Source organism: Carya illinoinensis, chromosome 15 (genome assembly GCF_018687715.1).
Source record: "Carya illinoinensis cultivar Pawnee chromosome 15, C.illinoinensisPawnee_v1, whole genome shotgun sequence".
Lineage (NCBI taxonomy): Eukaryota > Viridiplantae > Streptophyta > Magnoliopsida > Fagales > Juglandaceae > Carya > Carya illinoinensis.
Window position 1 is genome coordinate 22792094 of NC_056766.1, and position 72089 is coordinate 22864182.

The 72089-nt window shown below is 43.2% G+C and overlaps 1 long non-coding RNA gene across 2 annotated transcripts; it reads left to right on the top strand.

Moving 5' to 3' along the window:
- Positions 1–1211: 1211 nt before the first annotated feature.
- LOC122295662 lies at positions 1212–55557 on the top strand. Of its 2 annotated transcripts, XR_006238209.1 has the most exons (4): positions 1212–2337; positions 2777–2848; positions 2978–3069; positions 55157–55557. It is a non-coding gene; the product is annotated as an uncharacterized LOC122295662 (long non-coding RNA). The 2 variants fall into 2 exon arrangements; XR_006238208.1 differs by lacking the exon at positions 55157–55557 and having other exon boundaries at positions 2978–4046.
- Positions 55558–72089: the final 16532 nt, after the last annotated feature.

A 72089-nucleotide genomic window follows, 5' to 3' on the forward strand; every position in this document is an offset into this window, starting at 1 on the left:
ACAAGATACCTTGTAAATGCATTCCATCACAAAATTGTGCATTACAAGATATTGCACTAAGTCCATTAGTACAAAAATGCATTATAGGAAATTGCACTAAGCCTATTACAGGAAGTAGCTTTACACGATTCAATATTACATTACAATAACTTAATGGACCCAAACACCACCACATACTTCAATAATTTCTACCAAAATTGCACTCCAATAATTTCCACCAAAACATACTCCAATAATTGTGTCTGAACACAATCATTTCCACCAAAACATACTTGCTAATCACCACCATTTATACTTGTCCTGATAATCATCCTGATCCGAGAGATGCAATTGAGATGGTTGGACGTAAAGAAACAAAACTTAGTAAGAACAACAATAAAAAAAATTAGAAAACAACATGAGTGTCTCACGTTGACACTACTTGCAATGGAGGAGCAGTCGCTCCAATACCCAAATAATCTGTTGTATATACTTGCTTGTGTGTATACTATAGGCAAAAAAAAAAAAAAAAATGTTGTGTCAAAACCAACAAAATGTAAGGTCATAATGTGTCCAATGAGCAGTACAAACTTGATTTTTTATATTTCTGCAAATGTTTACTTGTGAAGGAGCAGCAATCACTCCAATTCCCAAATAATCCGTCGTGTATACTTGTCCGTGTGTATACTATAGGCATAAAAAAATAGTTTCAAAACTATCAAAATGTAATAGTAGTACAAACTTTATTTTTTATATCGTACGAAGGTTTACTTGTGAAGGAGTAGTCAAAGGAGTAGAAAAAAATTCTGGTGCATGTGTCCAAATTTGATTTGTTATATCCTGTAGCAATATACAATAGCATTATTCACATACACAACATCAAAATATAAACAAAATATACAAATTGCTGTGACAACAAAAAACCACCAAAGGAAGTACCTGGGTTTGAGGAGATGCATATTGTGTGCCGCTCACATTGTATTGATCTGCTCTCCAGGGAAACAGTAGAAAATATACAAGCAGAAGGAAACAACAAGTGATCTCCTATGAAGAAAATAATATATATTTTTGTAGATTTTAAAATTAACTAATTTAAATATATGCTAATGCCATTGCTTTTGATTTAGTACTGTATATATATTAATGATGAGATTTCGAGTACTCTTTCGGATATTGAAAGGCCACAATTGTAGCAGTTAAATGGAGAAAAATAATGAAAATTTTTTTTTGTAGCAGTATTCTTCTGTGACTGTAGCAACTTCCATGAAAAAATAATAAAAAAAAAAAATTACTTGTTCTGAGCTTCCAAATGAGAATAACTTCAAACCGGATGTGGTGTGAAGAGAGAGTTTACACCCTCTAATGATCGGGCGACAAATCACAGTTCTAAAAATATTAAAATAAAATCAATCTCAGGTGATTTTTCAATACAATCTTCTCTCTCCCCAGTCTTCCTTCAGTCTCCCTCCCCTCGATCCATTGCAGCCTTAAGCAAATAATTAGCAAATGGGTCCACCCGAAAAAACCTTAGAAACCCACCAGTACGCACAAAACAAAACACACTTTACCCATGGCCGCATTATCCAATTTCGGGCATCTCGCTGCCTTAAGTTTCTTCATTTTGTTCTTGGAATCATTGTTCGGTAACTAGCCTCTCCTTTTCAAATTTGAATTTCAAATTCAACGTCTTAATTTCAATATTTCCAGAAGACTAGCAGTATCTTCTGCTCTCTCTCTCTCTCTCAAAAATACTTCCACTTGATATAATTTCCTGGGAGCAGATAAGGGCTACGACGATGATGATGGAAATGATTAGTATTACTTGGACGATGAGCTCGTGCCGTGGAATGTGAGCGATAAGGTCGGGAGGCAGAGGATGAGGAAGTTGGGGAAGAGGGCGTTTCCATAGATGCACAACTCCAAGAGGTCTCCTTATCTGTTTGTGACGCCTGGTTGTGTGCGTGGAAAGCATGGTCTGGGTTTGACTTGGCTTAGTTTATCTGGTTGCTGTGTAATTCACTTGTTATCTTTCATTGTCGATGAAGATCATTAACTTTTAATGGAAAACTTGATTGGTTATTAAAAAAAAAAAAAAAAAAAAAGCACGGCCAGTCTGTAAATACTGAAGGTTGAACGAAGAGCTCAGTAGAATTCTTCCACAATTGGAGATGATGCGGAAAAGGAAATCTGAGAGAGGAAATCAATTCCTAGAAGTCCAAGAGAAGATACAGAACATCTCAAACGAGATCTACGGATCCACAGGGTATACTTATTTCATCCATGTTGGTTGTAGATGAACGTGATTTGTCTTTGAGAAAGCTTGAGGAGTTGCACAGAGAGCTGCATGAACTTCTGAAGGTGAAGGTTGAATTATATTTCAATATTTTCTCATTCCCGTTTCATTTATGGTTCTGCCTATCATTGCGCTAGTGGATGGTGCTCTTTACTTATTGGCCGTGCTTGATCTTTTCCTTTCTGTAGAGTGATCCCTGAGGCAGGTTCAGGAATATGGGTGTTTTGATTAATTAATTAATTTGGCTGGTTTTGATTCCTCAGGTTATTAGTTTGCTCATGAAGAAGCGAAAGATATTATATAGAATATATTTTATATATATATATATTTCATAATAGTTATAATCTTTCTACTCATTTAATTTGTTATTACTGTTGATTGTCTTGTTCATCTTCCTTTTTGTGACACCCCTATTGCTGATGTTTCTTTACACACCCAGTTCCCATTCCCCCAGCATACCTTGCTGGTAACTAAAACTTTTTATCTGTCATGGTTTGCATATAGCAATGGTTGATGCGATGGCTTCAAAAATCCTGGCATGGGAAGGAAAGAGGCATTGAGTTCACATATGATGGTGTAAGTACTATCTTTAAGGTGATGAGTGTTTAATTAGTTAGTCTCAATTGACAGCTTATTGAAATGGTTGGCTGTAATATGCTGTTGTCTACATCATTCTGCTTAATGTATCACTTTTTGGTGGTTCAGGATGAGAACCGATCGATACAATGCTGGAAGAGGTGCGCATCTTACTCTCAAGCGTGCTGAGAAAGCTTGCTCTTTGGTTAATAAACTTCCAGGTATACTCTGATCATATAGCTTGTCAGCCTTAATCTTGAATTCGCATTTATGTGAGTTCATTAATTAGAATTATTTTATTAGTATCTATAGGATTAACTAATTTGGCTGGTTTTCATTGAAGTTATGATTCTTTAGTTTATGAGTTTGCTCAAGAAGAAGCCAAATATATTATATTATATATATATATCATAATAGTTATAATCTTTCTACTTTATTATTTCTGTCCACGTGGTTTGTGTACGGCAATGGTTGATGCGTTGGCTTCAAAAAGAGGGAAAGGGGCATTTAGTTGACATATGAAGGTCTAAGTACGCTCCCTATTCTTCAAGGTGCTGGGTGTTTAAATAGTTGGTCTTACTTGATAACTTTTTTTTTTCCTTTTAAGAAAGAGATGAAGATCACCTGCCCATGAGTGATCCCCTTCCAATTTTATTAAAAAAAACCCTAACTTATGGCGGAGGAATACCGTGGTAACAAAAACATCCCAATTTCAAATGCAAGACCTAGCCCCACAAAAATTAGCATCTATTGTAGGGGAAACCCCAACTATCCAAACGTAAAAGACCTCTAAGTCTTCCTGTACCAAAATATTCTCCAAAAAAATTTAGAGACCCACTATTAGCACCAAGTTTAGCTAAAAAATCAGCGACCATATTTGCTTTTCTAAACACCACTTTAAAGTGAACATTAAGCTCCCTAAATAGACATTGAGCTTCCTCTCAAAAATCCCAAAGGTTCCAATAATTACAAACACTTGCGAGAAACCATCCCACTATAACACTAGAATCTGACTCTATCACGAAGTTCCTCAACCCAAGTTGCTTGCATATTCGAAGGTCATCAATAACGGCTCGACTTTCCGCAATAGTATTCGTGGCTTGACCATAGCAATGAGCAAACCCACCCAAGACGCAACAAGTATCATCTCTAACAATGAGCAAACCCACCCAAGACCATAGCAATGGCTAGACCATATTCGAAGTCCATCAATAACGGCTCGACTTATCACAAGAATCTCTATCAACATTAAGTTTCACCATCCCATTCTCCGGTAACTCCCACGCATTATATCTAGGTGTTCTACTCTCCAAAGCCACCATAGGACAATTTAAATTTGCTAATATCGAAGTATCATGGGGGCCTAATCTTTTGAACTTCCTCACCATGCCCGAAGATTCTAAAATAAAACCTTTTACCATTCCAATAACATTCTTCCAATCAAAATTCAGCCCCTCCATACGAGCCGCACAACGAGATCTCAAAAGTGCCCAAGAAATAAAGATAGGAATAACACCACGTAACCAACGTACTTGGAAAGAATTCGAAGCATGGCTCCACCAGGTATTCATCAACCCACCCCAAACCCAAATAGAAGGCAAATTTATTTATTCCAAAAATAGCTGCAAAATAATTCCAAAGCTTCCTTGGAACCTCCCCCTCACAAAGAATATGATCCACAAATTCAGCTTGGGAAGATAGACAACAATGAAACTTCGAAACCAATGGTATACCAAGTTTCTTAATTACCTCATCCGCCGGGAGAGCACTACGACGAGCACGCCAACGTAAGAAAGACATCTTTTTAGGAACTGAAGCTTGCCATAACCATTTCTTCCAAGGACAGATAGAACCATGAGCTCTAACAATATTCCAAGCTGATTTAGTATTAAATTTACCATCTATAGAATGTATCCATACCAAAAAATCAGGTCCCTCGTGAATACGAACTTGTGATATTAAAATCCTATTCACAGTTTCCTCATCGACCAGCTATATTAACATCAAAACATTACAATCCGCCCCTTTGAATATATCTCAGACCTGTGTTTCTCCATCTCTCGCCACCATTTTCCGATTAGCAATAACACCATCACCGAGCCAATTATCAAACCAAAAACTAGAAGAGCCCTTGTGAACCAACCATCTTGAGTTAATTAACACCAAAGGTAGAGCCTGAATAACCCCATGCCAAAACCGAGAGCCCCTTGATCCCTCAATCACCGAGCTAATCTGAGAGCTTCCCACATATTTAGACTGAAAAAAATTCGACCATAGAGAACCCCCATTCAACAAATTCCAAGCAAAGTTCATAAATAATGATCTTTGAACCTCGGACAAATCACGAATACTAAGTCCCCCCTCCACTAGTAAGCACATGCTTTATAAGAATAATTTTTTCACCAAAAGATAACAATTTACTCTTCCACCCAGCCAACTTTTTTTGCACCCTAAACAACAAAGGCTCAAACAATCTCAAATTAATACGCCCAACATGTAACGGAATACCCATCTATGTACAGTTCCATGCATCCTCTATAAAACCTGACAACCGCTTCAAATCCTCTTTCCGACCCCATGGAATATTAGACGAGAACAAAATCGAGGATTTTTTAGGATTTACTAACTAACCTGAGATCTCTTCATATTTTTTAATCAACCCCCTCGAATTCCGAGTAGAAACTTTACTTCCATTAGTAAAAATTGGCAAATCATCAGCATACAATAAATGAGAAATACTCACAGCCCCACAAGTATTAAAATACTTAATTTGGCCCTGGGAAAATGCTTTATGTAGCATTCTTGAAAGAAGTTCCTCCGACAAAATAAATAGATACGGCGAAAGTGGGTCACCTTGACGAAGTCCACGGGAAGGCTTGAAAAAACCTTTGCAACAACCATTCAACATAACTGAAAAAACAAGTGATGAAATGGCATTGAAAATCAAAGAGCACCACTTATCTGAAAAACCCAGACTACGCATCACCTCCAACAAAAATCTCCAGTTTACACGATCATATGCTTTAGCCATATCGATCTTCAACATGACATTTCCACCCTTAGTTTTACGATTCATGCCATGTACAAGTTCCTGAGCAAGAGCCATATCATCAAAGATGCTACGCCCCCAAATAAAACTAGCTTGTTCTGGTGAAATAATTCCTCAAGAACTGGGGCCAAACGAGACACCAAGATTTTAGCCATGATTTTATAGACCACCGAACATAAACTGATTGGTCGAAATTGCCCAAAACCAGCTGGAGCACCCACCTTAGGGATCAATACAAGATTAGTAGCCCCAAAAAAAGTAGTCAATGGAATCCCATCAAAAAATTCCTTAGCCATGTCCAAAATATCCTGTTTCACCACCTCCCATGCTAGTATGAAAAAACTAGTCGAGAAACCATCCGGTCCCAGACTTCCACCCTGTGGAATAGACCATAATGCCTCTCTTAACTCTTCCAAGGATGGTGGGGCACATAATGCCTCATTATCCTATTCCAAAACCACCGAAAATTATAAACTTAGAGCCTCCTCATCCAAGTTAACATCTGATGTTGACAAGAGCTCCTGAAAGAACTGAACAGCTTCATCATGCACGGCTTTAGCTGAATCCAAGACCTGGCCATTACTCAACGACATATGATCTACAATCAAGCTCTTCTTTTTAACACGCATAGACGCATGAAAAAAAAGCTATATTTAAATCCCCTTCCTTTAGCCATTTAATACAAGATTTTTGACATCCCAAAGTCTCTTCTCAATGAAGCCTTTGAAGATGGCTTTGTTTACAAACCAGTAGCTCATTTTCCCGATCCTAAGCATATCTTCAACTTTCACCATCCGAGCTTCCACATTAGCCAATTCCAAATGAACTTGCCCAAAAATATCAATGTTCCATTTCCGTAGCATGCTTTTTAAAATTTGAAGTTTTCGGCTAACTTTCACCATAGGAGAGCCATCCACATTTTGATTCCAAGCCTCCCGAACCAACGGTAGAAACCCCTCATGAGTTCCCCACATACGCTGAAATCTAAAGTATTTAATGCAGCTCCCCCTCTCTCTCATCAAATGCAATAGTATAGGACAATGATCAGAAGAAGACTGTAGAAAATACTCCATATGAGCCTCCTAAAAAAAAACAATTCAAGAAGCTCGACGTAACCAAAATACGATCCAACTTCACCCAAATCCGTCTACCACCAAGCCTCCCAATACGCCAAGAAAATTTATTCCCAATAGAAGGAAGATCAATCAGTCTGCAATCATGAATACAATTGTTAAACTCCAATTTTACACGAGGAGCTCTCAAAAGACCTCCCACTTTTTCATCATCCCCACGAACAATATTAAAATCCCCCACCAAAAAAAGCCGGCCAACTACACATATCTAAACCACGAATATGATCCCACAGTTATAGTCTTTTCACCCAAAAACAGCTCGCATAGACAATAGTAACCATCACTCTAATACTGCCGCAAATAAACCAACCAGACAGTGCTTGATCCGACATAGCAACAAGCTCAAACTCCAGCTCATCGTCCCAGAACAACCATACTTTACCACCTACTTCGGCGTTATTTATAAAATTAGGCCGATGCAATCACCTAGCCCATTGCCTACATTTATTAGCAACAAGAAAAGTTCTAACAGTGCCACCACAGACAGACGACTTTTATTCAAAATATGTCGAAGCCTACTCTTCGACGAAAGAATACCCCTAATATTCCAAATAAGAATCTTCATAATAAAATTAAAATGGCTTTCGAGACCGAGTTTTCCTTTCCAGGACTATCATCGGACTTTTCTTCTTCCTTCCTCTTAGACACTTCAATGGAACATTCAATTCCAAATCAGAATCAAAACATTTATTTGTTAGCTCCTCCAAGTCATCCTCAGGGTCGCCCTCAAACAATGAAAACCTCTGTTTGGGAACCCCAACCTCTTTTTCAACTAAACGACAAAGTTCAAACTCCAAAGCTTCATCAACCACCATGAGTAAACTCCTCGGTGACACACTCTTCTCAGACACACGATCACCATCAACCTCATACTCAGAGTTTTCCTTAGATAATTCAAACCAACTACACACTGATTTATTAGGCGACACCAATTGAACATCCCCTACCTTATCAATCACCTTTGGTGGCTCCGTAGGAGTAAAATAATTTAAAGGGGGAGAAATTTCCCATCTATCCTTATCTCAAACTGAACTTTATCAAATATCTAATCCTTCTAATCCACAAACATCACTTCGAACCTCTTCGACAATGCCTCACTTTGTCTCTTATTAATAATTGCCAACAATTCAGCTCGACGAGCCGCTGAAAAAACTCCCATACCGACATTCACCACTAGATTCTTTCTACCAACAGATTCTTACTTGACAACTTATTGAAATGGTCTCTAAAGGCATCAACACGGCTAGAAACCTTGACGGATGCAAGGGAACACATTTCCAAAGTGTCCCAGTCCTCTCTTGCCATGAAGTGTGGTCGATTTCAGATCCTGCCTGGTGACTTAGGCTAATGTTCTCAGTGCAGTCGATTTTAGTTTTAGCCTGATAGTTCAGGTAAATGCTTTACGCTCGACCCTCAGTGGGTGTAGAGGGAACACCTTTACCAAGTGTCCCGATCCTCCCTTGGCACCCTGCACGGTCAATTTCCAATCTCGCCAGGTTTCATAGGTCGATGCTCTGCACTCGTACCTCAGCGTCCAAATGCCACCTAAGTGTCCTAGTCCCCCCTCGCCACCCAGTGCAATCGATTTTAGATCCTGCCTGGGGACTTAGGCCAATGCTCGGTGCTCGCGCCTTAGTGTCCAAATGCCACCCAGTGCAGTCGATTTTAGATTCCACTTGGTCCCTCGAGTCAACAGGCACTGGGGGAATACCTCTCCCAAGTGTCCCAGTCCCCCATCGCTACCCACCTAGTGGGGTTGTTTCATATCCCATTTGGTGACTTAGGTCAATGCTCCACGTTCGTGCCTTTGTGCTTGAACGGCACCCGGTGTGATCAATTTCAGATTCCACTTGGCTAGTTAGGCTAATGCTCCACGCACTAGCCACGGGGTCCAATTGCCAACTAGTGCAATTGATCTTAAGGTAACTGCGCTGCATGGCATTTGGACACCGAGGGAGGTCGTCGAGCCTTTTTATTTATGAAATGGTAGGCGCAGTACGATCGGCCTTCCTCCATGATGCCCCTCCATCAGCATCTACATGTGCATGCTCGTGTGCACATTCCTCAACGAGGTGAAGAAGTTGCTCCTTTCCCATCCAACCATTTCCTTACCTCGATCTCATTCTCGTTGGTTTTGGCGTCAGTACCCCTCTTGGGGCTGCTTGTGGCCAGCTCCGCTCCCGTGTACCATAGGGTTGTTAGAGCCCGGAGGGTGTCCTTAACATCGATGAAGTCGTTAGCCCGATCCATGAAGTCCTACAGGGTTGTCGGAATTTTTCGTACAATTTTCCCAAGGTGCTAAATGAAACCCACGAGTGCTGCTAGGGTGATCTTCTCGTCCAATTCATCGGTGGTCATCTGCTCCTTATTAAAGAGGTAAGTGGCCGACCGTCTTCTTTTCCTACTAGACATGAATTGGTGGCCCAGCTCCTTGAAGGTGATGATGGCTGGTTGAAGGGTGACAAACCGTAAGTCAGGGGGAAAGCCTGGCACGTCATCGCTCCCCTAGAAGCCGTGTAGTTTCATGTGAGTTTTAAACGTTTTCAGGTGCTTGGCTTGATCCTTCGATCGGTCGTACATCTCTATCTATGGGGGCCTAAATTTTGAGGGAAGCGAGACTGCCCTCATTTGGACACTATAGGCTAGGTCTATGGTGCTAAGCAGATTGGTCCATAGCAGATGGTCCTCGTATCCTCTTTGCCATCTCCTCATACTTGCCTATGAGACTGCGTAGTTTGTCGCTTATCCGCTTGTGCTCTTCATCTTTGGGTGGTGCCTCGCCAGTGTTCTACGACTTCCCTTCCATCTGCTCAATCTTGCATGGTTTGACACCTCCCTCGAACACAGAATTCTTCCACTTTAATATTTTATTCTCTTGCCGAAGGGCTCCTTGTCAGAGGTCAATCGTTTCACAAGTTATTCTACTTCCGTGAACCTTCCATCAATGCTTGCCAATGTAGACTCTTACTTGAAGGTCGCATAGGCATGCATTGTGGTCGGCATACAAAAGGCACGCTAACCGTATTAGGCCGAAAAAATATTAGATCTCAGAGATGGTGCCAACTGTTGATGTGTGTTTTGTAGTAACTTTGACAATGACAGCTCTCTTGTACCAGCAAGAGAGGAAGAAAGGGTGGTGGGGGGTGGTTGTGTCATCTCTGATGTCAAAGTCAAAATCTTTTCTTCAAGGACCAAGAGAGCAGGAAGTTATGGAACTTAGAGGGATATACAGAGCTTATAACCTCATTCCTGTTGTCATACTTCCTCTATTTATAGCCAATTTCTCGTGAGATCCTTCTATCGTTGTAATGATGGCATTTGTCAATTATAGGAGCCATTTAATACGGCCGATCTGGGAGGCGATAGGATCTATGCTAATATGCTCCACATTAATGCGTGGTAACTGGAAGAACCAAGGGGCCCAAAAAAGGGTAAGGCAGCTGGCGATTCCTCCAATCACCACACAATAATGCAGAATAGATAGAGCATGATCCTATAGACTTCAAGTTTGGTCTCATTAAATGCAACTCGGAGTGGCCAACATCGAGGTTGGGCCCCTGTAACTGACAGGAGTGGCCTTATTAAATTTGACATCATGTCATCCTGGACAAAGTCCATCACTACATCAATAGAAGGATCCCACAAGGCTGACAACAAGAAGGAGGCTATAAGCTCGGTATATCTCTCCAAGTTCTATAACTTCCTGCTCTCTTGGTCCTTGAAGAAAAGACTTTGACTTTGGCATCATAGATGACACAACCACCTCTTACCACCCTTTCTTCCTCTCTTGCTGGTACAAGAGAGCTAACGTTACCAAAGTTGCTACAAAACACACATCAATAGTTGGCACCGTCTGTGAGATCTAATATTTTTTCGACCTAATAGGGTTAGCGTGCCTTTTGTATGCCGATCACAATGCATGCCTGTGCGACTTTCAAGTAAGAGTCTACATCAGCAAGCATTGAAGGAAGGTTCACGAAAGTGGAAGAACTTGTTAAACGATTGACCTCTGACAAGAAGCCCTTTGGCAGGAGAACAAAATATTAAAGTGGAAGAATGCTGTGTTCGAGGGAGGTGTCAAACCATGCAAGATTGAGCAGATGGAAGGGAAGTCACAGAACACTGGCGAGGCACCACCCAAAGATGAAGAGCACAAGCGGATAAGCGACAAACTACGCTGTCTCATGGGCAAGTATGAGGAGATGGCAAAGAGGATACGAGGACCATCTGCTATGGACCAATCTGCTTAGCACCATAGACCTAGCCTATAGTGTCCAAATGAGGGCAGTCTCGCTTCCCTCAAAATTTAGGCCCCCATAGATAGAGATGTACGACCGATCGAAGGATCAAGCCAAGCACCTAGAAACATTTAAAACTCACATGAAACTACACGGCTTCTAGGGGAGAGATGACGTGCCAGGGTTTCCCCCTGACTTACGGTTTGTCACCCTTCAACCAGCCATCATCACCTTCGAGGAGCTGAGCCACCAATTCATGTCTAGTAGGAAAAGAAGACGGTCGGCCCCTTACCTCTTTAATAAGGAGCAGATGACCACCAATGAATTGGACGAGAAGATCACCCTAGCAGCACTCGTGGGTTTCATTTCGCACCTTGGGAAAATTGTACGAAAAATTCCGACAACCTTGTAGGACTTCATGGATCGGGCTAATGACTTCATCGATGTTAAGGACACCCTCCGGGCTCTAACCACCCTATGGTACACGGGAGCGGAGCTGGCCACAAGTAGCCCCAAGAGGGGTACGGACGCCAAAACCAACGAGAATGAGATCGAGGTAAGGAAATGGTTGGATGGGAAAGGAGTAACTTCTTCACCTCGTTGAGGAATGTGCACACGAGCATGCACATGTAGATGCTGATGGAGGGGCATCATGGAGGAAGGCCGCTCGTACTGCGCCTACCATTAGGAGGAGGGCCACTAGAGCGAAGCTGGAAGGCTCCAGCTGAGAAGGAAAGTCATCGACGAGATATCCAAGGATGAATAGGAGGAAATCAAGGGTGGGGATAGATGTGTAGACAGTCAGGCACCAGAGATGTGTAGACAGTCAAGCGCGAGCTGCCCTCAAGGCGAGTAGGTAGAGGTAGGAAGAAGCCGAGACAACATCACGTATGGTGGACTTCCTTATAGTCAAAACCCACTCCTCATACAACGCCATTGGGTGGCTGCAACTGAACAACCTGAAGCTGGTTACCTCAACCAACCACCTTCAGAAGAAGTACCAAGCAAAGAATGGTGCGTGAGTGCTATGTGTAATAACTATGAGGAAAGGAATCCAACGAACTCAAGTTCTCATAGTTGGGGAGGGAAATAGGCCTCTTACTTCTTGATGTTGCTTGGGGCTGAATAGGCCAGTGTCTCGCAAACTGTTGGTATGAGATGTTCCAATGTAGATGAAAGCTCACTTTTTTCCTCTTTTCTTTTGCATCCAATGGCTCCCAATATAAAGAATCGACGGAGAGAAGAATAAAAAGTGATTTTTTCATATATAAGTGTGTACATGTGGATTGAAAGGCTCGACAACCTCCCTCAGTGTCCAAATGCCACTCTCAGCACTGTGAATTTAGGATCTCACGTGACCACTCGGGTAAACTCGGGTCAATACTCTACACTCAAACCTAGACAGGTGCAGGAAGGAACAACTCTCCCTAGCTTCCCAATTCCCCCTCACCACTCAGCATGGTTGAATTCAGATCCTGCCTGGTGTGACCTAGGCTGATGAATTGTGCTCGAATTCAGATCTAGCCTGGTCACTCAAGTGAATGCCCTTCACTCAAATCTCAATGGGGACACCTCTTCTAATCCCTGCTCACCACCCAACATGGTTGATTTTAAATCCCGCCTGGTCCCATAGGTCGAAATTCCATGCTTGTGCCTCAACGTCCAAATCGTACCAAGTCACTTGGGTTGATGCTCTACGCTCAAACCTCATCAGGTGCAGGAAGAAGCACTTCTCCTATGTGTCAATCCCCCCTCATCACCCTCCGCAGTGATTTAGGCTGATGCTTCACCCTCACGCCTTAGCGTCCTAACGCCACACAGTGCGGTCAATTTCAGATTCTACTAGTTATGTCTATGCTTCGACTCATGCCTCAGTGTCCAAACACCACCAAGAATGATAGATTTCAGATCCCACCCGGTCACTTCGGTCGAAGCTATGCTCTCAAACCTTGATGGCCGTAGGAGGGAACACCTCTCCAAGTTTCCCAGTACCCCGTCGTCATCCAAAGCGGTCAATTTTAGATCCCTCCTGGTGACTTAGGTTGATGCTACGACCTCATGCCTCGACATTCAAATGTCACTTGATGCGTTTGATTTCAAATCCAGCCTAGTCAGTCAAGTAAATGCTCCATACTCAGACCTCGACAAGAGCACCTCTTCCAAGTGTATAGTCCTCGCCACACTACCAAGCACGGTTGATTTTAGATCCTGCCTAGTCTTTTAGGTTGATACTCTACACTCGTGCCTCAATGTCCAAATTTCAGCAAGTGCTGTCAACTTTAGATCCCACTTGGTCACTCGGGTCTACTCTCAAACTTGACAAGCACCAGAGGGAACACCAATCCGAAGTGTCCCAGTCCTCCCTGGCCTCCCAGCACGGTCAATTTCAAATCCTGCCTAAGCTGATTCTCTTCGCTCCCCCCTTGGCTTCCTACACAATGTTCTTCATTTTAGATCACGCTTGGTCACTCAGGTCGATGCTCTGTGCTTGAACCAAGATAGACGAAGGGGGAACAAATCTCCTAGGTGTCCCAGTGCCCCCCTCGCCAATTATCGATGATCCATGCTGGCGCCTCAGTGGTGGAATACCCCAATAAGCGGTCGATTTTAGATGCCACCTAATCACTTCTATTAATGGGCACATAGGGGGACACCACTCCCAGGTGTTCCAGTCCCCACTCACCACCAAATGCGGTTGATTTCAGTTCCCTCCTGGTGACTTAAGCTAATGCTACGAGCTCATGCCTCGGTGTTCAAATACCATTTGATGCGATTGATTTTAGATTTCACTTGGTCGCTCGCGTAAATGATCCACACCCAAACCTCGATGGGTGCACCTCTCTCAATTGTCCAAATCCCCCCACACCACCAAGTGTAGTTGATTTTATGTCTCGCTTGGTCTTGTAGGCTGATGCCCTAAGCTCACTCCTTAGCATCCAAATTCTTATAACTCATTTGATTTCAGATCCCACTTGGTCACTCCAGTCAATGCTTTACATTCGAACCTCGATGGGAGCATGAGGGAACACTTCTCCCGAGTGTCCCAGTCCCTCCTTGCCACTCAACACGGTCAACTTCAGATCTTGCCTGGTGACTTAGGTGATGCTCTGCGCATGTGCCTTAGCGTAACTGCTCTGCACTCAAACTAGTGTGAACAATAATAGATCCCACCTGGACAATCGAGTGAATGCTTTGCACTCAAACCTCAACAAGCACACCGCTCTAAAGTGTCCTAATCCCACCTTCCCAACTAGCATGGTCGATTTCAGATCTCGCATGGTCTCGTAGGCCAATCTTCGCTCTCGAGCCTCAATGTGCAAATGCCACCAAGTGCGGTCGATGCTCTACAATTGAATCTCCATGGGTGCACAAGGGAGCACCTCTCCCAAGTGTCCCATCCCCTTTCGCCACCCAACACGATTGATTTGAAATCCCTCTTGGTGACTTTTGGCCGATGCTACGCCCTCATGCCTTAGCGTTCGAGCACCGCACGGTGTGATCAATTTCAGATCCCACCTTGACACTTGAGTAAATGCTCTGCACTCAGACCTCGATGGGCACACCTTTCCCAAGTGTCCCAATCCCACCTACCACAAGGTCTCGTAGGTTGATGCTTCACACTCACACCTCAGTGTCCAAATGTCACTCGGGTCAATGCTTTGCGACTGAACCTCGACGGGAGCGTGAGGGAACACCTCTCCCAAGTGTCCCAATCCCCCTTTGCCACCCAACACGGTTGATTTCAAATCCCGCCAGGAGACTTTGGCCAATGCTACACCCTCACGCCCTAGCATTCGAATGCCACACAATGAGAACAATTTCAAATCCCACCAGGTTACCTAGGCCAATGCTTTGCGCTCAAACCTCAACATGCAAACAAGACCGAGTGTAGTCGATTTGAGATCTGATGTGGTCACATGGGTCGATGCTCCGCGCTCGAACTCGATGGGGCACAGGGGGAAGAGCTCTACCAAGTGCCCTAGTCCCCCCTTAAAACCTAACAAAGTGGATTTTAGATCCCGCTTTGTGACTTAGATCCTACTTCGTGGGATCCTTCTAACGTTATAATGCATTTGCTCCAAATGACATGACATTATCGTTCCTGTCAGCTATAGGAGCTAGACCTCGCTCGAAGCTACTTTCAATAAGGCCCATCCTGTAGAGTACAGGATTACACCTCTCAATTTCCCATTAATACATGGTGATTGTAGGAACCGCCGGCTGCCTTACCCCTTCTTGGGCCCCTGGGTTTCTCCAGTCACGATGCATTAATGAGAAACAGACATGCCGGGACGTTGGGCTTCTATAGTTGACATGAGCGGCTACATTAAATGGGACGTCATGCCGTTTAGGACAAATGTCATTATAGTTTCGAAAGTATCCGATTAGAAATCGCTATAAGTAAAGGAAGGCCGACAATGAAAAAGAGGTTACAGGCTTGATATATCTCTCAAACCTTCCATGGGTTCCTGGTCCTTAATGCAAAACCTTACCTTGGCATTGGTGGTGACACAATTACACATAGCCCCTTTCCTCTGCCCTTGTAGGTACCCGAGAGTTTTTGTTGCCTCGCAGCTACAAAACACACATCAACATGTTCGTTGAATGTACTTACACGCATCAACACAGTTCGATGCCCTACGCTCGAACCTCAATGTATGTAGGGGAAATACCTCTCCCAAGTTTTTGAGTCCCCCCTCGCCATCCAAGATTTTCGATCCCACCTGGTCTCATAGGTCAATGCTCTTTGTACGCGCCTCGGTGTCCAAATACGACCTAGTGTAGTTGATTTTGGATCCCGCTTGGTAGCTCGGGTAAATGCTCTGTGTCGGAACCTCGACTAGCATAGGGGGAACAACTCTCCCAAGTGTCTTAGTCTCCCCTTGCCACCCAACATGGTTGATTTTAGATCATGCCTATGACTTCAGCCGATGCTCCTTGTTTGCACCTTAGTGTCCAAACACTACCTAGTACAGTCGATTTCAGATCATGCGTGGTAGCTCGGGTAAGCGCTCTGCGCTTGAACCTCAATAGGTGTAGGGGGAACAAGTGTACCAAAGTCAAGTATTTTCTTCAAGGACCATGAAAGCAGGAAGCTATGGAAAGTTAGAGAGATATTTTGTGCATGTAACCTCTTGGTCACTTAGTATTTTCCATGCTTGCGTCACAATATCCAAACGCTACCCAGTGGGGTCGATTTGTAGATTTTGGATCCCTCTTGGTCACTTAGATTGATGCTCCATGCTCGAACCTCGATGGGCACAGGGGGAACTCCTCTCTACTTTCTTCCTTTTCTACTCCTCTCCACGCTCCAACCACCCACAACCCCTTTTCTCTGCCATCGTAGGTACTAGATAGTTTTTGTTGCCGGGTAGCTTCAAAACATGCATCAACTTGCACGTTATTTGTACTTACACGCATCAACTTGGTTTGATGCTCTGTGCTCAAACCTTAATGTATGCAGGGGGATTACCTCTCCCAAGTGTCCCAGTCCCCTTCGCCACCTAACGTTGTCCATTTTAGATCTCGCCTGGTCTTATTGATAAATCCTTTGTGCTTGCACTTTGGCTTCTGAATGCCACCTAGTGCAACTGATTTCAGATCCCACATAGTTTCTTAGGTTGTTGCTCCGCGCTCGGGCCTAGGCATCCAAATGCCTCCTAGTTCAATTGATCTTAAATCCCACCTGATCATTTGGGTCAATGCTCTGCACTCAAACATTAGTAGCTCACTCCAACTGATGCCCCACTCTGAAAACTCAACTGCCACAAGGGGAACACCTCTCCCAAGTAACCTAGTCCCCCCTCACCACCCAACAAGATTGATTTTAGAACCCGCCTATGAAGATTGATGCTCTGTGCTCGTGGCTCAACGTCCAAATGCCACCCAGTCCAATCGAGTTCATTTCAGCCTATTCACTTAGGTCGATGCTCCATACTTGAAACTCAACAACCGTAGGGGAGAACACCAAGCACCTCGGCCCTCCAAATGCCACCTAGTGCAATCAATTTCAGATCCGATTTGGTCACTTGGGTTGATGCCCCTAGATCAAAACTCGATGGGTGCAGGGGGAACACCACTAAGGAGTGTCCCAATCCCTCTTTCCCATCTAGCGCGGTCAATTTTAGATTTTGCCTAGTGACCAAGGTCAATACTCCGCGCTTGTGGCTCAAGTTATATGTCTTCCAAGTTTGTCGTGTCGTCTTTCAAATTAATGGGGTTTGTCTTGCGGTGGTGCATGGACACAAGGAATTGGGATGGGTTAGAGGCCAATTGTGTTGAATGGTGGTCATAGGCCACCCAAGTTGAGGTAGGATTTGTAATATACCGAACGGGGTGGTGAGGGGGGACTAGGACACTTGGGATAGGTGTTCCCTCTTGCTCCCATCAACGTTTGAGCATAGAGCATCAACCTGAGATCGACCTTGCTGGGTGGTGACGGAGGACTGGGACACCTGGGAGAGGTGAGCCCATCGAGATTTTAGTGATGAGCATTACCCAAGCAACAAAGCGGGATCTAACATCGACCGCATTGTGTGGCATTCAAATGCAAATCGACTGAGTAATTAGGGAGGATATGAAATCGACTGCACTTGATGGCCTTTGGACATATAGGAGTGAGTTTGAGCTTCGACCTAACTTACCACTGGGTTCAAAAATTGATCGTACTGTGTGGCATTAGGATTCTAAGGTACGACATGGAATATCGGCCTAAGTCACCCGGGCAATCTGAAATCAGTTGCGTTGGGTTGCGATGGGGGATTGGGACACTTGAGAGAGGTGTTCCTTCCAACGCAGAGCATTGACCTAGGATATGAAACTGACCGCACTTGGCAGTGTTTGGATGTTGAGACACAAGCACAGAGCATCGACCAACAGGACTAGGTGAGATTTGAAATCAACCGTGCTGGGTGGTGAGGGGAGATTGGGACAATTGGTAAAGGTGTGCCCGTCGACGTTTGAGTGCAAAGAATTTACTTAAGCGACCATGTTGGGTACAGTTTAGATGCCAAGGCGTGATCACAGAGCATTGGCCTAAGTCACCAAGTGGGATCTGAAATTCACCATGCTAAATGGTGAGGGGGGAATAGGACACTTGGGAGAGGTGTTCCTTCCAGTGCCTGTCGAGGTTCAAGCACAAAGCATCGAACTGGGATATGAAATCAACTGCACTTTGTGGTGTTTGGATGCTGAGGCACAAGCACAGAGCATCGACCTATGAGACTAGGAGAGATTTGAAATCTATGCTGGGTGGTGAAGGGGGGGTTGCGACACTTGGGAAAGGTGTACCCCTCGAGGTTTGAGTGTGAAGCATTTACCCAAGTGACGGGGCTAGATTTGACATGGACCGCATCGAGGCATGAGCATAGAGCATTGGCCTAAGTCACTAGGTGGGATCTGAAATCGACCATGATAAGTGGTGAGGGGGGACTGGGACACTTAGGAGAGGTGTTCCCTCCTATGCTGGTCAAGGTTTGAGCGCATAGCATCGACCCTAGTGACCAATGCCTTGCTCTAGTGCCTGAGCATCCTAACGCCACCTTGTGTAGTCCATTTCAGATCCTACTTGGTCAAGTGGGTTATTCCCCCTCACCACCCAGTGCGAGCAATTTTAGATCCCACCCTGCGACTTAGGTTAATGCTCTACGCTTGCATTTTGGCATTCGAACACCATCTAGTGCAATCAATTTTAGATCCCACATAGTTAGTTTGGCCGATGCTCTATGCTCGTGTCTCAACGTCTAAACACCACCTAGTGCGGTCGATTTTAGACTCCACATGGTTACATAGGCCGTTACTCTACACTCACGCCTCGACAACCAAACATCACCTAGTACGGTCCATTTTAGATCCAGTCTAGTCACTCAGGTCGATGCTCCACGCTTGAACTGTAACAAAAAGAGGTGGGGGAACACCTCTCCGAAATGCCCCAGTCCTAGCTCACCACCCAGTGTAGTTAATTTTAGATACCGCCTGGTTACTAAGGCCGATGTTCCATGCTCACGCCTTAGAGTCTTAATGCCACCTATTGTAGTCAATTTTTGATCCCGCCTTGTCACTCAGGTTGATGCTTCGTGCTTGAACCGTGATGTGCACTGGGGGAATACCTCTCTAAAGTGTCCTAGTCCCCCCTCACCACCGTGCAAGGTAAATTTCAGATCCTGCCTAGTGACTAGGGCTGATGATTAGCGTTAGCACCTTGGCGTCTAAAATCCATCCTATGAGGTCGATTTCAAATCTGGCCAAATCATTCTAGTTGATGCTCCCAAGTGTAGTCAGTTTTAGATTCAACCTAGTCACTCAGTCGATGCTTTGCGCTCAAAGCTCGACGATGCAGGGGGATTACCTCTCCAAGTGCACTAGTCCTCCCTCGCCACCGAATGCGGTCAATTTTAGATCTCACCTGGTGACTTAAGCTGATGCTCCGTGCTCGTGCCTAGTCGTTTGAACACCACCTAATGCATATAATTTCTGATCCTACCTCGTCACATCCCTATTCCCTATGTCGGTGCACCACGGTAAGATAGACCCTAATAATTCAAAAGAAAATGCTGCAACCTTGGAAGACATAAAACTCACAATCACAAGGGAAAGAGAATCCAAAAGTCATATTCACTAACTATTCGTGTGGTTATAAGGTCTCAAGCTGATAGAAGGTACCCCTGGAATCGCCTTCGCCCTAGCCCTGGCATTGCCTCCACCAGAGCCCCTTTGGCACCCCTTTTGTAGGGTGAGATGATGACGAGCACTCCTTCCTCTGGTCCTAACCCGCTGAGATGCCCCAAGGTGGAGGCACAAGAAGAATGAAGGACTGCCAACCATAAAGCAGCTTGTTTAACTAAAGCATATGCTAAAGACAAGGAGGACCAGCCTTCACTCAACAACACCGAGTTCCCACAGGAGATACCCTAGGGAGGAGGATACTTGGGCGGCGTCATGTCGGTGGGAGCTCTGCCCACAGGTTCCTCAAGTTTAGAAAGGACCATCTCGCCCTAATAGGAAAACCTCTTTGGTGCATTTCCCGATGAGTCCTCCAGTTTAATGGGAAGGGAAACCGAACTCATTGCTCCGTACTGGTCCCATATGGCTAGTTGTGCTTTCCTAGGAGGCCTTAGATGCCACGAGGGGCTAAGCGGCCACTAGAGGGCTCGTCGGGTAGCACAGCAAAAAGGTTCTGCTCAGTGGGGGAGGCAATCCCTTTTGAACTGAAAGGACCAACAAGCAGCTTAGGAAATCCAAATCCACTTCTCCCAAGAGAACTCCTACCCTACCGTTATCTCAGGATGCTTCTGCTACCCCTTTGGGTGACCAAGGAGTGCACCAGGGTCGAGGCGATATGGGAAAATGGCCGATTAGCTCAACAACATCTTTTCCCCTGTAAGACTCTTCTCCCATTCACTTAGCTCCTTCTCGAGTGGAATACTAATTCCTGGACTCCCTAGGGTGTGACCTAATGGCCGATGTCTTCCGTGATCTCGTTTCCTGCCCATGATTATTCAAGTTGACTTTCATTATGTTTTCTCTTCCTTTTTTTTTTTTTTTTTGTCCTACCCAATGCTGGAGGTTACCTTATATTGGCTCAGGTCCTTGTAACCACAGGAATACTCAGTGAATATGACTTTTGGCATTCTTTTTCCGTTGTGATTGTGAGTTTTCTTCCTGATTTCCTATCGTCCTTTGAATTATCAGGGTCCACCTTCTCATGGTGCATTGGCCCAGGGAATGGGGATGGGTCAAGGACTGAACACGTTGAGCGACAGTTAGAGGCCACTCAAGGGTAGAATCTGGAGTCGATTACTTTGAGCAATAGTCAAAGGCTGCCTAAACTCAGGCAGGATCTAGAATCGATTACACTGGGTCACAGACTGGGACACTTGGGAGAGGTGTTCCCCACTATGCCCATCAAGGTTCGAGCATGGAGCATTGACTCGAGTGACCAAGCAGGATCTAAAATCTACAAATCAAATGCATTGTGTGACGTTTGGATGCCAAGGCGCCAGTGTAGAGCATTAGCTTAAGTCACCAGGTTGGATTTGAAATCAACTGTGTTGGATGGCCAAGGGAGATTGGGACACTCCTAAGGGGTGTTCCGCCCTGCAACCATTGAGTTTTGAGTGCGGGACATCGAGGCCAGATCTAAAACTGACTACATTAGGTGGCATTTAGAGGGCTGAGGCGTGAGCGCGTAGCATCTATGTCACTAGGCAGGATCAAAAATCGACCACGCGTGTGGCGATAAGGGACTAGGATATGTGGAATAGGTGTTCTCCCTTTTTGCGGTCAAGTTTTGAGCATGGAGCATTGAGCTAAGTGAATTGGCCGGATATGAAATCGACTGCACCTAAGTTTCAAGTGCAGAGCATCGGCCTTGGTTGATGAGAAATGTGTTCCCCTTGTGCCCGCTGAAGTTAAAGCATGGAGTATCAACCAGAGGGACTAGGCCAGATTTGAAATCAAGCACACTATGTGGCATTCAAAAGCCAAAGGGAAGCACAAGAGCATCGACCTAAGTCACCTGGCAAGACTTGAAATTGACCTAAGTGACCCTCAAACAATGAAAACCTCTGTTTGGGAACCCCAGCCTCTTTTTCAACTAAACGACAAAGTTCAAACTCCAAAGCTTCATCAACCACCACGAGCAAACTCCTCGGTGACACACTCTTCTCAAACACACGATCACCATCAACCTCAAACTCAGAGTTTTCCTTAGATAATTCAAACCAACTACACACTGATTTATTAGGCGACACCAATTGAACATCCCCTACCTTATCAATCACCTTTGGTGGCTCCGTAGGAGTAAAATAATTTAAAGGGGGAGAAATTTTCCCATCTATCCTTATCTCAAACTGAACTTTATCAAATATCTCATCCTTCTAATCCATACAGACATTCACCACTAGATTCTTTCTACCAACAGATTCTTACTTGACAACTTATTGAAATGGTCTCTAAAGGCATCAACACGGCTAGAAACCTTGAGGGATGCAAGGGAACACATTTCCGAAGTGTCCCAGTCCTCTCTTGCCATTAAGTGTGGTCGATTTCAGATCCTGCCTGGTGACTTAGGCTAATGTTCTCAATGCAGTCGATTTTAGTTTTAGCCTGATAGTTCGGGTAAATGCCTTGCACTCGACCCTCAGTGGGTGTAGGGGGAACACCTTTACCAAGTGTCCCGATCCTCCCTTGGCACCCTGCATGGTCGATTTCTGATCTCGCCAGGTTTCATAGGTCGATGCTCTGCACTTGTACCTCAGCGTCCAAATGCCACCTAAGTGTCCTAGTCCCCCCTCGCCACCTAGTGCAATCGATTTTAGATCCTGCCTGGGGACTTAGGCCAATGCTCTGTGCTCGCACCTTAGTGTCCAAATGCCACCCAGTGCGGTCGATTTTAGATTCCACTTGGCCACTCGGGTCAACAGGCACTGGGGGAATACCTCTCCCAAGTGTCCCAGTCCCCCATTGCTACCCACCTAGCGGGGTTGATTCACATCCCATTTGGTGACTTAGGTCAATGCTCCACATTCGCGCCTTTGTGCCTAAACGGCACCCAGTGTGATCGATTTCAGATTCCACTTGGCTAGTTAGGCTAATGCTCCAGGCTCTAGCCTCGGGGTCCAATTGCCAACTAGTGCAATTGATCTTAAAGTAACTGCGCTGAGTGGCATTTGGACGCCGAGGGAGGTTGTCGAGCCTTTTTATTTATGAAATGGTAGGCGCAGTACGAGCGGCCTTCCTCCATGATGCCCCTCCATCAGCATCTACATGTGCATGCTCATGTGCACATTCCTCAACGAGGTGAAGAAGTTGCTCCTTTCCCATCCAACCATTTCCTTACCTCGATCTCATTCTCATTGGTTTTGGCGTCAGTACCCCTCTTGGGGCTGCTTGTGGCCAGCTCTGCTCCCGTGTACCATAGGGAGGTTAGAGCCCGGAGGGTGTCCTTAACATCGATGAAGTCGTTAGCCCGATCCATGAAGTCCTACAGGGTTGTCGGAATTTTTCGTACGATTTTCCCAAGGTGCTAAATGAAACCCACGAGTGCTGCTAGGGTGATCTTCTCGTCCAATTCATCGGTGGTCATCTACTCCTTAGTAAAGAGGTAAGTGGCCGACCGTCTTCTTTTCCTACTAGACATGAATTGGTGGCCCAGCTCCTCGAAGGTGATGATGGCTGGTTGAAGGGTGACAAACCGTAAGTCGGGGGGAAAGCCTGGCACGTGATCTCTCCCCTAGAAGCCGTGTAGTTTCATGTGAGTTTTAAACGTTTTCAGGTGCTTGGCTTGATACTTCGATCGGTCATACATCTCTATCTATGGGGGCCTAAATTTTGAGGGAAGCGAGACTGCCCTCATTTGGACACTATAGGCTAGGTCTATGGTGCTAAGCAGATTGGTCCATAGCAGATGGTCCTCGTATCCTCTTTGCCATCTCCTCATACTTGCCCATGAGACTGCGTAGTTTGTCGCTTATCCGCTTGTGCTCTTCATCTTTGGGTGGTGCCTCACCAGTGTTCTGCGACTTCCCTTCCATCTGCTCAATCTTGCATGGTTTGACACCTCCCTCAAACACAGCATTCTTCCACTTTAATATTTTGTTCTCTTGCCGAAGGGCTCCTTGTCAGAGGTCAATCATTTCACAAGTTATTCTACTTTCATGAACCTTCCTTCAATGCTTGCCAATGTAGACTCTTACTTGAAGGTCGCACAGACATGCATTGTGGTCGGCATACAAAAGGCACGCTAACCCTATTAGGTCGAAAAAATATTAGATCTCTGAGATGGTGCCAACTGTTGATGTATATTTTGTAGTAACTTTGAGAATGACAACTCTCTTGCACCAGCAAGAGAGGAAGAAAGGGTGGTGGGGGGTGGTTGTGTCATCTCTGATGTCAAAGTCAAAATATTTTCTTCAAGGACCATTGGAGCAGGAAGTTATGGAACTTGGAGGGATATACAGAGCTTATAACCTTATTCCTGTTGTCATACTTCCTCTATTTATAGCCAATTTCTCGTGAGATCCTTCTATCGTTGTAATGATGGCATTTGTCAATTATATGAGCCATTCAATGCGGCCGATCTGGGAGGCGATAGGATCTATGCTAATATGCTCCACATTAATGCGTGGTAACTGGAAGAACCAAGGGGCCCAAAAAGGGGTAAGGCAGCTGGTGATTCCTCCAGTCACCAAACAATAATGCAGAATAGATAGAACATGATCCTATAGACTTCAAGTTTGGTCTCATTAAATGCAACTCGGAGTGTCCAGGATCGAGGTTGGCGTCCTGTAACTGACAGGAGTGGCCTTATTAAATTTGACATCATGTCATCCTGGACAAAGCCCATCACTACATCAATAGAAGGATCCCACAAGGCTGACAACAAGAAGGAGGCTATAAGCTCGGTATATCTCTCCAAGTTTTATAACTTCCTGCTCTCTTGGTCCTTGAAGAAAAGACTTTGACTTTGGCATCATAGATGACACAACCACCCCTTACCACCCTTTCTTCCTCTCTTGCTGGTACAAGAGAGCTAACGTTACCAAAGTTGCTACAAAACACACATCAACAGTTGGCACCGTCTGTGAGATCTAATAGTTTTTCGGCCTAATAGGCTTAGCGTGCCTTTTGTATGCCGACCACAATGCATGCCTGTGCGACTTTCAAGTAACAGTCTACATCGGCAAGCATTGAAGGAAGGTTCACGAAAGTGGAAGAACTTGTTAAACGATTGACCTCTGACAAGGAGCCCTTTGGCAGGAGAACAAAATATTAAAGTGGAAGAATGCTGTGTTCGAGGGAGGTGTCAAACCATGCAAGATTGAGCAGATGGAAGGGAAGTCACAGAACACTGGCGAGGCACCACCCAAAGATGAAGAGCACAAGCGGATAAGCGACAAACTACGCAGTCTCATGGGCAAGTATGAGGAGATGGCAAAGAGGATACGAGGACCATCTGCTATGGACCAATCTGCTTAGCACCATAGACCTAGCCTATAGTGTCCAAATGAGGGCAGTCTCGCTTCCCTCAAAATTTAGGCCCCCATAGATAGAGATGTATGACCGATCGAAGGATCAAGCCAAGCACCTGGAAACGTTTAAAACTCACATGAAACTACACGGCTTCTAGGGGAGAGATGACGTGCCAGGCTTTCCCCCTGACTTACGGTTTGTCACCCTTCAACCAACCATCATTACCTTCAAGGAGCTGGGCCACCAATGTAAAGAATCGACGGAGGGAAGAATAAAAAGTGATGTTTTCATATATAAGTGTGTATATGTGGATTGAAAGGCTCGACGACCTCCCTCAGTGTCCAAATACCACTCTCAACACTGTGAATTTAGGATCTCACATGACCACTCGGGTAAACTCGGGTCAATACTCTACACTCAAACCTAGACAGGTGCAGGAAGGAACAACTCTCCCTAGCTTCCCAATTCCCCCTCACCACTCAGCATGATTGAATTCAGATCCTGCCTGGTGTGACCTAGGCTGATGAATTGTGCTCGAATTCAGATCTAGCCTGGTCACTCAAGTGAATGCCCTTCACTCAAATCTCAATGGGCACACCTCTTCCAATCCCTGCTCACCACCCAACATGGTTGATTTTAAATCCCGCCTGGTCCCATAGGTCGAAATTCCATGCTTGTGCCTCAACGTCCAAATTGTACCAAGTCACTTGGGTTGATGCTCTACGCTCGAACCTCATCAGGTGCAGGAAGGAGCACTTCTCCTATGTGTCAGTCCCCCCTCATCACCCTCCACAGTGATTTAGGCTGATGCTTCACCCTCATGCCTTAGCGTCCTAACGCCACACAGTGCGGTCAATTTCAGATTCTGCTAGTTATGTCTATGCTTCGACTCACGCCTTAGTGTCCAAACACCACCAAGAATGATAGATTTCAGATCCCCCCCGGTCACTTGGGTAGAAGCTATGCTCTCAAACCTTGATGGCCGTAGGAGGGAACAGCTCTCCAAGTTTCCCAGTACCCCGTCGTCATCCAAAGCGGTCAATTTTAGATCCCTCCTGGTTACTTAGGTTGATGCTACGAGCTCATGCCTCGACATTCAAATGTCACTTGATGCGTTTGATTTCAAATCCAGCCTAGCCCGTCAGGTAAATGCTCCATACTCAGACCTCGACAAGAGCACCTCTCCCTAGTGCATAGTCCTCGCCACACTTCCAAGCACGGTTGATTTTAGATCCTGCCTAGTCTTTTAAGTTGATACTCTACACTCGTGCCTCAATGTCCAAATTCCAGCAAGTGCTGTCAAGTTTAGATTCCACTTGGTCACTCGGGTCTACTCTCAAAACTTGACAAGCACTAGAGGGAATACCAATCCGAAGTGTCCCAGTCCTCCCTGGCCTCCCAGCACGGTCAATTTCAAATCCTGCCTAAGCTGATTCTCTTCGCTCCCCCCTTGGCTTCCTACCCAATGTTCTTCATTTTAGATCATGCTTGGTCACTCGGGTCGATACTCTATGCTTGAACCAAGATAGGCGAAGGGGGAACAAATCTCCTAAGTGTCCCAGTGCCCCCCTCGCCAATTATCGATGATCCATGCTGGCGCCTCAGTGGTGGAATGCCACAATAAGCGGTCGATTTTAGATGCCACCTAGTCACTTCTATCAGTGGGCACATAGGGGGACACCACTCCCAAGTGTTCCAGTCCCCCCTTGCCACCAAATGCGGTTGATTTCAGTTCCCTCCTGGTGAAGTAAGCTAATGCTACAAGCTCATGCCTCGGTGTTCAAATACCACTTGATGCGATTGATTTTAGATTTCACTTGGTTGCTCGGGTAAATGATCCACACCCAAACCTCGATGGGTGCACCTCTCTCAATTGTCCAAATCCCCCCACACCACCTAGTGTAGTTGATTTTATGTCTCGCTTGGTCTTGTAGGCTGATGTCCTAAGCTCACTCCTTAGCATCCAAATTCTTATAACTGCAATTGATTTCAGATCCCACTTGGTCACTCCAATCAAAGCTCTACATTCAAACCTCGATGGGAGCATGAGGGAACACTTCTCCCGAGGGTCCCAGTCCCCCCTTGCCACTCAACATGGTCAAATTCAGATCTTGCCTGGTGACTTAGGTCGATGCTCCGCACTTGTGCCTCAGCGTAACTGCTCTGCACTCAAACTAGTGTGAACAATATTAGATCCCACCTGGACAATCAAGTGAATGCTCTGCACTCAAACCTCAACAAGCACACCGCTCTAAAGTGTCCTAATCCCACCTTCCCAACCAGCATGGTCGATTTTAGATCTCGCATGGTCTCGTAGGCCAATCTTCACTCTCGAGCCTCAATGTGCAAATGCCACCAAGTGCGGTCGATGCTCTATGATTGAATCTCCATGGGTGCACAAGGGAGCACCTCTCCCAAGTGTCCCATCCTCTTTCGCACCACCCTTTCTTCCTCTCTCGCTGGTACTAGAGAGCTGTCGTTGCCAAAGTTGCTACAAAACACACATCAACAGTTGGCACCATCTGTGAGATCTAATATTTTTACAGCCTAATAGGGTTAGCGTGCCTTTTGTATGCTGACCACAATGCATGCCTGTGCGACTTTCAAGTAAGCGTCTATGTCGACAAGCATTGAAGGAAGGATCATGGAAGTGGAAGAACTTGTGAAACGATTGACCTTTGACATGGGGTCTTTCGGCAGGAGAACAAAATATTAAAGTGGAAGAATGCAGTGTTCGAGGAAGGTGTCGGACCATGCAAGACTGAGCAGATAGAAGGGAAGTCACAGAACACTGGCGAGGCACCACCAAAAGATGAAGAGCACAAGCGGAAAAGCGAAAAACTACCCAGTCTCATGGGCAAGTATGAGGAGATGGCAAAGAGGATACGAGGGCCATCTGCTATGGATCAATCTACTTAGCACCATAGACCTAGCCTATAGAGTCAAAATGAGGGCATTCTCGCTTCCCTCAAAATTTAGGCTCCCATAGATAGAGTTGTACGACAGATCAAAGGTTCAGGCCAAGCACCTGGAAACGTTTAAAACTCACATGAAACTACACGACTTTTAGGGGAGAGATGACGGGCCAGGCTTTCCCCCTGAGTTATGGTTTGTCACCCTTCAACCAGCCATTATCAGCTTCGAGGAGCTAGGCCCCCAATTCATGTCTAGTAGGAAAAGAAGATGGTCGGCCACTTACCTCTTTAATAAGGAGCAGATGACCATGGATGACCTGGACGACAATATCACCCTAGCAGCACTCGTGGGTTTCATTTAGCCCATTGGGAAAATTGTACGAAAAATCCAAAGAACCCTGTAGGACTTCATGGATCGGGCTAACAACTTCATCGATGCTAAGGACACCGTCCGGGCTCTGACCACCCTATGGTAAACGGGCATGGAGCTGGCCACAAGCAGCCCCAAGAGGGGTACTGATGCCAAAACTAATGAGAATGAGATCAAGGTAAGGAAACGGTAGGCAAGGAAAGAAGCAACTACTTCATCTCATTAAGGAAGGTGCACACGAGCATGCACATGTAGATGCTGAGGGAAAGGCATCATGGAGGAGGAGAGCCACCAGAGCGAAGCTGGAAGATTCTAGCTGAGAAGGAAAGCCATGGAGGAAATCTACAAGGATGAATAGGAGGAGATTAGGGGAGGGACAGATGTGTAGACAGTCGGACGCCAGCTACCCTCAAAGGAGTAGTAGAGATAGGAGGAAGCCGAGACAGGAAGGTAGACGACAACACGTATGGCAGACTTCCTTGTAGTCAAAACCCACTCCTCATACAATGCCATCGGGTGGCCACCACTGAACAACCTGAAGCTGGTTACCTCAACCTACCACCTTAAGAAATAGTTCCCAGCAAAGAATGGTGTGTGAGTGCTATGTGGAATAACTACAAGGAAAGGAACCTGACGAACTCAAGTTCTCATAGTAGGGGACGGAAATAGGCCTCTTGCTTCTTGATGTTGCTCAGGGCCAAACAGGCTAGGGTCTCACAAACCGTTGGTATGAGGTGTTCTAATGTAGACGAAAGCTCACTTTTTTCCTCTTTTCTTTTGCATCCGAGGGCTCCAAATGTAAAGAATCGATGGTGAGAAGAATAAAAAATGATTTTTTCGTATATAAGTGTGTACATGTAGATTGAAAGGCTAGACGACCTTCCTCGGCGTCCAAATGCCACTTAGTACTGTGAATTTAAGATCTTGCATGACCACTCGGGTCAACTCAGGTCAATACTCTACACTCAAACCTCGACATATGCAGGAGGGAACAACTCTCCCAAGCTTCCCAATTCCCCCTCACCACTCAGCATGGTTGAATTCAGATCTTGCCTGGTGTGACATAGGCTGATGATTTGTGCTCAAATTTAGATCCAGCCAGGTCACTCGGGTAAATGCTCTACACTCAAATCTCAATGGGCACACCTCTTCCAATCCTTGCTCACTACCCAACATGGTTGATTTTGAATCCCGCCTGGTCCCATAGGTGAAAATTCCATGCTTGTCCAAATGCTACCAAGTCACTTGGGTTGATGCTCCGCACTCGAACCTCATCAGGTGCAGGAAGGAACACTTCTCTTGTGTGTCGGTCCCCCCTCACCACCCTACGCAGTGACTTAGGCTGATGCTTCACCCTCACACCTTAGCGTGTTGACGCCACATAGTGCAGTCAATTTCAGATTCCGCTAGTTACTTAGGTCTGTGCTTCAACTTATGCCTCAACGTCCAAACACCACCAAGAATGATCAATTTTAGAACCCCCCCAGTCACTTGGGTCGAAGCTATGCGCTCAACCCTCGATGGCCGTAGGAGGGAACACCTCTCGAAGTTTCCCAGTACCCCGTCGTCATCCAAAGCAATCAATTTTAGATCCCTCTTGGTTACTTAGGTTGAAGCTACGAGCTCATGCCTCGACATTCAAATGCCACCTGATGCGTTTGATTTCAAATCTAGCCTAGTCAATCAGGTAAATGCTCCACACTCAGACCTTGACAAGAGCACCTCTCCCTAGTGCCTAGTCCTCGCCACACTACCAAGCACGATCAAATTTAGATCCTGCCTAGTCTCTTAGGACGATACTCTACACTCACGCCTCAGTGTCCAAATTCCAACGAGTGCTATCAACTTCAAATCCCACTTGGTCACTCAGGTCTATTGTCAAAACTTGGTCACTCGCTGGCCTCCCAGCATGGTCAATTTCAAATCCTACCTAGGCTGATGCTCTTCTCTACCTCTTGGCTTCCTAATGCCACCCAGTGTTCTTCATTTCAAATCATGCGTGGTCACTCAGGTCGATGCTCTGTGCTTGAACCACGGCAGGCAATGGGGGAACAAATCTCCTAAGTGTCCTAGTGCCCCCCTCGCCAACTATCGATGATCCATGCTGGCGCCTCAGTGGTGGAACACCACAATAATCACTCCAATCAACGGGCACAGGGGGGACACCACTACCAAGTGTTCCAGTCCCCCCTCACCACCCAATCCAGTCGATTTCAGATCCCTCCTAATGACTAAAGCTAATGCTACAAGCTCATGCCTCAGCATTCAAATACCACTTGATGCGATTGATTTCCGATTTCACTTGGTTGCGCAAGTAAATGATCCACACCCAAACCTCGATGGGTGCACCTCTCTCAATTGTCCCAATCCCCCCCACACCACCCAGTATAGTCGATTTTATGTCCTGCCTGGTCCCGTAGGCTAATGTCCTATGCTCACTCCTTAGCATCCAAATTCTTGTAACTGTAATTGATTTTAGATCCCACTTGGTCACTCTAGTCAATACTTTACATTCAACCTCGACGGGAGTGGGAGGGAACACTTCTCCTGAGTGTCCCAGTCCGCCCTCGCCACTCAACACGGTCAACTTTAGATCTTGCCTGGTGACTTAGGTCGATGTTCCGTGCTAGTGCCTCAGTGTAAATGCTCCGCACTCAAACCAGTGTGAACAATTTTAGATCCTGCCTGGACAATAGAGTGAATGCTCTGCACTAAAACCTCGATGAGCACACCATTCCAAAGTGTCCCAATCCCACTTCACCAACCAGCATGGTCGATTTTAGATCCCGCATGGTCTCATAGGCCGATGCTTCGCTCTCACGCCTCAATGTCCAAATGCCACCAAGTGCAGTCAATGCTCTATGACTAAACCTTCATGGGTGCACAAGGAAGCACCTCTTCCAAGTGTCCCAGTCCAGTTTCACCACCCAATAGGGTTGATTTTAAATCCCGACTGGTGACTTTTGGTCAATGCTACGCCCTCATGCATTAGCGTTCGAGCATCGCACGGTGTGATCAATTTCAGATCCCACCTAGACACTTGAGTAAAAGCTCTGCACTAAGACCTCGTTGGGCGCACCTTTCCCAAGTGTCTGAATCCCACCTCCCACAAGGTTGATGCTTCAGTCTCATGCCTCAGTGTCCAAATGTCACTCAGGTCAATGCTTTGCGACTGAACCTCAATAGGAGCATGAGGGAACACCTCTCCCAAGTGTCCCAGTCCCTTTTTGCCACCCAACACAGTTGCTTTCAAATCCTACCATGAGACTTTGGCCAATGCTACACCCTCACACCTTAGCATTAGAACGCCACACAAGGCGAACAATTTTAGATCCCATCAGGTTACAAAGGCCAATGCTTTGTGCTTGAACGTCAACATCTAAAACAAATCGAGCGCAGTCAATTTGAGATCTGATTTGGTCACACAGGTTGATGCTTCGCGCTCGAACTCGATGGGCACAAGGGGAAGAGCTCTACTAAGTGCCCTAGTCCCCCCTCGAAACCTAACAAAGTGGATTTCAGATCCCGCTTGGTGACTTGGGCTGATGCTTCCTCTATTTATAGTTCATTTCCGTGGGATCCTTCTAACGCTATAATGCATTTGTTCCATATGACATGACATTATCGTTCCTATCAGCTGCAGGAGCCCGACCTCGCTCCAAGCTACATTCAATGCAGCCCATCCTATAGAGGACAGGATCACACCTATCCATTTCCCATTAATACATGGTGACTGGAGGAACAGCCTGCTGCCTTACCCCCTTTGGGCCCCTGGGTTTCTCCAGTCACCACGCATTAATGAGAAATAGACATGCCGGGAGGTTGGTCTCCTATAGTTGATGTGAGCAGCTGCATTAAACGGGATGTCATGTCATTCAGGACAAATGTCATTATAGTTTCGAAAGTATCCCATGAGAAATCACTATAAATAAGGGAAGGCCGACAATGGAAAAGAGGTTACAGGCTTGATATATCTCTCAAACCTTCCATGGCTTCCTGGCCCTTAATGCAAAACCTCACCTTAACACAATCACACACAGCCCCTTTCTTCCACCCTTGTAGGTACAAGAGAGTTTTTGTTGCCTAGCAGCTACAAAACACACATCAACATGTTCATTGATTGTACTTACACACATCAACATAGTTCGATGCCCTACGCTCAAACCTCAACGTATGTAGGGCAAATACCTCTCCCAAGTTTTTGAGTCCCCCCTCGCCATCCAAGATTTCAGATCCCACTTGGTCTCGTAGGTCAACGCTCTTTGTACGCACCTCGATGTCCAAATACGACCTAGTGTAGTTGATTTCGGATCTCGCTTGGTTGGTCGGGTAAATGCTCTGTGTCGGAACCTTGACTAGCATAGGGGGAACAACTGTCCCAAGTGTCTTAGTCTCCCCTTGTCACCCAGCATGGTTGATTTTAGATCATGCCTATGACCTCAGTCGATGATCCTTGCTTGCACCTTAGTGTCCAAACACTACCTAGTACAGTCGATTTCAGATCATGCCTGGTAGCTCGGGTAAGTGCTCTGCGCTTGAACCTCAATAGGTGTAGGGGGAACAAGTGTACCAAAGTCAAGTATTTTCTTCAAGGACCATGAAAGCAAGAAGCTATGGAAAGTTAGAGATATATTTTGAGCATGTAACCTCTTTCTTGTTGTCAGACTTCCTCTATTTATAGTCAATTTCTCGTAGGATCCTTCTGTCACTATAATGCATTTGTCCCAGATGGCATGATGTCACCATTCCAATTAGCTACAAGAGCCAGACCTCGCTCCAAGCAACATTCAATGCAGCCCATCCTATAGGGGACAGGTTCACACCTGTTTGTTTCATGCTTGGTGACTGGAGGAACAGTCTGCTGCCTTACCCCTTCTTGGGCCCCTGCGTTCCTCTAGTCACCACGTATTAAGGGGAACAAATTTGCCAGGAATCCTACATGCCAAGAATCCTGTCCCATACTGGGTTGCCCGCATTAAATTTAGGTCGACGTTGAGCTCCTATAGTTGACATGGGCGACCGCATTAAATAGGACATCCTGCCATCCAGGACATATATCATTATAGTGATGAAAGTATCCAATGAGAAATCACTATAAATTGAGGAGGGCTAACAATGGGAAAGAGGTTACAAGCTTGATACATTTCTTAAACCTTCAATGGCTTCCTGCTTTCCTAGTTCTTAAAGAAAAGATCTACCTTTGGCATTGGTGGTGACGCAACCACCCATATCCCCTTTCTTCCACCCTAATAGGTACCACAAAGATTTTGTTGCCTACCAACTACAAAACACGCATCAACATTTGCTTTGATTGTCCAAGTCCCCCTCTTGACACCTAGTGCTATCGAAACTTGACACCTAGTGTAGTCAGTTTCAAATTTGGCCTTGTCACTTAGGTCGATGCCTCTCGCTCAAAACCTGACGGGCATAGGGAACACCACTTGGGAGTGTCCTAGACCCCTTGGCCACCCAGTGTGGTCAATTTAAGATCCTACCAAGTGACTTACGCCGATGTTCCATGCTTGCATCACAACATCCAAACGCTACCCAGTGGGGTCGATTTGTAGATTTTGGATCCCTCTTGGTCACTTAGGTTGATGCTCCATGCTCGAACCTCGATGGGCACAGGGGGAACTCCTCTCTACTTTCTTCCTTTTCTACTCCTCTCCACACTCCAACCACCCACAGCCCCTTTTCTCTGCCATCGTAGGTACTAGAGAGTTTTTGTTGCCGGGTAGCTTCAAAACATGCATCAACTTGCACGTTATTTGTACTTACACGCATCAACATGGTTTGATGCTCTATGCTCAAACCTTAATGTATGCAGGGGAATTACCTCTCCCTAGTTTTCCAGTGCTCCTTCGCCCCCTAGCATGGTCGATTATAGATCCCTCTTGGTGACTTAGGCCGATATTCATCGCTCCTGCGTTCGTGTCCAAACACCGCCTAATGTGGTCTATTTCAAATCCCACCTGGTAGCTTGGTTAAATGATCTGTGGTCGAGTGTAGGGGCAAACACCTCTCCCAAGCACACTAGGTGGCATTCAAAAGCCAAAGGGTGAGCGAGACTAGGACACTTGGGAGAGGTGTCCTTCCTATGCCCATCGATGTTCGAGCAGAGACCATTAACTCGAGTGAGCAGGTGGGATCTAAAATTGACTACACTTAGTAGGGCTTAGACGTTGAGGGGCGAGCATGGAGAATCGACCAAGCGAGATATGAAATGTGTTGGGTGGTGACGAGGGAATGGGGTGGGCACTCGGTAGAGATGCACCCATCGAGGTTTGAGTGAGAAGCATTTACTGAAGCAATTGAGTGGGATCTGAAATCAATGGCACTGTGTGGCGTTTGGATGCTAAGGCGTGAGGGCAGAGCATTGGCCTAAGTCACTAGGCGAGATATGGAATCCACCACGTTGAGTGACAAGGGGGGACTGGGACACTTGGGAGAGGTGTTCCCTCTTGCTCCCATCAACGTTTGAGCATAGAGCATCAACTTGAGTAACTAGGTGGGATCTGAAATCAACCGCACTTGGTGGCCTTTGGACGCTGAGGAGTGAGAGCAAAGAATTGACCTACGAGACTAGGCGGTACTTGAAATCAACCTTGCTGGGTGGTGACGGAGGACTAGGACACTTGGGAGAGGTGAGCCCATCGAGATTTTAGTGATGAGCACTACCCGAGCAACAAAGCGGGATCTAACATCGACCGCATTGTGTGGCATTCAAATGCAAATCGACTGAGTAATTTGGGAGGATATGAAATCAACTGCACTTGGTGGCCTTTGGACATATAGGAGTGAGTTTGAGCTTCGACCTAACTTACCACTGGGTTCAAAAATTGATCGCATTGTGTGGCATTAGGATTCTAAGGTACGACATGGAATATCGGCCTAAGTCACCCTGGCAATTTGAAATCAACTGCGTTGGGTTGCGATGGGGGATTGGGACACTTGAGAGAGGTGTTCCTTCCAACGCAGAGCATCGACCTGGACATGAAACTGACCGCACTTGGCAGTGTTTGGATGTTGAGACACAAGCACAGAGCATCGACCAACGGGACTAGGTGAGATTTGAAATCAACCGTGTTGGGTGGTGAGGGGAGATTGGGACAATTGGGAAAGGTGTGCCCGTCGACGTTTGAGTGCAAAGAATTTACTTAAGCGACCATGCTGGGTCTGAAATGGACCACATTGGGTACAATTTAGATGCCAAGGCGTGATCACAGAGCATTGGCCTAAGTCACCAAGTGGGATCTGAAATTAACCATGCTAAATGGTGAGGGGGGAATAGGACACTTGGGAGAGGTGTTCCTTCTAGTGCCTGTCCAAGTTCAAGCACAAAGCATCAAACTGGGATATGAAATCAATTGCACTTTGTGGTGTTTGGATGCTGAGGCGCAAGCACAGAGCATCGACCTATGAGACTAGGAGAGATTTGAAATCTATGCTGGGTGGTGAAGGGGGGGTTGGGACACTTGGGAAAGGTGTACCCCTCGAGGTTTGAGTGTGAAACATTTACCCAAATGACAGGGCTAGATTTCACATGGACCGCATCAAGGCATGAGCACAGAGCATTGGCCTAAGTCACTAGGTCGGATCTGAAATTGACCATGCTAAGTGGTGAGGGGGGACTGGGACACTTAGGATAGGTGTTCCCTCCTACGCTGGTCAAGGTTTGAGCGCATAGCATCGACCCTAGTGACCAATGCCTTGCTCTAGTGCCTCAGCATCCTAACACCACCTTGTATAGTCCATTTCAGATCCTACTTGGTCAAGCGGGTTATTCCCCCTCACCACCCAGTGCGGTCAATTTTAGATCCCACCCTGTGACTTAGGTTAATGCTCTACGCTTGCATTTTGGCATTTGAACACCATCTAGTGCAATTAATTTTAGATCCCACATAGTTAGTTTGGCCGATGCTCTATGCTCGTCTCTCAGCGTCTAAACACCACCTAGTGCGATCGATTTTAGACTTCACATGGTTACATAGGCCGTTACTCTACACTCACGCCTCGACAACCAAACATCACCTAGTACGGTCCATTTCAGATCCAGTCTAGTCACTCAAGTCGATGCTTCACGCTTGAACTGTAACAAAAAGACGTGGGGGAACACCTTTCCGAAATGCCCCAGTCCTAGCTCACCACCCAATGTAGTTAATTTTAGATACCGCCTGGTTACTAAGGCCGATGTTCCATGCTCACGCCTTAGAGTCTTAATGCCACCTATTGTAGTCAATTTTTGATCCCGCCTTGTCACTCAGGTTGATGCTCCGTGCTTGAACCGTGATGTGCACTGGGGGAATACCTCTCTAAAGTGTCCTAGTCCCCCCTCACCACCGTGCAAGGTAAATTTCAGATCCTGCCTAGTGACTAGGGCTGATGATTAGCGTTAGCACCTTGGCGTCTAAAATCCATCCTATGAGGTCGATTTCAAATCTGGCCTAATCATTCTAGTTGATGCTCCCAAGTGTAGTCAGTTTTAGATTCAACCTAGTCACTCAGTCGATGCTTTGCGCTCAAACCTTGACGATGCAGGGGAAATACCTTTCCAAGTGCACTAGTCCTCCCTCGCCACCGAATGTGGTCAATTTTAGATCTCACTTGGTGACTTAAGCTGATGCTCCGTGCTCGTGCCTAGTCGTTTGAACACCAGCTAATGCATACAATTTCTGATCCTACCTCGTCACATCCCTATTCCCTATGTCGGTGCACCACGGCAAGATAGACCCTAATAATTCAAAAGAAAATGTTGCAACCTTGGAAGACATAAAACTCACAATCACAAGGGAAAGAGAATCCAAAAGTCATATTCACTAAGTATTCGTGTGGTTATAAGGTCTCAAGCTAATAGAAGGTACCCTTGGAATCGCCTTCGCCCTAGCCCTGGCATTGCCTCCACCATAGCCCCTTTGGCACCCCTTTTGTAGGGTGAGATGATGACGAGCACTCCTTCCTCTACAGTCCTAACCCGCTAAGATGCCCCAAGGTGGAGGCACAAGAAGAATGAAGGACTGCCAACCATAGAGCAGCTTGTTTAACTGAAGCATATGCTAAAGACAAGGAGGGCCAACCTTCACTCAACAACACCGAGTTCCCACAGGAGATACCCTAGGGAGCAGGATACTTGGGCGGCGTCATGTCGGTGGGAGCTGTGCCCACAGGTTCCTCAAGTTTAGAAAGGACCATCTCGCCCTAATAGGAAAACCTCTTTGGTGCATTTCCCGATGAGTCCTCCAGTTTAATGGGAAGGGAAACCGAACTCATTGCTCCCGACTGGTCCCATATGGCGAGTCGTGCTTTCCTAGGAGGCCTTACATGCCACGAGGGGCTAAGCGGCCACTAGAGGGCTTGTCGGGTAGCACAGCAAAAAGGTTCTGCTCAGTGGGGGAGGCAATCCCTTTTGAACTGAAAGGACCACCAAGCAGCTTAGGGAAATCCAAATCCACTTCTCCCAAGAGAACTGCTACCCTACCGTTATCTCAGGATGCTTCTGCTACCCCTTTAGGTGACCAAGGAGTGCACCAGGGCGGAGGCGATATGGGAAAATGGCCGATTAGCTCAACAACATCTTTTCCCCTGTAAGACTCTTCTCCCATTCACTTAGCTCCTTCTCAAGTGGATTACGAATTCCTGGACTCCCTAGGGTGTGACCTAATGGCCGATGTCTTCCGTGATCTCGTTTCCTGCCCATGATTATTCAAGTTGACTTTCATTATGTTTTCTCTTCTTTTGTTTTTTTTTTTTTTTTTTTTTGTCCTACCCAATGCTGGAGGTTACCTTATATTAGCTCAGGTCCTTGTAGCCACAGGAATACTCAATGAATATGACTTTTGGCATTCTTTTTCCATTGTGATTGTGAGTTTTCTTCCTGATTTCCTATCGTCCTTTGAATTATCAGGGTCCACCTTCTCATGGTGCATTGGCCCAGGGAATGGGGTTGGGTCAAGGACTAAACACGTTGACCGACAGTTAGAGGCCACTCAAGGGTAGGATCTGGAGTCGATTACTTTGAGCAACAGTGAAAGGCTACCTAAACTCAGGCAGGATCTAGAATCGATTACACTAGGTCACAGACTGGGACACTTGGGAGAGGTGTTCCCCACTATGCCCATCAAGGTTCGAGCATGGAGCATTAACTCGAGTGACCAAGCAGGATCTAAAATCTACAAATCGAATGCATTGTGTGACATTTGGATGCCAAGGCGCCAGTGTAGAGCATTAGCCTAAGTCACCAGGTTGGAATTGAAATCAACTGTGTTGGATGGCCAAGGGAGATTGGGACACTCCTAAGGGGTGTTCCGCCCTGCAACCATTGAGTTTTGAGTGCGGGACATCGAGGCCAAATCTAAAACTGACTACATTAGGTGGCATTTAGAGGGCTGAGGTGTGAGCACGTAGCATCTATGTCACTAGGCAGGATAAAAAATCGACCACGCGGGTGGTGATAAGGGACTAGGATATGTGGAATAGGTGTTCTCCCTTTCTGCGGTGAAGTTTTGAGCATGGAGCATTGAGCTAAGTGAATTGGCCGGATATGAAATCGACTGCACCTAAGTTTCAAGTGTAGAGCATCGACCTTGGTTGATGAGAAATGTGTTCCCCTTGTGCCCGCTGAAGTTAAAGCATGGAGTATCAGCCAGAGCGACTAGGCCAGATTTGAAATCAAGCACACTAGGTGGCATTCAAAAGCCAAAGGGAAGCACAAGAGCATCGACCTAAGTCACCTGGCAAGACCTGAAATTGACTACGCTAGGTGGTGAGGGGGCATTGGGACACACCACGTTGGCATTTGGACATTAAGACGTGAACGTAGAGCGTTGGCCTATGAGACTAGGCAGGATTTGAAATTGACGGTGTTGGGTGGCGAGGGGGACTTGGACACTTGAGAGAGAGGTGTTCACCCCTATGCTCGCCGAGGGTTGACCCCAGAGCATTTACCTAAGCTATCAAGCAGGATCCAAAATCAACCTCATTGGTTAGCATTTGGATGCAGAGGTACGAGCGATGAACATTGGCCAAAGTCACCAAGCGAGATTTGAAATTGACCTTGCTGGATGGTGAAGGGAGACTGGGACAGTTGAGAAAGGTGTTCCCCCACATAAGTCGACTTTGAGCGCGAGCATCAAACATTGTTGAGGCATGTCAGAAGTACAATCAATGCGCATGTCAATGAGTGTTTTGTAGTTGCTAGGCAATGAAAACTCTTTGGTACCTGTGAGGGTAGAAGAAAGGGGCTGAAGGTGGTTATGTCGCCACCAATGCCAAAGTTAGGTCCTTTCTTCAAAGTTTGAGCCTGTAAACTCCTTCCCATTGTGAGCCTTCCTCAAGGGGCTGGGGGAATGATTGAGAGATATATCGAGCCTGTAACTTCCTTCTCATTGTCAACCTTTCTCTTTTTATAACGATTTATTGTGGTATCTTTTTGTCACTATAGTGGCATTTATTCCATTTAATACGGCCGCCTGTGTCAACTACAAGAGCCCAACCTTGAGGCTAGCTACTCTGAGCTGCATTCAATGTGACCAATCCTACAGGGGATAGGATTCTCGGCATGTTTGTTCCCTATTAATGCGTCCTGACTGGAGGAACCTAGGGGCCCATGAAGGGGTAAGGCAGCCGGCAATTCCTTTTGTCACCACGCATTAATGATCCAAGTCCCTGCAGGATCGACCACATTGAATGTAGCTCAGAGTGAGGTCTAGCTCCTACAGCTGTTAGGAACGGCAACATCATGCCACCCGAGACAAATGCATTATAATGACAGAAGGATTCCATGAGAAATCAACTATAAATAGAGGAAGGCTGATAACGGGAAGGAGGTTATCTCTCTAACTTTCCATAGCTTTCTGATTTCATGGTCCTTGAAGAAAAGACCTAATTTTGGCATCGGAGGTGACACAACCAACCCCTACCACCCTTTCTTCCACCCTCGTAGAGTTGTTGTTGCCTGTAAGCTAAACAAGACAATCAACAGAAATAATAGAGTAGAAAGATTGTAACTATTATGATTTATATTATATATATAACATTTTTGGCTTCTTCTTAAGCAAACTATAAAACTGAAAAATCATAACTTTAATGAAAACAAGCCAAATTATTTGATCTTATAGATAAAATAATTTTAATCAATGAGCTCACATAAATGTGAATTCACCATTCAATTTGGTCTCATGTCATGTTTGCTTCTTTAATAGAGCCCCCATACCTGATTAAGGCTGCTAAGCTATATGATCAGAGTATACCTAGAAGTTTACTAACGAAAGAGCAAGCATTCTCAGCATGGTTGAGAGTAAGATGAGCACCTCTTCCAGCAATATATTGGTTCTCATCCTGAACCACCAAAAAGTGATACATTAAGTAGAAGGATTTAGATGTAGAGAAAGAATATCGAAGTGAATGTCTTTTACTGCTTGCACCTCAGGTTGAATCACTTTTTTAACACCCTGGGTCTTTGAAGGTCTGGGTTTTGACCCATAAAATGCAAAGCATTTTGTAATTTCTTTGTGAACATTTTCTGTCAGAAAACAAGCATAGACTAGTAACCACACATACAATCATTCACAAAATAGCAGAGCTAGAATCAATTGTGTGCTCATCATTGCAGACATGCCTAATATGTACAAGTCACTCCCTAATTGCAGAACGGATGGCAGCCAATGCTGCTTCAGCATCAGCTATTGCCTCGAGTAACTTAGCTCTACATTGACTTGCAAGATCTACCTTTCTCCTGTATACTTCTAAACATTCTTTTTCAAGCTCAAGCTACATTTTATCCCGATCAGCATTTGATTCACCAATTCGTCCTGAATAATATGATTTAAAGAAAACGGGAAAGAGAAATCATTTTTAGCGAACTATATGCACAATACAATTTCAAAATGAGTTGGGAATTATAACAAAAGGAAAAATGAAGAAGAAAAAGAAACTTATTGCATATTCAAAAGACTCCCAAAGAACCTAATGTTCATATAGAAGGGATCCACATGTTGTTTCCACTTACAGAAGTGGATCCTTTTGAGGATTAGACATATTAAGCAACTGCGCCTGCCAAGAAAAGCAACATAACCAAAAATATTTAGAAATTACAATTCTAAATAGTATAAAAACATTATGGTAATCTAGGAGAAGAAAAGCACCGACTATTTGCAAGAAAACAAGGGAACGAGAAGGAAAGTGAAATTAAATGATAAACTGAAATCCAAAGAGATAAGTTCTTTATCCCCTACCATAACTGCAATCGCAGCAGCCATTAGTATGCTAAAAATGTTTGGATGAGAAGAAACAGTGTTTCTTGGGAAAGTTTGCTGAGAGTCGAAATTTTTTTCATAGAAAGAGACGTAGCCGTTTGAGCAAAAGGTACCGTTGATGATTTTTTGTTTTTTGTTTTTTTTTTCTTTAAATGAGATCTTTGGAACACAGAGATTTGAGTTTCAAATTGTTTCAGAAGCTGAGATAGCTTAATATCCTCTTACTGTCTATTTATTATTCTACAGTATATTTGAAATTTTTGTTTTTTTATAATTTTCTTTTAAGTACTTTTTTAACATATTTAATCATTAAAAAATTTTAAAAAATATGCAACTTTACTAATAATCATTTCCTTAACCATTACATAAAAGAGAATTAAAAAAATAAAAAAATTAGTAAAAGAATGGTAGAAGGGTAGTAAGCCTATAATTATTCTAGAACTAGGTGGTTTGGATTTCCGATTTTGCAGTATAGGATTTTTTCAATAGGACGGCGACATTGAAGCTAGTAATTACAAAGTTTTCATTCTTAGACCTAGTAACTACAAAAATAAGTTGTTCAAAGTGTCGGTTTGAATTGTCTAAGATTTTTATAATTTTTATTTTAAATATTTTATAATATTATATTCTAAGCAATTTGGACAGTTAGAAGAGATTATGTTAATCCACAATATTTAATATTGGGATTTACATTATCTAAGATATCTATGCTATATAGTCCAAGTGCTATATATCTCTTTTTAAGAATCAAGAGTGACAAGGTATAAGAAATTTTATGATTGACAAATCTTATTCATAAGTTTGATGAATCCAATCTTTCGTTAAAAATTAATTTCCTTATTAAAGAGTGGCGACTCTAGACTTTGAAAATCAATTTCTAAGGTGTTGCCGGAAGTCTTGGAAAATATATTTATCAAGGTGCGAGAGGGTAATGTTTCGTTTTGGTTTGATAAGTGGATGTCTAATGGACCTTTAGCTGTTTCAAACTCTATGGTCTCTTGTCCACAGTTGAAAGTTAAAGGCTGTTGGGTTGATAACGTTTGGGATGAGCGATTGTGAGAAAGCTTGGTTGGTTGCAATCAGGCAAGGGATATTATTGCTGCAATTCCGGGTCGACGTGAAGGTAAGATTTGTTAATTTGGTAGCCAAGTAGTGATGGTAAGTTCTCTTTGTCTTCAGCGTGGGATGTGATACAAGTAAAGGGGCCTAAGTTGGAAGGAATGGAATGGATGTGGAGTAATCTTGGAAAGTGAGGTTTAACCGCCTCCCAGTAGATGTTCATGTACAGTCCGTGGGTGTTCCTTTAGTTTCTCATTGCAATTGTTGTGGTTTGGGTGAGATAGAGGATCAAGATCATGTTCTAAATTCAGAAGATATAGCCAAAGAAATATGGAAGAGGGCGTTAGTGGCATTAGGTGTAAATTGCAAAGAGTTTACGAGTTGGTGGGGATGGGTTTGCTTCTGGTTTGTGTGTGCCAAGAAGTCATCTCAAAAGGGAGTGCTGATTAGGTTGATGCCAGTTTTAATCTCTTGGAAATTATGGAAGTGGCAGTGCTTAGCTAGGATGGAAGGGAGATGTGATTCAGTGGATAGTGTATGGTTGTCCGTTAAAACTTGGTTGCGATTAATTTCTAGGAAGCTTCTGAAGGTTGGGACTGCATCTTGCTTGGACCGTGCTATCCTTGAGGAACTTGAGGTACAAGTTTTGCTTAAAAATTTTCGTTGTCCTATGCAGATTTCTTGGAAGAGGCTAAGAGAAGGTTGGTTCAAGTTAAATGTTGATGGCTCTTCTAGAGGTAACCCAGGCAGCCGTGGGGGTGGTGGAGTAGTGCAAAATGATAGAGGATGAGTGGTGGCAGCTTTTTCGGCAAATTTTGATTATGGTACAAATAATGAAGCTGAGCTTCGTGCATTATTTCATTGTTTATTGCTTTGTAGGGACCTGGACATAAGGAAGTTGGAGATTGAGTGCGACTCAATGTTGGTGCTATAGAGGATGGAAATATTTTCTTTTACAGTTTGGTATTTATGGGATTTTTGGAAAGAGCTTATTAAGATTATTCATGACTTCGATTACACATCAGTTTAGAGAAAGTAATAAAATAGCAGATTTTTTAGCAAAGTGGGAGGAGGGGATGAATTGTACATACATCGATACTGATGATTTGCCCCTCCATTTAAGAGGTTTGATTAGATTGGATTATCTTGGCTTGCCTAGCTTTAGGAAATAATGTTTGGGTGGGGTTCACCTTTGTTGCAGGTGTTTAGTATTTTGTTAGTAAGGCTTAGTGGTTTATATGTAGTTTTCTTTTGTTAGGTTTTTCCTCCACCATAATTGAGAGTTGTTTTCAATAAAGTTTTGGAGGTGCTGTACTCCTTTAAAAAAAAGAGTTAACTTTATGTAATATAATTTTATTGTTTTTTATTACGTGTTAGAATCAAAATCACATAAGACTAAAATCAATAAAATTTAAAAAAAAAATGATTTGTACAAATTCAGGATGCTATGCAATCCTTTTGAAAAAAAAAAAAAAACTATTAAAATACACATTTTTCTAAGTAGGTTTTACTTTTTTTTAAATATTCTTTTGGAGTAAGTGCAACTTATATTTAGCAATACTCATATTTTATCATTTATAACAAAAAACACATTATATTAGGTGGTCCAAACTAGACGCAGTGCGTAAATAAGTTTTTCACCTTCCAATAAGAGGGTGATACGTATGTAAAAATAAATCCAAATCAACTCTCTTTTCCTCAGTCTAAGTTCTCTCTCTTTGTCCACTCTCTCCCTCCTGACTACAAGTCGAAATCCATGTCTTTGTGGGGACTCTCTCTCTTTCTTCTCTCTCCCTCTCTACTCAAGCCAAAATTGAGACCCTTTTTCTTAACAACCTGCATGATTTGTTTTATCAAGTAACTTTTGTCAATGACTCAACTTATCTTCAAGAATTTATTTGTAAAACATGTTCAATTTGTTGTAATAATGACCAATAAAGAGATATAAGTTGCGAAATACCTATACTTCCTCATAAGAATTAAGAAGATCCTCCCATGCAGGCACAAAGTTTAGCTTTCAAATACTCTAGTTGTTATCCTATTTTTAGCATCTCATTAGACATGAGATCTCTATTGACCTTTTTAATGGTACAACAAAGAGTTATATACATGACACAGATAATTTTTGTTTGCATTTCTCAAAGATGAAAAGGAACAAGAAATAAAAAAGATATAAATAAGAAAGAAAGAAAGAAAGATAGATAGAAAGATAGTAGAGTCAATCCAAAAGACTTATAACAGACTTATTTTGGATGTTGTGGGCACGATTTGAGATGAGAGAGAGGCGACGACGAAATGGTTCCGAGCTTAGAGGAGAGAGAGGCTACAAGTTTGAGATGAGATAGAGAGAGTGACTGTAGAAAGGAAGAGAAGAGCTGATGAGAGAGAGAGAGAGAGAGAGAGACTCCAGGAGGGAGAGAACGAAAAAGTAGATTCTTTCCTCATTCTACCGTGAATAATGGATACCACTTATGTGTCTAATTTTTATCCAATTTGAAGTTTTTCTCTTTTATAAAATCTCACCCACTCCAATCTAAACACTCAAATAATCATATTCATTTTCATTTTCACAATCCAACTATCTATAATATAATAATCTCATGTGTACATAGATGGTAACATCTTATATTTAAATAAAAATGTCATATGTACAATCAATAAAAATTCCATATCTATATATAATATTATAATCTCAAATGTGGGACAAGAAATAATAAAATACTAGTTTGAAATAGCTACAATTCTTTTCATATATGGAATGTAAGATGAATTTATTATAACTAATATTTTATATAAAAAGCATTTAGCTAATTCAATGTGGGCTCAATTTAATCAACATTCCATAAAATATGAAGAGCACTGACATTTAGCTAATCCAACGCTAGTGCTTGAATGTACTTGTTGTACTTTCTATAATCATCTTTAGTTAAAAAATATTATATTTACCATTTTGTTACTTGGTCGTGTTTTTTTGTAAGTTTTTTTGCAATTTTATGTAAGATTTTCTCAGCCTCTTTGTCAAATAGCACCGACGATGTTGATCTCAAATTATCAATCGGTTGCATATTTATCCGATACCTAAATAATTACCAAAACACTTAGTAAATAAGCTACACATTAAATTAAATATAAATGTTCACGTGTGTGTTTGTGCAAATGAATGTATACACATAATTTGTTTTGTAAAATTACTTTGGTACAATTAGTTTTGGTTCTACCTTACATTGTTCACACCAAGAAGATCCTTCAATGAATTTACTTTTGTTTTGCATATAAGGCATGAACTATAATACCATCAAAATTTAATGTCTATTTTTACAACTTTACATAAGCACATGACTAATAATTCCTACAATATTAAATTGTTATTAATTATTATAAAAAGTGTATAAACTTAAAAAATAGTATAGTGTATTAAATTGAAAACACAAAATCAATACGTTTGACTCTACAGATCCATTCGAGTTCTTTAAATTCAGAAATTTTTTTCTATTGTGGAATGGAAGTTCTATATTAGATATCACCGGTTGCTCTGGTTTCAAGGTTTTGACTTCCATTCGTGAGACATTCTGAAATCTAATTCATTCAAAATATGTTAATAGATATAATTAATATGATACTGATTCATTATTTAGAGAATAAAAAATAATAAATGTTATTATTACTTATCCAAATTCAATTTCAATAATATAAATGCTACCTCTAAATGTCTTGACTATTGTCGAGGTAACTACCACCACAGATGGTTCTGGATTATTTTTAAAAAAATCATCTTTAATTTGCGTTATGGTAGTCCCCCATAAAGTGGTATATTTGTTCCTAAAATTTATAATGCGTGAATTAGACATTTTTATATGTAATATTATTAAACAGTAAATTAATTTATCTATGATGTAACATGAAATAGAATGTACATACTCTTCTAATAGTAATTGAATTGTCCATAGCATGACAGGATGACCCTTTGAATTTCTCTTCTCTACAGCTCCCACATATTCTAATCTTCCAATTACATTTGATAATGATCCGAAGACATAACATGATGTTTAAATTTAAATAGAACTTTAGTCTAAATTTTATGTATGAGAGATGATAATCTTTCATCATATAGAAAATAGAATTTAAACTTAAACTTCATATATGAGATGATAAGATTTTATTATATAGAAATTCTAGTCAAGTATGTAGGGTCAGCAACATTTTGACATAGTTTCATAATTTGTAAAGTCAAACTGGAATTTAGGTACTAATTGACTAAATCCATTAAGCTTAGAGACCAAAGTTGATGATGCAAAGAGAATCTTATAATTCGTAGGCACTGGACGATACTTCCCTTTACATTCTTTAACAATAAATTTTTTATTACATATGTAAACCCTTCATTCAACAAAGATCAAAATCACTTAACCATATTTTTCCTTATACTTGTATGAATTAGAGTTCCCTTTCAAATAGAAATGAGAAAATATATTAGCTAAAATTAAGTAGGGTCTAAATAAATGTAAAAAGCAGGTATGAAAAAAAAATCGAAAAGCAACTTAAATTGACATCTGTTAGTATCAAGTCAAGGCTAAAAAGGTCGTGTTGATTTGCTATATTTGTTGCATCCCACATTCGTAATAGTCTAACTTCAATGTTCAATGATTCATTTTCAAATGATAATTTATTCAAAGGTGTGCAATCCATATTCACCTCAGTCAATCATACCTAAACAAAATTTAAATTAAAACATGTTAGAAAAAAATGCAAATTATTATTCATTGGAAGTATAAAAATATATAAAGTTAACAAAACAAACAAATTTAACTGAAAAATAAATGACAATTAAATACTTTTTGGCAGGTTGTTGAAGATTTCATTATATACAATATTTTCTTTTACAAAAATGACCATCGTAGCCTTTTTTTGTGATAAGAATTTTTAATCATTCTCTTCTCTTAACTCTAGAGATTGCGACATATAGTAGACCATGACTAAAACTGGTTTTTCAAGAAAAAGCCCGACACTTTCTAATGTTTCACCTTGACTTTTGTTGATTATCATTGCAAAGCATTTAGAGATTGGAAATTGTCTTCTCTTCATTATAAAATACAATTTTGAGTCGGAAGGAGATAAAATGATGTGAGAAATAGATACTTTTTCCCCTACATGCATTCCGGTCATGATTCGTGCCCCAACAACCCATTTTGATAACCGAGTAACTATAAGTTGAGTGCCATTGCAATGACCATTACTCTGATTTAAATTCTGAAGTAACATTAATGGTGCCCTACTTTCAATCTCAGTCCATTATTTGGAATATCGGGAAATTCCAAAGAATTTAAAAGTTCTACTGGAAACATTGTTTGTTGGTCTGTAATATTGTCTCTGGCTTTACATATCGAATCGGCATTGAAAAATACTTGTTCATCTAAATCGATGAGCTGATCTATCATGTAGTCATTGATATCCTGAACAAAATCATTGGTAGGTGCTAGAGTTGATCTTTCTCTCAACTATCTAGAATTATTACATTTGCCTATCAAATTTGGATAAGCAGCATTTACGATATTGCCAATAGGATGATTATTAGATTGAACAATTAAATCAGGTGGTATCGCAATCATTCCTCGACTTTCGACACAACTTAAGTCATTGTCACCAATACTTAAGATCCAATGTGCAAAATCTCTTGTAGCAATATCTCCCATATCTTGGTCGAGTCTCATATTTGAAGTCATTGTAAAAACTACACACATCCTCTATGATGAATATCTATTAATAGTTGCCTCAACTATTTGTTCTCTTTGACCTTTGGATACGATTGGTAATATTTGACAGAAATTACCGCCGAGAACTTCCCCCCAAATGGTTTTTCTACATTATTTAAGTTGGTAAATTGTAAAATATCTCTTAATGAACAATCCATAGCTTCAAAACAATTCCGATGAGCCATAGGAGCCTCATCCCAAATTTTGAGACTGGTTCTTACCATTAATTCCCCAACTTGAGAGCTCTGTTTAAATAAGCAAGTTGAATTATTTGACACATTAATTGGTATTTGAAATCTTGAATGAGCAATTTGACCACCAAGCAATAATAGAGCTGCAACTCCGAATGAAGCAACTGCAAGTACTAGTTCCCTATCTCAACATAATCAAAATATCAACGTGTTCCAAAGATAAGTTTTTCCTATATCACCATGTTCGTATACAAAATAAAAACCACCCTTTCACCATTCACAGACTCAATGACAGAGTCATATATTCTCCTCTATTCAACATTAAGATTAACAAATAACTTGTAATGTTCCTCATTTAACCCAACCCTATTACAGTCTAACTCCTCTTGTAACAATCTGTTATTATTTTCCCCAATTAGTAATACATCTAGATACACCATATTTTCAAACTCTCTTAACAATCTTCCATTTCTTACCAACAACTATTCAATTTCACAAAAGTGCATAGTTTTTTTATTTGTATCTCAATAAGATGCAAGTGAAAAAGAAAAACTCTTCCTTGGCGATGAAGAATGTCTTCAGATAACAACTCATAGTTAGCAATCCATTATTTATAAGGATCCATAGCCTCACAAAAAATTAATATTGTGACAAACAATTCACGCAATTGCTTTCCAGATGCCCATTGTGAAGCATGATTTAGAGCTTCATGCCATTCCTTATCATCAAGTAAACCAAGGGCATAACATGTTGACTTGAGATATGGGTACAATATGTTATCTATTGTTCTTATTTTTTAAAAAGATCGAGCTCCTTTAACTATATTAAGAAGTATGTGTAAATAAAATCATTCACCACTTCCAGGATGTGAGTAATATATTCGGCCTACACATCGTCCTTACTTTCTCAAATTCCATTCCTTGTCTCCATTATTACAAACCCATTCGGATGGAGAACTAGAATATGTTAAATTTCTTGCTTCCTCATACATAGCTTTTGAATGCTCATTTTCAAGATGAAAACTTAGTCTCTCCACTGCCGGTTCACAATAATGAATGTCAAACCGAAATATTCTCCAACATGCTTCCGTTGCAGATACATATCTACAATCTAAATACGATTTAATCATATTAATATTAGTAACATGTTGTGATCCTATAGAACCATTTATATGAAGATTTTCTTCTAGAATTACAATCGCACGGTCAGGTCCTTTATTTTTGTATTTGAACAAATACTTAATAGATATTGAACGATTGCACCATTCTACATTTATATGCGCTTGATATTTCACCATTAGGTTCATGTTGTAAGGAACAATAAATCTGTTGTCCAACTTAACACCATTCATTTCAATATACATACCGAGATCATCTCTTCTCCTATATACTGCAAATCCATCTTCATCAATTGACGTCTCCCTATTAAATTTGTTCGAAAAAATTTTACTAGTTATTAATCATAAAACTTATTGTTGGATTTATAAATCCACATGGACCATGAACCATATATTGGGATCTTCGTTAACACCTGGGATCTTTACGGATATTTTTCTATCTATTTCAGTCTGAGTTGGATGCTTGTCATCATAATGTAAAAAAAGCAATATATGTGCATGAGGTAGTCCTCTCTTGGTATTCAATAGTGTAGATAACTATACACACAATATAAGTCTAGTTAGATATGCACATATATGTCTAGTTTAAGATACAAATAAATATAATAAATGATAAAAATTATTGTCAGCAAGCAACCTCCCTAAGTGTTGGCCATGTTTTAAGTCATGTAGAAGTTGATTGAGTTTAATTTTAAAAACTCTTATGACTGTATCTGGTCGATCCTTTGCTTTTTGTCTAGGGCTCTTAGACAGAAAAGTTTCAATTTCTGTCAATTTTGCATTGCATGTGAATGTTATATTGGCCACCTACAAATGGCCTTTACATCTTGATAATTCTCAACCATATATCTTGGGCTTCTTGTGAATTTGAAGGTAATACAATTCTCTTTCCAATAGATGCAGCAGTTGTATCTCCTCTCAAAACTGCATTTCTCAATCCACTATATAACTCAACCCTTAATTTATGTTCGTTTCTTCTCACCCACATCAGCCGGGTTTCTTTAATACATGTGTATGCATTAAGAACAAATTGTTGGCATAAACGATTGTCATATATTAATGTGTCCTTCTCCTTCACGTTCTTGCAATTTATATGCATAATATTCCCTCATAGTAATGAATTCCTTCTTTTTTTATGTACTTCTATGATCAGTTCTACGTAAAATACCAAGCATAAATCCATCTTCTTCATATGGAAAAAGAAGAGGATACTGTAATGCCATATATGATGGATGCAACTCATTAATCATTTTCAATCCACCTCATTTATATTGGACAACAATATCCCGATGAGCATCCTCAATATTACCAATGTCACCAATAATAATTGCAGCAATCTCATAACAATTGGGTAAATTATGTTATATTCCATCTTTTGTTCTTGAACTAATAAGACGTAATCCCATTTTATGAATATTATTATCTGAGAAACGGTCCCTTACCATACGAAGACCTTTCACCAATCCATTCATTTCATTAAGTATTTGGACCAATGCAGTAAGAATTGATGATTCAATATTTTTATTAGAGGTGTTGTGATTCAATACACTCATTCAATTTTCTACTTCATTCTCAGTGTCATAGAAATATAACTATGCAAATTGAGGATTTGAATCATTTATTGGATGTAGGGTTCCAATTTTATGATGAGTTTGACCATTAACTCGAAAGATGTAAGGACCACCTCCATCATTGATATTCTTGTCTACATTTCCACCCGTTGAAGTCATAGCAAGGACGATATTATAACTTTGTATTTGTGTCCTAAACTTTTATTAACATTGCCCACCCATAGGACTTAACAGTTCTTCTAAGAGAGAAGGTGGCATCTTAAATAAAGGTAACAAAACTTGACCCTCCATACAATAGAGAAATTCTCGGTTGAGTGGGCATCCTTGATTTTTGAGTTCTTTCTTCATACCATAATATTGCTTTACGCTACTCACATTCATAACATGGAGGATCAAAATTCCAAGGCTCTGTATATTTTCCTGGAACGTAGAAAACAAAACCAAAAAGCATCATTACTATTAATCCTATTGTGAAAAATGATGTCATTATACATGAATTATGTAATTAAGTCATTTACTTGGTAGTTCGTCAGTTTTACTATTTCTGCTTCGTTTACCATCAACACACATTCTTGTTCCACTTCCTATATCATCCATTATCGTTCGTCTACTACGTCGCACAAGTATGTCATTACTTATACTGTCACTACTTTGTTCACCATCATGACGCATTCTTGCTCCACTCCTTATATCATTTACAATCGTTTGTCTTCTATGATATACTAGTCTAGCATTTTGCATTTTTAGTTTTATTGAAGAATAGAAATGGTCACCTCAAAACTATTAATCTAATTCAAATAAAATATACATAAATGGCAGACCTCTTTCACATTAATTTTATAATCCAAGAAAAAAGAGACGAAAGAAATAGTATACCTATTAAAAAGAATGCAAGAAATCACCCAAACTGAACGCCTGAAAAGGCCCTGAACGAACGTTTGAGAACCTTCAAATGTGGTAGAGATTTACTTAAAAAGAGAATGATAAAGAACATCCGTCGTTATTGGAGAGTGAAAAAAATGAGTAATCAGTATAAAAGGTACGTGTTTGAAGCTTTAGAAATACGTGGTTATATATTTTCTTTAATTTGCACCGCTTGATGTTTGGTTCTTCAATTTCCTTTTGCACCGCTCGACATTTTGGACCTTTTTTTTTTTAATTTTATTTCGTTGCCTTTTTTGGTGCCATTTGATCTGCAAATTAAAATAAAAATTAAATGGTTTGGCAAATTGAAATAAATGGGTTGGTGGATTCCAACCCTGTTTTGATTGGTTATTAATTCCTGATTTTATTGCCCTTTTTCAGTTCCATCTCAAGTATCAAGTGTAAATAAACGGTTTTTTATGTCAATTTTTGGGGAAGGAATCCAAGGTTTTCCCTTTTTTGGTTTAAATAAATAAAAGTGTGGTGTGTGGACTTATTTTTAGAATTTTTCAATTTTAAATAGGGAAGACTAGATGTTAATTTCCAACCAAAGATTGGATTCACGAAACTCATGAATAAGATTTGTTCATCATGCATTTCTTCATGAGCTTTGCTACACATAATCTCACACACCACACTTCTTAAACTAATTGGATTTTTCTACTCATTCTTCATATAAAAAACATTTGGTAAAAGAAAACAAAAAGTGTGGTGTGTGGGTTTATGTTTAGAATTTTTCTTTCTCCATAGTCAATCACACAATTGGATGAAAATTTTTATATCTCGTCACTCTTAACACGCATTTATCAATATTAAATATTGTGGATTAACATGCATTTATCTCTTCTAACTGCCTACTTCTGCGATGTAGATAATACAACAAAAATCTTATGTGCAATCATTTTTAAGGTATTCTTTCGTGCATTTCACTGATGTGATTGGTTGTGTATTAAAAAAAATTGATCCAACCAATAATATCAATAGAGTGCGCAGAGAGCACGTAAAAATGAATGTATGTAGCATTGCTCATAATACAAATCCCAATGTTTGTAATTTGAATCAGAAATACTTTGGGAGCCAAATTTGGGTCTGGAAGAAGTGTCCCGAATGGATTTTTTATTTATTTAGTAATTAATGAAATTTATTTATTAATGTTGTGAATTTTTTATTTATAAATAAATATTTAAGATTATGAAAAAAGGAAAATGCTATGTCCCTACGAATTTTTTACCGAAATTCTCCACCGACTGACTCAGCTGCTGCCAGGTGGATATTAAAAAAATAAAATAGAATAACGAACTGAAAATCTCCAATCTCCCTCGTCTTCCTCATCTCTACGTACAAAACCTGAAATTTTTATTTTTCCAATCTCTCTCATCTCCACCCACGAATCCTGAAAATTTTATCTCCAATCTCCCTCATCTCCCTCATCTCCAAGCCTAAAAATTTTTTCTCCAATCTCCCTCTTCTCCACCTACGAATCCTGAAAATCGAAAATCCCTAATCTGCCTCATATACCTCATCTCCACCTAAGAACTCGAGAATCTCCCTCATCTCCTTGAACCACACGAACACATCTCCCTGAACCACGAACCCTCGCCTGAACATATCCCCGAGCCATCTTTTCTCCCTCGAGGCATCCTCTCAACATCTGATCTAAATTTCTGCCTATCAAACTTGGATTGAGCGGAGAGAGAAGAGTGCAAAGTGTCTTCAGCAGCAAATTTCTGCTGGCAGTAAATTTCTGTAAGCAATCTCTCCTAGCTAGGTGATTCTTTGTTTTTTTTAGTTTCCATCATTCTTGGAAAGTTTCCTCGATGAATCTTGTTCACTCAAAGTTTTTGCCTTCAGTTTTTTGGTTTTTGGTTGTTGATTGGGCGATATTTGAGAAATCAAGCTTTCCTTTATTATTTCAGTTGGCTTCTTTTTTAAAAAAAATAAAAATAATGTCATCTGAGTTTTATTTAAATATCGCAACCCATATACTGAAAGTATACATAAGAGAATACCTAGTTAAGGAGTGGAATGGGAATAGGAATTCAAAATACGAAAGAAGAAAAGCTAGTATTGCTATGGACAGTTGACCAGCTATACAGAGATTTGAGGATAGAGGTTTTTAGCTCTTATAATGTTCTCTCTCAGCTTTCCTTATTTTAAGTTGTAAATTAGGCATGCGTTTTTTATGGTTGGTTGTGTGGTAGATGTGAATTTCATTATTTTCAACTCTGAATGTATTTAGTCCTATTGTAGTTTGAGCTGGTGCAGGGTTTCAAAACCCTCCAAATGATGGCTCCCATTTCTCACATTATCGCATATTCTTATAAGAACCGGCTTGATTGAATGATCCATGATATTGCATTCCCAATGTGATTGTAGGTTCCTGTGCCTGAGAAACCACACAAAGAGGATTTGTCAAAAATTTAGGAATGGAAATGGAGTGTGAAAAAGGCAAAGAAGATTAAGTTAGAGAGGCATTCTCAACGATGTGATACTAAACTTAAACTTTCTGCAAGATCTCCATTTCTTATATCCTGAGCTTAATAAAAAAAATTGGAATTCTTTTGAAACAATGATAAGTCCATGGATTTACTTGCTAATCTATTGAACTCTTGATATTGCATATGGTGCCACCCAAAAGGGAAAAAAGGCCTTTGTGTGTAAACTTTTTTATATATTTTTGTCTAGACTTTGGCTGACAGTTGTGTTCAAGAATGTGCTTTTCCTCTCCTGACTCTTAATATTGACCAATATGCTTTTCCTACTCACATAGGTGGCTTGGAAAATGAGAGATGAGGAGGGCTTTTACCATCCCCACAATGTGGATTTCCGTGGCTAAGCATACCCAATGCATACACATTTGAATCATTTGAGTTTCGATCTCCATCAAGGAATGCTTGAGTTTGCCCTAGGGCAACCTTTAGGGAAGTCTGGCTTACACTGACTGAAGATACATTTAGCAAACCTGTATTCAGGTGGTGTTGAGAAGCTATCACACGATGGACGTCTATGGGCACATGGGTTGAAAGTATTTTTATGCTTTGGGTAGTTCTGAGATGTACTTTAATATTGACATGTAATGGATGGGCAGTTTTATGGTTTGGGCATTTCTTGTTGTAAATTTGTAAAAATTTTACTTTTGAGAATGAATGGACAGTTTCAGATTTTTGTATATCTCCACATGGCAATTTCGACTTCAATTTTTACAGGATACCTTGAAAACTTATTCTGGTTGTGAATTTGTAAATATTTTGCTTTTAAGAATGAATGGACAGTTTCAGATTTCTGTATACCTCCACATGGTAATTTCAGCTTCACTTTTTACAGGATACCTTGTAAACTTCTTCTAGTTGTGAATTTGTAAATATTTTACTTTTGAGAATGCATGGATAGATTCAGATTTTACAGTATACCTTGTAAACTTATTCTGGTTGTGAATTTGTAAATATTTTACTTTTGAGAATGAATGGACAGGTTTGTATTTTTGTATACACATGACAATTTCTTCATCTTCAGTTTTTACAAGATACCTTGTAAATGCATTCCATCACAAAATTGTGCATTACAAGATATTGCACTAAGTCCATTAGTACAAAAATGCATTATAGGAAATTGCACTAAGCCTATTACAGGAAGTAGCTTTACACGATTCAATATTACATTACAATAACTTAATGGACCCAAACACCACCACATACTTCAATAATTTCTACCAAAATTGCACTCCAATAATTTCCACCAAAACATACTCCAATAATTGTGTCTGAACACAATCATTTCCACCAAAACATACTTGCTAATCACCACCATTTATACTTGTCCTGATAATCATCCTGATCCGAGAGATGCAATTGAGATGGTTGGACGTAAAGAAACAAAACTTAGTAAGAACAACAATAAAAAAAATTAGAAAACAACATGAGTGTCTCACGTTGACACTACTTGCAATGGAGGAGCAGTCGCTCCAATACCCAAATAATCTGTTGTATATACTTGCTTGTGTGTATACTATAGGCAAAAAAAAAAAAAAAATGTTGTGTCAAAACCAACAAAATGTAAGGTCATAATGTGTCCAATGAGCAGTACAAACTTGATTTTTTATATTTCTGCAAATGTTTACTTGTGAAGGAGCAGCAATCACTCCAATTCCCAAATAATCCGTCGTGTATACTTGTCCGTGTGTATACTATAGGCATAAAAAAATAGTTTCAAAACTATCAAAATGTAATAGTAGTACAAACTTTATTTTTTATATCGTACGAAGGTTTACTTGTGAAGGAGTAGTCAAAGGAGTAGAAAAAAATTCTGGTGCATGTGTCCAAATTTGATTTGTTATATCCTGTAGCAATATACAATAGCATTATTCACATACACAACATCAAAATATAAACAAAATATACAAATTGCTGTGACAACAAAAAACCACCAAAGGAAGTACCTGGGTTTGAGGAGATGCATATTGTGTGCCGCTCACATTGTATTGATCTGCTCTCCAGGGAAACAGTAGAAAATATACAAGCAGAAGGAAACAACAAGTGATCTCCTATGAAGGCCTTTGTGTGTAAACTTTTTTATATATTTTTGTCTAGACTTTGGCTGACAGTTGTGTCCAAGAATGTGCTTTTCCTCTCCTGACTCTTAATATTGACCAATATGCTTTTCCTACTCACATAGGTGGCTTGGAAAATGAGAGATGAGGAGGGCTTTTACCATCCCCACAATGTGGATTTCCGTGGCTAAGCATACCCAATGCATACACATTTGAATCATTTGAGTTTCGATCTCCATCAAGGAATGCTTGAGTTTGCCCAAGGGCAACCTTTAGGGAAGTCTGGCTTACACTGACTGAAGATACATTTAGCAAACCTGTATTCAGGTGGTGTTGAGAAGCTATCACACGATGGACGTCTATGGGCACATGGGTTGAAAGTATTTTTATGCTTTGGGTAGTTCTGAGATGTACTTTAATATTGACATGTAATGGATGGGCAGTTTTATGGTTTGGGCATTTCTTGTTGTGAATTTGTAAAAATTTTACTTTTGAGAATGAATGGACAGTTTCAGATTTTTGTATATCTCCACATGGCAATTTCGACTTCAATTTTTACAGGATACCTTGAAAACTTATTCTGGTTGCATGACCACTCGGGTCAACTCAGGTCAATACTCTACACTCAAACCTCGACAGATGCAGGAGGGAACAACTCTCCCAAGCTTCCCAATTCCCCCTCACCACTCAGCATGGTTGAATTCAGATCTTGCCTGGTGTGACATAGGATATATCTCTCCAAGTTCTATAACTTCCTGCTCTCTTGGTCCTTGAAGAAAAGACTTTGACTTTGGCATCATAGATGACACAACCACCCCTTACCACCCTTTCTTCCTCTCTTGCTGGTACAAGAGAGCTAACGTTACCAAAGTTGCTACAAAACACACATCAATAGTTGGCACCGTCTGTGAGATCTAATATTTTTTCGACCTAATAGGGTTAGCGTGCCTTTTGTATGCCGATCACAATGCATGCCTGTGCGACTTTCAAGTAAGAGTCTACATCAGCAAGCATTGAAGGAAGGTTCACGAAAGTGGAAGAACTTGTTAAACGATTGACCTCTGACAAGGAGCCCTTTGGCAGGAGAACAAAATATTAAAGTGGAAGAATGCTGTGTTCGAGGGAGGTGTCAAACCATGCAAGATTGAGCAGATGGAAGGGAAGTCACAGAACACTGGCGAGGCACCACCCAAAGATGAAGAGCACAAGCGGATAAGCGACAAACTACGCAGTCTCATGGGCAAGTATGAGGAGATGGCAAAGAGGATACGAGGACCATCTGCTATGGACCAATCTGCTTAGCACCATAGACCTAGCCTATAGTGTCCAAATGAGGGCAGTCTTGCTTCCCTCAAAATTTAGGCCCCCATAGATAGAGATGTACGACCGATCGAAGGATCAAGCCAAGCACCTGGAAACATTTAAAACTCACATGAAACTACACGGCTTCTAGGGGAGAGATGACGTGCCAGGGTTTCCCCCTGACTTACGGTTTGTCACCCTTCAACCAGCCATCATCACCTTCGAGGAGCTGAGCCACCAATTCATGTCTAGTAGGAAAAGAAGACGGTCGGCCCCTTACCTCTTTAATAAGGAGCAGATGACCACCAATGAATTGGACGAGAAGATCACCCTAGCAGCACTCGTGGGTTTCATTTCGTACCTTGGGAAAATTGTACGAAAAATTCCGACAACCTTGTAGGACTTCATGGATCGGGCTAACGACTTCATCGATGTTAAGGACACCCTCCGGGCTCTAACCACCCTATGGTACACTGGAGCGGAGCTGGCCACAAGTAGCCCCAAGAGGGGTACGGACGCCAAAACCAACGAGAATGAGATCGAGATAAGGAAATGGTTGGATGGGAAAGGAGTAACTTCTTCACCTCGTTGAGGAATGTGCACAGGAGCATGCACATGTAGATGCTGATGGAGGGGCATCATGGAGGAAGGCCGCTCGTACTGCGCCTACCATTAGGAGGAGGGCCACTAGAGCGAAGCTGGAAGGCTCCAGCTGAGAAGGAAAGTCATCGACGAGATATCCAAGGATGAATAGGAGGAAATCAAGGGTGGGGATAGATGTGTAGACAGTCAGGCACCAGAGATGTGTAGACAGTCAAGCGCGAGCTGCCCTCAAGGCGAGTAGGTAGAGGTAGGAAGAAGCCGAGACGACATCACGTATGGTGGACTTCCTTGTAGTCAAAACCCACTCCTCATACAACGCCATTGGGTGGCTGCAACTGAACAACCTGAAGCTGGTTACCTCAACCAACCACCTTCAGAAGAAGTACCAAGCAAAGAATGGTGTGTGAGTGCTATGTGTAATAACTATGAGGAAAGGAATCCAACGAACTCAAGTTCTCATAGTTGGGGAGGTAAATAGGCCTCTTACTTCTTGATGTTGCTTGGGGCTGAATAGGCCAGTGTCTCGCAAACTGTTGGTATGAGATGTTCCAATGTAGATGAAAGCTCACTTTTTCCCTCTTTTCTTTTGCATCCAATGGCTCCCAATGTAAAGAATCGACGGAGAGAAGAATAAAAAGTGATTTTTTCATATATAAGTGTGTACATGTGGATTGAAAGGCTCGACGACCTCCCTCAGTGTCCAAATGCCACTCTCAGCACTGTGAATTTAGGATCTCACTTGACCACTCGGGTAAACTCGGGTCAATACTCTACACTCAAACCTAGACAGGTGCAGGAAGGAACAACTCTCCCTAGCTTCCCAATTCCCCCTCACCACTCAGCATGATTGAATTCAGATCCTGCCTGGTGTGACCTAGGCTGATGAATTGTGCTCGAATTCAGATCTAGCCTGGTCACTCAAGTGAATGCCCTTCACTCAAATCTCAATGGGGACACCTCTTCTAATCCCTGCTCACCACCCAACATGGTTGATTTTAAATCCCGCCTGGTCCCATAGGTCGAAATTCCATGCTTGTGCCTCAACGTCCAAATCGTACCAAGTCACTTGGGTTGATGCTCTACGCTCAAACCTCATCAGGTGCAGGAAGCAGCACTTCTCCTATGTGTCAATCCCCCCTCATCACCCTCCGCAGTGATTTAGGCTGATGCTTCACCCTCACGCCTTAGCGTCCTAACGCCACACAGTGCGGTCAATTTCAGATTCTACTAGTTATGTCTATGCTTCAACTCATGCCTCAGTGTCCAAACACCACCAAGAATGATAGATTTCAGATCCCACCCGGTCACTTGGGTCGAAGCTATGCTCTCAAACCTTGATGGCCGTAGGAGGGAACACCTCTCCAAGTTTCCCAATACCCCGTCGTCATCCAAAGCGGTCAATTTTAGATCCCTCCTGGTGACTTAGGTTGATGCTACGACCTCATGCCTCGACATTCAAATGTCGCTTGATGCGTTTGATTTCAAATCCAGCCTAGTCAGTCAAGTAAATGCTCCATACTCAGACCTAGACAAGAGCACCTCTCCCAAGTGTATAGTCCTCGCCACACTACCAAGCACGGTTGATTTTAGATCCTGCCTAGTCTTTTAGGTTGATACTCTACACTCGTGCCTCAATGTCCAAATTTCAGCAAGTGCTGTCAACTTTAGATCCCACTTGGTCACTCGGGTCTACTCTCAAACTTGACAAGCACCAGAGGGAACACCAATCCGAAGTGTCCCAGTCCTCCCTGGCCTCCCGGCACGGTCAATTTCAAATCCTGCCTAAGCTGATTCTCTTCGCTCCCCCCTTGGCTTCCTACACAATGTTCTTCATTTTAGATCACGCTTGGTCACTCAGGTCGATGCTCTGTGCTTGAACCTAGATAGAAGAAGGGGGAACAAATCTCCTAGGTGTCCCAGTGCCCCCCTCGCCAATTATCGATGATCCATGCTGGCGCCTCAGTGGTGGAATACCCCAATAGCCGGTCGATTTTAGATGCCACCTAATCACTTCTATTAATGGGCCCATCACTTCGATTTTAGACCTCGCTCGAAGCTACTTTCAATAAGGCCCATCCTGTAGAGTACAGGATTACACCTCTCAATTTCCCATTAATACATGGTGATTGTAGGAACCGCCGGCTGCCTTACCCCTTCTTGGGCCCCTGGGTTTCTCCAGTCACGATGCATTAATGAGAAACAGACATGCCGGGACGTTGGGCTTCTATAGTTGACATGAGCGGCTACATTAAATGGGACGTCATGCCGTTTAGGACAAATGTCATTATAGTTTCGAAAGTATCCGATTAGAAATCGCTATAAGTAAAGGAAGGCCGACAATGAAATAGAGGTTACAGGCTTGATATATCTCTCAAACCTTCCATGGGTTCCTGGTCCTTAATGCAAAACCTTACCTTGGCATTGGTGGTGACACAATTACACACAGCCCCTTTCCTCTGCCCTTGTAGGTACCCGAGAGTTTTTGTTGCCTCGCAGCTACAAAACACACATCAACATGTTCGTTGAATGTACTTACACGCATCAACACAGTTCGATGCCCTACGCTCGAACCTCAATGTATGTAGGGGAAATACCTCTCCCAAGTTTTTGAGTCCCCCCTCGCCATCCAAGATTTTCGATCCCACCGGGTCTCATAGGTCAATGCTCTTTGTATGCGCCTCGGTGTCCAAATACGACCTAGTGTAGTTGATTTTGGATCCCGCTTGGTAGCTCGGGTAAATGCTCTGTGTCGGAACCTCGACTAGCATAGGGGGAACAACTCTCCCAAGTGTCTTAGTCTCCCCTTGCCACCCAGCATGGTTGATTTTAGATCATGCCTATGACTTCAGCCGATGCTCCTTGTTTGCACCTTAGTGTCCAAACACTACCTAGTACAGTCGATTTCAGATCATGCTTGGTAGCTCGGGTAAGCGCTTTGCGCTTGAACCTCGACAGGTGTAGGGGGAACAAGTGTACCAAAGTCAAGTACTTTCTTCAAGGACCATGAAAGCAGGAAGCTATGGAAAGTTAGAGAGATATTTTGAGCATGTAACCTCCTTCTTGTTGTCAGACTTCCTCTATTTATAGTCAATTTGTCATAGGATCCTTTTGTCACTATAATGCATTTTGACATCACCGTTCCAATTCGCTATAGGAGCCAGACCTCGCTCCAAGCTACATTCAATGTAGCCCATCTTGTAGGGGACAGGATCACGCCTATTTGTTTCTCGCGTGGTGATTGGAGGAACCGCCGGCTGCCTTACCCCTTCTTGGGCCCTTGGATTCCTCTAGTCACCACGTATTAATGGGGAACAAACATGCAAGGAATCCTACATGCCAAGAATTATGTCCCATGCTGGGTTGCCCACATTGAATTTAGGTCAGAGTGGCCAACCTCGAGGTTGAGCTCCTATAGTTGACACAGGCGACCGCATTAAATAGGACATCATGTCATCCTTGACAGATATGATTATAGTGATGAAAGTATCCCATGAGAAATCGCTATAAATTGAGGAAGACTGACAATGGGAAAGAGGTTACAAGCTCAATACATTTCTTAAACCTTCAATGGCTTGCTGCTTTCCTAATTCTTAAAGAAAAGATCTACCTTTGGCATTGGTGGTGACGCAACCACCCATATCCCCTTTCTTCCACCCTCAAAGATACCACAGAGATTTTGGTGGCCTACCAACTACAAAACACGCATCAACATTGGCGTTAATTGTACTTACACGCATCAACACGGTTCGATGCCCTATGCTCGTACCTCGACGTATGTAGGGGGAATGCCTCTCCCAAGTTTTCTAGTCCCCCCTCACCACCCACTGCAGTCGATTTCAAATCTCTCTTGGTGACTTAGGTCGATATTCATCGCTCAGGCCTCCGTGTCCAAATGCTTCGTAGTGAGGTCTATTTCAGATCCCACCTACTAGCTTGGGTAAATGCTCTGTGGTCGAGCCTTGGCGAGTGTAGGGGCAAACACCTTTCCCAAGTGTCCTAGTCCCTTTTGCCACCCAGCACTGTCAACTTCAGATCCTACCTAGTCTAGTATGTCTAAATGCCACCATGGTGTGCCCTAGTCCTCCCAAGCCACCCAACGCTGTCAATTTCAAATCCCACCTAGGTCGATGCTCTCTGCTCCCCCTTAGACACAGTGTTCTTGATTTCAGATCTTGCTTGTTCCATTGGGTCGATGCTCTATGCTTGACCCTGAGCAGGCAAAGGGGAATCAATCTCCTAAGTGTCCTAGTCCCCCTCTCTTGACACCTAGTGCTATTGAAAGTTGACGGCCACAAGGGAGAACATCTAGCGCCTCAGCCCTCTAAATGCCACCTAGTGTAATCGATTTCAAATCCGGCTTGGTCACTTGGGTCGATACCCCTCCCTCTAAACTTGACAGGCATAAGGGAACACCACTTGGGAGTGTCCTAGACACCTTGGCCACCTAGCGTGGTCAATTTAAGATCCTACCAAGTGACTTAAGCCGACGCTCCATGCTTGTGTCACAACATCCAAACGCTACCCAGTGGGGTTGATTTGCAGATTTTGGATCCCTCTTGGTCACTTAGGTTGATGCTCAATGCTCGAACCTTGATGGGCACAAGGGGAACTCCTCTCTACTTTTTTCCTTTCCTAGTCTTGAAAGAAAAGACCTGACTTTGGCATTGGTGGTGACACAACCACCCACAGCCCCTTTTCTCCGCCATTGTAGGTACTAGAGAGTTTTTGTTGCCGGGCAGCTACTAAACATGCATCAACATGCACGTTGTTTGTACTTACACACATCAACATGGTTCGATGCTCTATGCTTAAACCTTAATGTATGCAGGGGATTACCTCTCCCTAGTTTTCTAGTGCCCCTTCACCACCGAGCATGGTTGATTACAGATCCCTCCTAGTGACTTGGGTAGATATTCATCGCTCGGGCGTTCGTGTCCAAACACCACCCAGTGTGGTCTATTTCAGATCCCACCTGGTAGCTTGGGTAAATACTTTGTGGTCGAGCGTAGGGGCAAACACCTCTCCCAAGCGTCCCAGTCCCCTTCGTCACTTAACGCTGTCCATTTTAGATCTTGCCTGCTCTCATTGATAAATCCTTTGTGCTGCCGCTTTGGCTAGTATGACCTATTTCAAATCCCACCTAGTTTCTTAGGTCGTTGCTCTACGCTCTGGCCTAGGCATCCAAATGCCTCCTAGTGTAATTGATCTCAAATCCCACCTGATCATTTGGGTCAATGCTCTACACTCGAACACTTGCAGCTCACTCCGACTGATGCCCCACTCTCAAAACTCAACTGCCACATAGGGAACACGTCTCCCAAGTAACCTAGTCCCCCCTCACCCAACAAGATCGATTTTAGATCCCGCCTAAGAAGGTCAATGCTGCGTGCTCGCGCCTTAATGTCCAAATGCCACCAAGTCCAATCGAGTTCATTTTAGCCTATTCACTTAGGTCGATGCTCCATACTTGAAACTCAACGACCATAGGGGAGAAAACCTAGCACCTTGGCCCTCCAAATGCCACCTAGTGCAATCAATTTCAGATCTGGCCTTGTCACATGGGTTGATGCCCCTGGCTCAAAACTGGATGGGCACATGGGGAACACCACCAAGGAGTGTCCCAGTCCTCCTTGGCCACCGAGCGCGTTCAATTTTAGATTTTGCCTAGTGACCAAGGTTGATACTCCACACTTGTGGTTCGACATCCAAACGCCACCCAATGCAGTTAATTTGTAGACTTTCGATCCCTCTTGTCACTTAGGTTGATGCTCCAGGCTCGAACCTCGATGGGCACAAGGGGAACTCCTATCTACTTTCTTCCTTTCCTAGTCCTGAAAGAAAAGACCTGACTTTGGCATTGGTGGTTACACAACCACCCACAACCCTTTTTCTCTGCCATCGTAGGTACTAGAGAGTTTTTGTTGCCGGGCAGCTACAAAACATGCATCAACATGCACGTTGTTTGTACTTACACACATCAATATGATTCGATGCTATCTGCTCAAACATTTATGTATGCAGGAAGATTACCTCTCCCTAGTTTTCCAGTGCCCCTTCACCACCGAGCATGGTCGATTACAGATCCCTCCTAGTGACTTAGGCTGATATTCATCGCTCGCACATTCGTGTCCAAACACCACCCAGTGTGGTCTATTTCAGATGCGACTTGGTACCTTGGGTAAATACTCTGTGGTTGAGCATAGGGGCAAACACCTCTCCCAAGCATCCCGGTCCCCTTCGTCACCTAACGTTGTCCATTTTAGATCTCGCCTAGTCTCGTTGAGAAATCCTTTGTGCTCGCACTTTGGCTTCTTAATGCCACCTAGTATGACTGATTTCAGATCCCACCTGGGTTCTTAGGTCGTTGCTCCGCGCTCGGGCCTAGGCATTCAAATGCCTCCTAGTGCAATTGATCTCAAATCCCACCGGATCATTTGGGTCAGTGCTCTACACTCGAACATGAGCAGCTCACTCTGACTGATGCCCCACTCTCAAAACTCAACTGCCACATAGGGAACACCTCTCCCAAGTAACCTAGTCCCCCCTCGCCACCCAACAAGATCGATTTTAGATATCGCCTACAAAGGTCGATGCTCAGTGCTCGCGCCTCAACGTCCAAACGCCACCCACTCCAGTTGAGTTCATTTCAGCCTATTGACTTAGGTAGATGCTCCATACTTGAAACTCAATGACCGTAGTGGAGAAAACCTAGCACCTTGGCCCGCCAAATGCCGCCATAGTAGATGGTCCTCGTATCCTCTTTGCCATCTCCTCATACTTGCCCACGAGACTCGGTAGTTTGTCGCTTATCTGCTTGTGCTCTTCATCTTTGGGTGGTGCCTCGCCAGTGTTCTGTGACTTTCCTTCCATCTGCTCAGTCTTGCATGGTCTGACACCTCCCTCGAACACAACATTCTTCCACTTTAATATTTTGTTCTCCTGTTGAAGGGCTCTATGTCAGAGGTCAATCGTTTCACAAGTTCTTCCACTTTCGTGAACCTTCTTCCTTCAATGCGTGCCGATGTAGGCTCTTACTTGAAGGTCACACAGGCATACATTGTGGTCGGCATACAAAAGGCAGGTTAACCCTATTAGGCCAAAAAAATATTAGATCTCACACACGGTGCCAATTGTTGATGCGTGTTTTGTAGCAACTTTGGCAACGACAGCTCTTTTGTACCAACGAGAGAGGAAGAAAGGGTGGTGGGGGGGGGTTGTGTAATCTATGATGCCAAAGTCAAAGTCTTTTCTCCAAGGACCAGGAGAGCAGGAACTTATAGAACTTGGAGGGATATACTGAGCTTATAACCTCTATTTATAGCCAATTTCTCGTGAGATCATTCTATTGTTGTAATGATGGCATTTGTCAATTATAGAGCCATTCAATGCTGCCGATCCAGGAGGTGATAGGATCTAGGCTAATATGCTCGACATTAATGTGTGGTAACTGGAAGAACCAAGGGGCCCAAAAAGGGGTAAGGCAGTAGAAATTCCTCCAGTCACCACACAATAATGCAGAATAGATAGAACGGGATCCTATATACTTCAAGATCGGTCCCATTAAATGCAACTCAGAGTGGCCAGCATTGAGGTTGGGCTCTTGTAACTGACAGGAGCAGCCTTATTAAATTTGACATCATGTCGTCCTGGACAAAGTCCATCACTACATCGATAAAAGGATCCCACAAGGCTGACAATGGGAAGGAGGTTATAAGCTCGGTATATCCCTCCAAGTTCTATAACTTCCTGCTCTCCTGGTCCTTGAAGAAAAGACTTTGACTTTGGCATCATAGATGACACAACCACCCTCCCACCACCCTTTCTTCCTCTCTCGCTGGTACTAGAGAGCTGTCATTGCCAAAGTTGCTACAAAACACACATCAACAGTTGGCACCATCTATGAGATCTAATATTTTTTCAGCCTAATAGGGTTAGCATGCCTTTTGTATGCCGACCACAGTGCATGCCTGTGTGAACTTCAAAGTAAGAGTCTACATCGGCAAGCATTGAAGGAAGGATCACTGGAGTGGAAGAACTTATGAAACGATTGACCTTTGACATGGGGCCTTTCGGCAGGAGAACAAAATATTAAAGTGGAAGAATGCTGTATTCGAGGGAGGTGTCAGACCATGCAAGACTGAGCAGATGGAAGGGAAGTCGCAGAACACTGGCGAGGCACCACCCAAAGATGAAGAGCACAAGCAAAAAAGTGACAAACTACCTAGTCTCATGGGCAAGTATGAGGAGATGGCAAAGAGGATACGAGGACCATCTGCTATGGATCAATCTACTTAGCACCATAGACCTAGCCTATAGAGTCGAAATGAGGGCATTCTCGCTTCCCTCAAAATTTAGGCTCCTATAGATTGAGATGTACGACGGATCGAAGGTTCAGGCCAAGCACCTGGAAACGTTTAAAACTCACATGAAACTACACGGCTTTTAGGGGAGATGACATGCCCGGCTTTCCCCCTGAGTTATGGTTTGTCACCCTTCAACCAGCCATTATCAGCTTCAAGGAGCTAGGCCCCCAATTCATGTCTAGCAGGAAAAGAAGATGGTCGGCCGCTTACCTCTTTAATAAGGAGCAGATGACCATGGATGACTTGGACGACAAGATCACCCTAGCAGCACTCGTGGGTTTCATTTAGCCCATTGGGAAAATTGTACGGAAAATCCAAAGAACCCTATAGGACTTCATGGATCGGGCTAACAACTTCATCGATGCTAAGGACACCCTCCGGGCTCTGACCACCCTATGGTAAAGGGGCATGGAGTTGGCCACAAGCAGCCCCAAGAGGGGTACTGATGCCAAAACTAACGAGAATGAGATCGAGGTAAGGAAACGGTTGGCGAGGAAAGAAGCAACTACTTCATCTCATTGAGGAAGGTGCACACGAGCATGCACATGTAGATGCTGAGGGAAGGGCATCATGGAGGAGGAGAGCCACCAGAGCGAAGCTGGAAGATTCTAGCTGAGAAGGAAAGCCATGGAGGAAATCTACAAGGATGAATAGGAGGAGATTAGGGGAGGGACAGATGTGTAGACAGTCAGATGCTAGCTGCCCTTAAAGCGAGTAGTAGAGATAGGAAGAAGCCGAGACAGGAAGGTAGATGACAACACGTATGGCAGACTTCCTTGTACTTAAAACCCACTCCTCATACAATGCCATCGGGCGGCCACCACTGAACAACCTGAAGCTGGTTACCTCAACCTACCACCTTAAGAAAAATTTCCTAGCAAAGAATGGTGTGTGAGTGCTATGTGTAATAACTATGAGGAAAGGAACCCGATGAACTCAAGTTCTCATAGTAGGGGACGGAAATAGGCCTCTTGCTTCTTGATGTTGCTTAGGGCCAAACAGGCCAGGGTCTCACAAACCGTTGGTATGAGGTGTTCTAATGTAGATGAAAGCTCACTTTTTTCCTTTTTTCTTTTGCATCCGGGGGCTCAAATGTAAAGAATCGATGGTCAGAAGAATAAAAAGTGATTTTTTCGTATATAAGTGTGTACATGTAGATTGAAAGGCTCGACGACCTTCCTCGGCGTCCAAATGCCACTTAGCACTGTGAATTTAAGATCTTGCATGACCACTCGGGTCAACTCAGGTCAATACTCTACACTCAAACCTCGACAGATGCAGGAGGGAACAACTCTCCCAAGCTTCCCAATTCCCCCTCACCACTCAGCATGGTTGAATTCAGATCTTGCCTAGTGTGACCTAGGCTAATGATTTGTGCTCGAATTTAGATCCAGCCAGGTCACTCGGGTAAATGCTCTACACTCAAATCTCAATGGGCACACCTCTTCCAATCCTTGCTCACTACCCAACATGGTTGATTTCGAATCCCGCCTAGTCCCATAGGTCGAAATTCCATGCTTGTCCAAACGCTACCAAGTCACTTGGGTTGATGCTCTGCACTCAAACCTCATCAGGTGCAGGAAGGAACACTTCTCTAGTGTTGGTCCCCCCTCACCACCCTACGCAGTGACTTAGGCTTATGCTTCACCCTCACACCTTAGCGTGCTAACGCCACATAGTGCAGTCAATTTCAGATTCTGCTAGTTACTTAGGTCTCTGCTTCAACTTATGCCTCAACGTCCAAACACCACCAAGAATGATCAATTTTAGAACCCCCCCAGTCACTTGGGTCGAAGCTATGCACTCAAACCTCGATGGCTGTAGGAGGGAACACCTCTCAAAGTTTCCCAGTACCCCGTCGTCATCCAAAGCAGTCAATTTTAGATCCCTCTTGGTTACTTAGGTTGACGCTACGAGCTCATGCCTCGACATTCAAATGCCACCCGATGCGTTTGATTTCAAATCCAGTCTAGTCGATCAGGTAAATGCTCCACACTCAGACCTCGACAAGAGCACCTCTCCCTTGTGCCTAGTCCTTGCCACACTACCAAGCACGATCGAATTTAGATCCTGCCTAATCTCTTAGGATGTTACTCTACACTCACGTCTCAGTGTCCAAATTCCAACAAGTGCTATCAACTTTAAATCCCACTTGGTCACTCGGGTCTATTCTCAAAACTTGGTCACTCGCTGGCCTCCCAGCATGGTCAATTTCAAATCCTACCTAGGCTGATGCTCTTCCCTCCCCCTTAGCTTCCTAATGCCACCAAGTGTTCTTCATTTCAAATCACGCGTGGTCACTCAGGTCGATGCTCTATGCTTGAACCAAGACAGGCAAAGGGGGAACAAATCTCCTAAGTGTCCTAGTGCCCCCCTCGCCAACTATCGATGATCCCTGCTGGCGCCTCAGTGGTGGAACACCACAATAATCACTCCAATCACGAGCACAGGGGGGACACCACTACCAAGTGTTCCAGTCCCCCCTCACCACCCAATCCAGTCGATTTCAGATCCCTCCTAATGACTAAAGCTAATGCTACGAGCTCATGCCTCAGCATTCAAATACCACTTGATGCGATTGATTTCAGATTTCACTTGGTCGTACAAGTAAATGATCCACACCCAAACCTCGATGGGTGCACCTCTCTCAATTGTCCCAATCCCCCACACCACCCAATATAGTCAATTTTATGTCCCGCCTGGTCCCGTAGGCTAATGTCCTAAGCTCACTCCTTAGCATCCAAATTCTTGTAACTGCAATTGATTTTTGATCCCACTTGGTCACTCTAGTCTATACTTTACATTCAAACCTCGACGGGAGTGGGAGGGAACACCTCTCCCGAGTGTCCCAGTCCGCCCTCGCCACTCAACACGGTCAACTTCAGATCTTGCCTGCTGACTTAGGTCGATGTTCCGTGCTTGTGCCTCAGTGTAAATGCTCTGCACTCAAACCAGTGTGAACAATTTTAGATCCTGCCAAGACAATAGAGTGAATGCTTTGCACTAAAACCTCGATGAGCGCACCACTCCAAAGTTTCCCAATCCCACCTCACCAACCAGCATGGTCGATTTTAGATCCCGCATGGTCTTATAGGCCGATGCTTCGCTCTCACACCTCAATGTCCAAATGCCACCAAGTGCAGTCAATGCTCTATGATTGAACCTCCATGGGTGCACAAGGAAGCACCTCTTCCAAGTGTCCCAGTCCCCTTTCGCCACCCAATAGGGTTGATTTTAAATTCCGACTGGTGACTTTTGGTCAATGCTACGCCCTCATGCCTTAGCGTTCGAGCATCGCATGGTGTGATCAATTTCAGATCCCACCTAGACACTTGAGTAAAAGCTCTGCACTAAGACCTCATTGGGCACACCTTTCCCAAGTGTCCAAATCCCACCTCCCACAACGTTGATGCTTCACACTCACGGCTCAGTGTCCAAATGTCACTCGGGTCAATGCTTTGCGACTGAACCTCAACGTATGTAGGGGAAATACCTCTCCCAAGTTTTTGAGTCCCCCCTCGCCATCCAAGATTTCAGATCCCACCTAGTCTCGTAGGTCAATGCTCTTTGTACGCGCCTCGGTGTCCAAATACGACCTAGTGTAGTTGATTTCAGATCTCGCTTGGTTGCTCGGGTAAATGCTCTGTGTCGGAACCTCGACTAGCATAGGGGGAACAACTGTCCCAAGTGTCTTAGTCTCCCCTTGCCACCCAGCATGGTTGATTTTAGATCATGCCTATGACTTCAGTCGATGATCCTTGCTTGCACCTTAGTGTCCAAACACTACCTAGTACAGTCGATTTCAGATCATGCCTGGTAGCTCGGGTAAGCGCTCTGCGCTTGAACCTCAATAGGTGTAGGGGGAACAAGTGTACCAAAGTCAAGTATTTTCTTCAAGGACCATGAAAGCAGGAAGCTATGGAAAGTTAGAGAGATATTTTGTGCATGTAACCTCTTTCTTGTTGTCAGACTTCCTGTATTTATAGTCAATTTCTCGTAGGATCCTTCTGTCACTATAATGCATTTGTCCCAGATGGCATGATGCCAGCATTCCAATTAGCTACAGAAGCCAGACCTCGCTCCAAGCAACATTCAATGCAGCCCATCCTGTAGGGGACAGGATCACACCTGTTTGTTTCCCGCTTGGTGACTGGAGGAACCGTCGGCTGCCTTACCCCTTCTTGGGCCCCTGCGTTCCTCCAGTCACCATGTATTAATGGGGAACAAACTTGCCAGGAATCCTACATGCCAAGAATCCTGTCCCATGCTGAGTTGCCTGCATTAAATTTAGGTCGACGTTGAGCTCCTATAGTTGACATGGGGGACCGCATTAAATAGGACATCCTGCCATCCAGGACATATATCATTATAGTGATGAAAGTATCCAATGAGAAATGCTATAAATTGAGGAGGGCTAACAATGGGAAAGAGGTTACAAGCTTGATACATTTCTTAAACCTTCAATGGCTTCCTGCTTTCCTAGTTCTTAGAGAAAAGATCTACCTTTGGCATTGGTGGTGACGCAACCACCCATATCCCCTTTCTTCCACCCTAATAGGTACCACAAAGATTTTGTTGCCTACCAACTACAAAACACGCATCAACATTTGCTTTGATTGTCCAAGTCCCCCTCTTGACACCTAGTGCTATCGAAACTTGACACCTAGTGTAGTCAGTTTCAAATTCGGCCTTGTCACTTGGGTCGATGCCTCTCGCTCAAAACCTGACGGGCATAGGGAACACCACTTGGGAGTGTCCTAGACCCCTTGGCCACCTAGTGTGGTCAATTTAAGATCCTACCAAGTGACTTACGCCGATGTTCCATGCTTGCGTCACAACATCCAAATGCTACCCAGTGGGGTCGATTTGTAGATTTTGGATCCCTCTTG